Raw genomic sequence first — 72,089 nt, forward strand, 5'->3', positions numbered from 1 at the left:
ATTTTATAGAATTTAAATTATTAATTTTCTTATAAAATATTATTGAAATATAATTAGATAACAAAAATTGAATAATTCTTCATGCTACGAGATTAAATATTTTAATATGTTTCTCTCTCTCAACTTTTTTAATTTTTATTTTTGATTTACATTAAAATTTCTTTCTAATATTTATTTGCACATATAATTTTAAGTTTATTTAATTAAACATACACATTAATTTTTTTATTTACAATTAAAAATTTCTGATAATATTAGCAAATGTTTTTCATTGAAAAATAATTTTTGCTCGAGCCGTTGTATAGCAGGAATGAGTTGTCTGGTTGTATTCTATTAAAAAGAAAAAAAAAAAATGAAGAGAGGGAATTTAATGAGAAAAAAAGGGTAATTAAATGTGACGGAGTCCAACTGAAACTAGTATTTAACTTTTTATTTCCGTTACGATAAGAATCCAACACCAACAAGAAGTAATTCATGAGGTCATTTCTGTCACTTTACACACTCTTAAACCCTTATAAATCGCTCTCTACCCTTAGTAGACAAACGCACGCTTAAGGTAAAAAAGAGAGAGAGAAAGAAAGATACCTTCTAGGCTTTTGTTATTTTTCATCTGCCTTGTTGTTCTGTGTTTTCTGATTCTCTTCCTCGATCGACAATGTCTTCCTCGATCGATAGTCCCACCCTGACGACCGAGACCACCCAGCTTTCACCCCAACCAGACACTGAAACAGCCCAACCCACCAAGAAAATCACCCTCAAAAGCTCTGATAACCAGATCTTTGAAGTAGAAGAAGCTGTAGCCATGGAATTTGCGACTGTGAAATCTTTCTTTGAAGACTCACCGTCATCGACCGACACTGTGCCACTCCCTAATGTGACGGCCAAGCCACTGTCCCAAGTTATAGAGTTCTGCAAGGAGCAAATAAAGTTTAAAGCAAACCCAGATGAAGCACAGAAAAAAAAGTACCATTCGGAGTTTCTTAAAGAAAAGAGTGACAAAGATCTGGTGGATATGATTCCGGTGGCTAACTATTTGGAGATTAAAGATTTGCTTGATGTGCTTAACCAGGCTGTTGCTGATAGGATTGAGAACAAGAGTGTTGAATATGTGAGAAGCTTCTTTGGGATTGACAACGATTTTACTGCTGAAGAAGAGGCTGCGCTTCGTCAAGAACATGCTTGGGCTTATGAAGGTGTTGATGAGGACTAATCAATCGGAGTTTGCTTCTTTATGAAAAAAGATCAAATATTTAGACTTGTTTTGAACAATTTTCATTTTCATTAGGGTTTTTGGTTTTATTTGTATATGCAGGGTTTTAGAGAAAAATAAGTATGGAACGGAGATGTGTGATATTGGTGCTTTTAATGGAATGGATTAGGATTTTGTTTTTGATTAACGGTGTTTTTCGTATATGGGTTTTCATTTTGACACTTTTGGCTATGATCTTGTTGAGCCTTTTTTTCTTTTTCCTTTGTCAATGGGACTAGATGAATGATGGAATAATGGTTTTCAACTTCTTAGTTTCTATGGTTGATCAGAGCTCCAATCGGGCTTGATGGTAATTTTATTTTTTAGGGTTTTGCCTGTGTAGATTGTTTAGGGGGAAAATTGGTGGAATTTCATAAAAAGGAATATATATAAAATAGCAGTAGTTTTTAAATGTGATATTGATAATGGGGTTAGGTCTAAGTTTGAAGTTTTTTGGTGGCCATGGGTTATAGATTGCTGAGTAGCTTGTTAATGAATCGGATTACAGTTCATTGCCCTTTTCTTCTGGTTCTTATGTTTGCTTTGTGTGCAAGTTCTTGAATTGATGAAGGGTCTTGTCTTGGCACACTAATCGATTGAATTAAGGTTTTGTTTTATAGCTGTTTTCACCTCATTAATCCTTTTTCTGTCCCCTCGTTTTGAGACACTGTTTTTACTGAATGCAAATAGGATTTGGATGCACAAAGTTTTGTAACTGTTCAGTGTTAATTGTCAACCCAATGGGATTAGAGTTTGTAACTGCTAAATTTACCTTTGTATTTTCTGGTAAACCTGCTTAGTGGCCACGCACAAGTCTTCTCAAGGAGAAAACTAATCCTCGAGAAGTTTTGCTGAAAATGATGACCTTTTCCTCCTGTTAAGTTGATGTTGTAGAGACGCAAAAACGTATGAAAAGGAGGAGCAGGGCCAGAGATTATTGTTGATAGAAGGAAAATGACGGACTAGGTTTTTTTCCTTCTGATTCTGTATTATCTGGGCCTTGTCAAATTTATTGAACAGGCTGGTTATGCAAAGTGCCATGTGCTTGACCAGTTAAGTTCAGTTGGCTGGGTTTTGCAATCACAGCAGTCACCACCATCCTTGGCAGAAAAGGGACTAAAACTCTTGATTGCTTAGAAGTAGTGTCAGTTTTGTGGCAATCTGACTGCAACTTGTTGAAGTAAACTCACTCTTGCCTTCTATGCAGCCAAGAATCACATTGAAGCTTCCAATTGAAGGAAGAATGGAACGCCTGGTTTTGGTGTGTGTATATATAAACAAAACTACATTCTTTCTAAATCGCAGAAAATCTAAACACCCGATAGCTGCAAACCATAACGAAGCAAAGGTTTATGATAATGATTACCGGGGATTACCATGAAGCTTGCGATTTATGACTAACGATCTTTTAGGCAAACAACAAATAAAAGGTCACTTAACTTCTAATACTCTTTTATCAACATCCTTCTCTTTAAGCATAAACCACCAAAGATGCTAAGATCCATAAAACCATCAGGATTTTTCAAGAGTGCAAACAAGCGCATATAAACGATCACATGTTGATTATCATAAACAACTCAGTTTTGGTTTCACAAAGACGACTGGTGCTGAGCTTAATCCCTTCACTAAAGATTCAAGACACTACTTCACAATCAGACAGCAGCTACACTCCTGCCACATTTCCTGGATGTTCTGATCAGGTGTCGCTTTGCCGTTGTTGAGGTTGTTGTGGTTGAGGTTGTGGCCATGGCATGAATGCCATTGGAGGTCGTGGCTGCTGGGCTCCATAGGTAGCTGCTTGATCAACTGGATTTCCCATGATCATCCCTGGAGGTCCCACAGGATGTTGAGGAACATAATAGTAAGGAAGATCAGCTGGAGAGCCAACAACAGGAATAGTTGATTTAGTGACCCCAAGACCCTCCTCTTTCAACTCATCTCTTGGAATAATATCAACCAAGAAATCAAAAACATCAGTCCTGGAAATTGCAGCTGCAATATCATTCTTTTGTAGTGTCCTCCTTTTGTTCTCTTCTGTGTGGATCCAAGAGCGCAGAGTGAGCTCCAAGATGAACATTTCACATGCTTTGGCAAAAATAACAGGAGCCTCTGCTGAAATCATTCGTACATCTTCATCAGCTTTCATTATCTTCTTAATCCGAGCAAGTGGAAGGCTATGGTTCTTGAAGTCAGTTGTTTGTTCAATTTCATGCATTTGGTTAGTCCAGAACATCTGAAGCTGCTGTTGCTGCTGTTGGTGGTGGAAATGTTGGGCTTGCTGGTAGGTAAGCTGGTGGGGTGAATTAGAGAAGGTGGCTGGAGGCTGAGTTTGGGAGGGAATGGCTATGGAAGGAGTCCCAGAAGCCACCATTGGAGCAGTTTGGTAGGGAGTAGAGGCATAGGCCACCTGACCTGCACTAGCTGCTACTCCCATTACTGGTTGCTGCTGCTGCTGCTGGGACTGTTGCTGTTGAGTTTGTTCTGATTGGTCCATGGTTGCTTGTAGAGTTTCTTTTGCCCTCTTTCTAGGTATCTCTCGTCAGAATACTATAAAGGCAAAACGAAAAAGAATACATACTCAGGACTAATCACAAACTCAGAAATGTTGACGAGAAGCCAAAAAATGTCAGAAAAGGTTTAACTTCTAAAACATAATTCCTGCGATCAGACAGCCCGCCAACAGAATCTGAAGCCCATTTAAAATATTTCAAAATGTCTAATTTTTTACAGAAATGAAGGAAAAACAGAAGTGATTAGATTAATAACATCCCTAAGAGTCAATCTCATAATCGGTGAAATAAGTAAATCTTAATAATGACAAATTTCATATTCAGATTGGATCTCCTCAAACTTCCAACAGGAATATGATACCACATTATTAATTGATCATACAGGTTCTCTCTCCTTGCACAGAAATTGGCGACTCACAGTAAATGATTCTATGGCACAACAACCTGACGTAGACAAATTATTTGGATTCCCTATCCATCATTTGTCTTCTGATGGTGCACGCATCCATCCATCCTTGCCACTGAACATATCTGGTTATGCTTTTGCACCACAGATTTGTGTGCATATGTATGTGGGCAATAAGACTATAAGCAAGTCATTCATCCTTCTTTGCTTGTTTCACTATTCTATATCTAGTATACTGCTAGATAGTTGAGCTAATGAATACACATGATATAGAACCTTCTCCTAAGGGTGGTTAGTAGCATTACAAACCCAGTTCCAATCCTTAATTAACTAAATCATCCATCCAATTACCTACAAGTGTCCAGGAATCAACATTCATCTTAAACTTCAATACATGTATGAGAGTAGTACCTCACTTTGGAATACATGAGCATACAGTTTGGTGGTGTACCCTCCAAGTTTAATTGTAACAGCGTAACCATTTTTTTTCTAGCTTCACTGCTGTGACATATATAAATCATCCAGAAAAGTTTGCTCATGATAAGACACCTTTACTTAAAATTAGGTTTTCTTAATAAAATCAATCAATGGCTTCCTCTATTATCATAAATATAAATGTTTTGATGCCAGGTCTCTCTGCGTAATATAATTTCAAATCCTATCACTTTTGCACTACCTTAAAGAATGTCGAGCCTTGTGTTGTCATGTTTACTTCATTAGATTTCAAGACAAGTACACCCCCAGACTTTTACCTTGGATTGTGCATCAATACATGGAAAAAATTCAACAACATATGCACTTTTTGCTGCCCTCTCAATTTTGGGGTTCATCCAAATCCTTACCCCCCTACTAAATCATTATCTAGGGCGAGCTATTCCCTTTTACTGATGAAATATGTAGACACAGTATATCAAAGGCCATCACCCAGCTACTGTTCCATGAAAAAATGAGATCCTAGTGAGGAAATTGAGTCTTACCCTTCAGCATTTTTGCATGAAGTGACTGCTCTAAGAAATTGAACCATAACATTTGCAAATTCATGACTTCTACCATTGCAGCAAACAATGGCCCCATAAAGATGCATGCAACCAAACAACAAAATAAATCATGATAAGACCAAAAATAATGCATGCCATCTAACAAAATAAATTTTGTACAAGTCTCGCAATACAGAGAAACTGAAAACTTGAAAATTCTGAATATCTAAATATGTAAAAGAAAGAAATTGCAACTCCGATCAAGACAGACATAACTTCAATGACCTCTGATTCGGTTAAATCAACAATTTTACTTTCTCTTAAAACACCTCAAACCTCATTCATACATCATAAGTTGGGAAATTAACACAAGCACGACACATGCATGGACTGAACCAAACACATAAACATATCAGAACAACTCCGAAGAAGGAAGAATTCCAGAAAATCAACAAAAACCAAACACATCAACCTCATTCATCAAAGAATCTCAACCAACACACTTGCTTAAGATTCACTAGACAAATCAAAAATATCCCTTCAATTTTTCACCACTAAATCATCAACAATCAAGGAATACTCACCACTTACTTGGAACTAAAAAAAGAAAAAACTCATGCATGTCATACTGTTAATTGTTTGGCAGCATAGAAAGTGAAAGAAAATGCAATAAAAGACAGAAACTTTACGCTCTGTTAGAAATACAAAACATACTAAAAATCGAAACTTTCCTTTCAAATTTCTCAACTTTACTCACCAACCAAGCAGAAACTTAGATACAGCACAAACTTATGCCAGAAAAATCAGCAATTCAAGATAAATAAAAAGAAACCATTAATTAAAATCTTAACAAGAACATACCCATCAAATCTGTTAGCTGAATCTTCTTTGAGAGATCAAAAACCTATGAGAGGGGTTTTTTTAGAGAGAGAAAGGGAGTGAAGTTAAAAAGGAGGGAGCTTTTGAAAGTGTAGAAAGAGAGACTTCTAAGAGTCTGAATGTTGAGCCACGTGTTCGTCAATGAGAGTTCTGACTATCACAGAGGGCTTTTTAAGATCACACGTGGCTGAATATTAGTGAGTGTTTCATAAGTGAGAGGTGCTCAAGTGAATTACTGTGACGTTTGAGAAACAGACAGAGCACGTTGTCATGGTATTTTCGTAATAATAAGAAATTGTGAGGGTGTTCAGGGAAATTTTCTGTGTAACGTCACGCGGAGAGCGCGTGCCAATTAGTGGTGGAAGCCTGGAAGGGAAGAAGATGACCGACTAGTGCCTCATAATGTCTCTTCACGTGGTAAGAAGGAGGATTCGCTATGTTGCTCATATGATATGATGGTGATGGCTCAGTGGTAAGAATTTGGAATTAAAAAATTTGTTTTCTCTGTGGTTTCAGGTTTAAGTCTTATGGTTGCTCATATGATGGCTACTGGAGGCTTACGTGGTCGTTAACTTCAGAGCCCGTGGGATTAGTCGAGGTGCGCGCAAGCTGGCCCGGACACCCACGTTAAACTAAAAAAGGAGCATTCGCTTAATATCGGTAATATTTGTTATTTAGTTAAAATCAAAAGTAAATTAATTAATCTAAATAAAAATCAACCTAAAATTTATAAAAATTCATTGACTAAAAAACGAGACTCAAGATTTAATAAAAAAAAAGATGAGATAAATAATGTCACATGAGAAATAAATAAAAAAAAATAAAAATAGGTTATTGTAAACACATCAAAGTTCTGTTTTTTACGCACTTAATACTATTAGAAAGATATCGAAGAAATGATTCTAACTATACATTAAAAAACAACTAAACGAGATCGCAATTAACCCTAAATCAACCCCGAACAGAAACCCTAATCAATTACGATATCGTTTGATGTATGGTTACAATCATCTCATCGAGATTTTCTAAAGATACTGGATGTGTCAAAAGCAAAGCTCCAGTATATCTCTAGTAACCTATTATTTCATTTTCTTTCCTTCTATATTAGCTCATCTCCTCTCTTTTTCTTACAAATCTTGAATATTATCTTGGTTATTGAATATTTATAAAATTACTTTTGTATATGTTAATTAATTTAAGCGAGATATAAATTTTAAAATAACCATTATTTAAATAATGATTGTGAACATGCATTTTATTTTCCCAATGCTTTTCTAACCTGTATCATTTTTTCAAAACTTTTTATCAAGATGTGTTAGAATGGTAAAAGACCCAAATTCCACCTCACGTGACCTTAAATTAGTCAGTCAAATATTCAAAAATTTATTTGAAAATATACTATTATAAGTGGATATTAGATAAGTAATTTGCACTATGTAATGTGCTGGATAAAAAAAAATATAAAAAAAAGGATATTCACATATTGCTAGAGTGTTTTAAAGGATATGGTTTCACTAAATCATATGATTACAAAAGGACAACGATAATAAACGAATAGAATTAAAAAATAAATTATAATGACCTGCAGAAAAAAAACGCTTGCTAAAAAACAAAAAAAAATGTAAACAAAATCTAAAAATATAATGGAATAAAATAAATAAGTAAATGTATATATATATTAAATTATCTAAAATGAAGTTTTATCTATTAAAATTTTGAGGCAAGACAATTTGTATTCCTGGTTAAGAATCATGTTTTTGGGCATGGATTAGGAATGAGCAATGAGTGAATTGTGAAAAAATTGAAGAAAACATATACTTCTCTTTGAATGGGTATTTTGGGCAAATTAATATGAATAATTCTGAAATTTTTATCCAAATTGACATGAAATTAGTGTTTAATTATGATATATAATGAAATAAATGATTGGATGAAGAATTAATTAAAAAAAAAACTAAATTGTTATATGATATGCTATACAAATCCATTGACCTTTTAGAATTACTAAATGATTCAATTGACATAAAGAATAACAAAATTAATTAATCAAACTAGTTGATCGTTTGATTGATCATTAGGAACACCAATGAAGGATTTGAATTAAGATTATTCGACCAACAGCTAGGTAATTCAAATAGACACGTTAACACTTTTATTTATTTATTTATTGATATGAATAATTCTTGATTTATTTAATTAAATATATACATAAGTTTTTTAATTTTTAATTTAGATTTTTATTGAAAAGTTTGCATATTTACTTAAAAAAATATATTATTCAATCCGCCACGAAACACACGAATAAAATAACTAGTTTTATGTAATTCCATCATCTTTATAAACTGCCGCGGCTCATCTCTTTTCACAAAATGACTTATTTTCTTCTTCTTCTTCTTCTTCTTCTTCTTCTTTTCTTGGAAGCCTATATCTCCAATTCTTATTTTCCTGTTTTTGTTTTCTTCATCTTTTGTTATATCATCTTACTAAAAAAGAGAGCTCCATTTTCTACTCACAAAATTTCCAGGATCATAAAAGGCGCTCTGCTTTGTTACATTAGTAATCGAGTGCGTGCTCTTCACTTTGATATTTTAGCAATAGAGAACATGGAGGAAAACCCCGTGGTGTTCACTATAAAATTTCAGAATTGTGATGATTTGTTTTGAAGATAAAGAGATCCGACACCCACAAAGCACGTGCTTTTCATCTTGCTTGTGTTTTTTCATGGGACCGGCCTGAAAACCTGACTTGACAGTCACCGGCACAAGTCAAGCAACAAGACTTATATATAAGCCCGGCTAGAAACCAGTTCTATATTGTTATCAAACCCGATCCTGGGTTGATCCGATTAAGGGACCAGATCCCGAGTTATATACAAGGTTACATAGTTATTAAAGAGAGGTTTTTGGCTAGGAGAAAAAACACATTTGAAAAAAAAATAGGTCTCTACCGAGTCGACCCGGCAAGTCAACCAAGGTTGATCGTTTTTTTGCTCTTGCTGGTCTTTCACCTTACCTGAACCGGTCCAACCATCGGGTCGGTTTGGGTTTAATAACTATACTTGGTTCATGATTATATCTAGAACTCTCACCGTATATAAAAATAGCCAATAATTATATAAAATTCTATAAATAGTTTTTACATTAGTTTTGAGTTAAAATAACGAGCTTTATGTGATTTCTTACTGATTATAGATGTTCAGGGTAGTGTATGCTTATCAATTATATATGAATTTATTATTGTTTTAAAAATTATATATGATTTTGTAGATTACTACATCATAATACATAACTTTTGGTTTTGAACGTTCCTTAGTAAAATACTATCAGATTTACTTGACTAAATAGTGAACGCAGTGTCTTGAACTATTCAGTCTTTTATTTAAATCAAAACAATAGTATCATATAGTTCTCCATCTAATAGTGGATAATATCATTTTAGGAATAGAATTCACCAAATGGTTATTTGTATTTGTCATCCCTATCACTTTTTATTACATTTATCTTTTTGTTAAGTTGATTTTCAACTTCGTTCTTTTATGTTTAAACATTTCAAGAGCTTCTCTTGAATAATGAACTTTTTGTTAAAAGTTTTTCAAAGTGTTTTTTTTACACTCTTAATTGAACTATATACATCATATTGTGTATTATTTAATCTATTTAAAATGAATTTTTTTAGCGCATAAAATCAATACGATTTCATATGTCCTAAGCTACCATAATAATGAAATTAAATTCATTATTTGCCAACTTTAATATTTTCCCTACAAGAACTTAACCAAGTTCGAGGTGGATATATATATAAATCAACATTTTATGTTATTATCATTTAAAGTTCAATCCATTGAACTTTTTAGATTTCTCACTATGCACCACAAAAGGTGATGGTGAAATCCTTACTATTGAAGTAGTACTTGCTAAAGAAATATTAGTTGGAAAAATCAATTTTTGAGTTAAAAACATGATATAAATTATAAAAAATAATAGCCAATAATATTTATAAATAAATATTTTAGCTCTACAACAAGAAAGTAAAATAATATAAAGTTTGAAATAAAGAAACTTGATAAACAAAAATATTTAATTTATATAAGATAAAAAATAAAAACTTTTGTTTATTTTAGTTCAAATTAAACATACATCATGTCAAAACATTATGGTTAAACAAGAAAGACAAAATGCATGATTATACCAACAAGTTTATAAGTAACATGTATAAACTAAATAAAGACATAAACATGGTTTATAAAAGCTTAGTTCATGAAATATATATCATCCAATAACTCAAAGAGATTCAAATAAATTGCATGAATTATGATTTTAGAAGATAAATTATAACTTTAAAACAAAGATTTATAATAACCTTATAAAATTAAATAAAAAAATAAAGCTATAAACAAAACAAAAGGTTATATAATAAAACATATAGTATTGAAATAAATCTATATGTGAGAATATAACAAATTAAATAAAAGTTAATTTATAATCTAAATTTTAAAGATGCTAGAATCTTTTAATTAACAATAATCTATATAATTATTTTTTTAACATGATAAGCTAAACAATAATTACTTGGTTAAGTTGTATAATTAAGTGAGATGCAAATATGTTTAGTTTATCATACAAGAATGTAGTTAAAAAATAATTAGTATGGATTGGTTGTTTATCATCTCAAAGACATGCTAAACAAAAGACGTCTTAGAAAAAACTAAAGTTTATACATGTTTAAATCTATAAACTCTAAAAAAAAGATGATTAAATCAACCATGCTTAAATTAAAATAAGAAAATTACTTTTTTGTTAAAGCACTTTAAAGTAATAAATCTTAATGTTGTTGTTGTCAAGAATGAATCCTTTGTTCTTAAAACTTTGTTGCTTCTCACTTATACAACTAGAATTTATGCAATATATCTCCCAAGATTTCAAAAACACCACCTGAATTTAGATGCACTTCTAAATCAAGGTTTTTAAACCAAATAATATAAAACTCACACATATCTCAATAATATGAATTTAAACTCTAGATTTAAGAGGAAAATCAAAGCATTAAAAGGAATGAAAACATTAAAAATAAGATAAAAAAGAGTGAAAAAAATCTGAAACTTCAAGTTTTTCACCCCTTTTTTCAACAAATCTTTGGATATTTGTTGAGTGTCTTTTGGGACGTTCTCCTTATTGACAAAAGAATTTCTTCCCCATCGCTTCCTTGAGATTAATCACTATTCTTGAAAGAAGAAAGATAACCATCAGTCGCATCACATAATTGGAAATAAATAAAGAAAAATTATATGAGTTGAAATAAATTGAAGAAAAGGTGTTGATGTATATGATCAAAACAAAAAAGCCAGAGTCTTTTTACATATCGTTTTGCATACCCAGTGCTGTTTATGCAGTTATATACAAGAAAAACGATGCAGTAGTTGAGTGTGTAATTTTGTTTATAAACATCGATTCTTAGTATTCTTTTAACTTATAAAGTGGATATTTCCAGAATTTGATAATTTACAGTGTCATATGAACTCACAGGGAAAGAAAAAATCAGTATGATGCCATGCCTTCTCTACTGATATATCCTCAAGTTACATGTGAAATTAAGATACGAAACATAAGTGATATTCTAATGAAAAGTTTTGAAGAACACTTGAAGTGTTAGCTGTTTGGGAAGAAAGGCACCCTGTGCTTGAGAATTGAATTTGATAGCAAGGAATCATACATTTCTTACCATATGTTGACATGGATAATTTGTTTTGGATGCTACAGTTCATGAAAAAGATGAAGGAGACTGCTTTTATCATGCAGAATGTCTCCCTAAGGTGTGACACAGCACTTGTGGTTTATGACGAAGGATGTATGTATTGTACAAGGCAAATACACAGCTGCTACATTACATGGAGTTTTGTTGGATGGAAGCTTAAAGATAGAACAGTCTCCTTTCACTATCTCTTCAGTTATTGCTTGCTCTCTTCATGATTACTACTACATGCCTCTTTTACTATTTCTTTTCTGTTTGTCTTCTTCAAGATGATTTCTCTTTCAAGAAGTTATGCAAAGACAACAATAATAGAGCTTTAACAGAAGGAATTTGCTTGCTTCTCGCTTATTCGTCAGGTATACCATATATATTTGCTATTCACATTAAAAGAAAAGTTAAAGCATACCGGAAAATCACTGTCACTTTCCTTATATATTATCATGGGTTGCTATAATATCTTTTATATTGGTTTTTTTTTTAATTTGAACACGTGTTTTTTTTATATATTTTTAAAAAATTATTTTTGTTGTTTTTATTTTTTTAATATTAAAATGGTTGAAAATTTAATTTTTATATTTAATTTTTATTTTATTTTTTTATAAATATAATATGATTTACGACTTTATCAAAATAATCCACGTTGCTCTAGTTGCCCAGTGGATAACCTATAACTAGCAACCATCTACCCAAATGCAAGGAATTGATGATTTACAGTGTCACATGAACTCGTGAGGAAAGCAAAAACCAGTCTTCGCTATGCCTTCTACTGTTATATTCTCAAGTTAAACGTGAAATTAAGACACGGAACAGCGGTTGAAGAGATTTTTTATCCTGCTCATCCATGGCTGAAGTTGTTTTATTTGCGCATTCAAAGGTGGCTCACAACATAGCGCGGGTAACCTATCTAGCATGCGGTAACCCATCTAGTATAGAATCTCAAGGCTGCATTCTATCAGTCTCAGCACAGTTAATAGAGAAGAATGCTGTGGCTGACGATCTTGCAAAACGAGTATTCATGGACAAAGTGAATTTTTGACCTAGCTATAATTTTTCAATCATGTAACTTTACTGTATGTGTGTGTAGACACACACGCATGAACACATAACTTTTTTTTTTTGGATTTGAGAAAATTCCATCCCTGGAAAGCGCATTTTATAGGTTCAGGTGAGCGAGTACAACCCCGGTTGTCCCAAGTTTTTACAAGAAATGCACGTCTTGACTCGAACTCGAGACCTGTTGTGCAGATCTCAAGTCTTTTACCATTACGCTACGCTTCTTAGGAACACATTAACACATAACACTTTCCGCAAATTTCTTGATGGCCTTTCTTAATAGATCTTCATTATAAAAAAAAGAAAAGAGATTCGTGTTCGTGTGTATAGATCTTTTTTAGCATCCGCATTCAACTTAATATATACATTGAGGAGCAAGTTTTCTGACCAAACCTCACCTATTTCCTGGAAGAAGCTTCTATCATTTGCCGCCACACTTTCTGCCTCAATCTCGAACCTAACATTAACCAATTGTAATCAAGGTTCGGCATACCTAGTTTCTCACGGCATTTACTTGCGGCCCAAATGAATTGCAACTTTATGTGGTCCACACCATCTTGAGTTTAATTAGAGCAAGTAGCCTCGTGTTGTTTTGTTGCTTGGTGTTCAAATGATGAAATCCATATAATAACATTTTTTTTCTTATACAAATCTAATAAAAAATGGTTATTTATTATTTAGTTTGTTAATATGAAATTTAATTTAGTTCATGATTTTAGAGAGTTAATTTTTTTTTTAATTTTAACAAAATTTATTAGATTAATTTGTATTATACAAATCTAAAAAAAATAATTCTAATTTTAAATTTTTTAATTTTTCTATGTAGAAACTATACTTAAAATTTTATCTCATTAAAAAAAAAACTTGCAAAGAACTACAATAATTAAACTTAATAAATTCTCACATTTCATAATCATAATTATGTCTAGAAATTATGCAAATAAAAAAACATATATACATGTAAAATTAATCTCAAATACTTAAATAATATAACTTTCTAGTGATTGAAATCTTAAATTTTTAGGTGTTTTAAAGGGGAAATCACGGGTATTTTTGATGGGGTTTTTAAAAAGATAAAAGCTGAGAATGTTAGTTTGAAAAGAGAAAAAAAATTCTCATGTTTGTATATTCTTAGATATATAAAACATTTAAATTTTATGATATGTTGTTTGTTGAAGCACGAAAAAATAAAAGTGTGTAATTTTTTTAAAAAAAATTTCAAATGGTTTTGTCCTGCCAAAACTTTTAAATTACTTTACTAATTTAAAAAAAAATAAAAAATTATCTGAATTAAATGGTATCGAAAAGCAAACAAAAGTTAAAACAAGACACAGCTTTATGAACTGAAAAAATAATGAAAAAGATTTAAAACCACCTTGTAATGTCTCACTGTTTGTTGGCCGTCCAGAGAGACTTGTGAGAGGTGACAAACATGACAGCCATGCAAGAAAAGAGCTCCAATCCTCATTGGGGCGACCGGCCCCTCCACAAAAGGTGTTGCTTTCTTCAAGGCCAGCAATGCAAAGCAAATTGTAGAAAAGTCATCGGTCCCTTCCATATTTTTCATTTCATACCTAACGATAAAATTCAATGCAGGTTGTCGCGCAGCTCCTCCCAACGTCCCTTTCTTTCATCCTCACCGAATTCCATTGGATTCTTTAATTTATGACAAACAACTCCCCCTTTCATACAGCAATAATCTTCGGTGATGTTGATTTACGAAGCTGAATTATATTATATTATATTATATTATATTTTACTTGTGTACACAGCCGCGCGCTAGCTTCTTCCTTTTTCTCCCTTCTGTTGAATAGGGTTAATAGGCTCACTTGCTACTAAAGCCAAACTTGAGGAGTTAACAGCTTTAACTTCGTGATCAATAGCATCTGCCGAACCGGCTTCCTCGTTTCCTATCATTGATTTTCAACGTGGCCTCATAAGCCATGCACTCCTTTTCTGTTGGCAGTTGATCTCCTAACTTTTGTGTAGTCAATACTCTTGTCGCTTTCTCTTGCGGCTCAGTTTTTGATGGAACAAAAAAAAAAAAAAACCCATCATCCTGTCATTAGATCTTAAGATATCTATTTATTCAACATATAGTTTAGAGAATTAGGATCCACCGTATTTATGTTTTCCCTTTAGCCTCCAAAGTCGGTCTAACTCTTAGCCATATCATTCCCTTCACCTGAGCTCCTTCAAGAAGCAATGGAAGGCATGAATGACTGGCTCTCCTTCTCCATGCACGAGAGTCTCAACCATGACCTTGCCATTAGAAGGTTTTGTCCTGCTAGAATGGAGCTGGAACAAGGAGAAGAGTGCTGGGAGGAAATCACATTCAGTGAGATTGAACTTCTTTCTCCTGATGATGACAGCACTAGCCCTCCTCACTTAGCTGATTCTGAGGTGGATGAATTGGTTGATAGCTTTATTAACGTGGATCAAGACGGTAACAAGGATGACAAGTCCTTTGAGAAGGACCAGGATTTCAATCACCTCCAAGATGATCATATAGAGGCATTTTCCATGGTGAATGATGTTTTTCAAGACGTTCCAAAGATGAATATAGAAGGTGATGAATTGGAGATGAGCAGCTCTTTCGAAGATCTTGAAGCTGTTTCTGATATGGAGCCTAGAGTGGAAGACATGACTCAGGGTGTAGATCAAGGCCTTCATTTGGTCCACTTGTTGTTGGCTTGTGCTGAGGCTTTGAGCTGCAGAGACACACGGCTAGCAGAAACAATGCTCAGCCAAATTTGGCCTTCAGTTAGTCCATGGGGTGATTCTTTGCAGAGGGTTTCTTTTTGCTTCGCTATGGGATTGAAATGTAGATTATCACATCTTAATAATGTGAATGCACATGGGACATTCACAATTGGTGGTGCTATGGATAGATCATTGATCGTTAGGGCAGAGAAAATGGAAGCTTTTCAACTTCTTCATCAAGCAACTCCTTATATCGCTTTTGGTTTCATGGCTGCAAATGAAGCTATATGCCAGGCAGCACAAGAAAAGGACTCTTTGCATATCATTGATCTAGGAATGGAGCACGCCCTTCAGTGGCCTTCTTTGATGAGAATTCTAGCTTCAAGGCCTGAAGGCCCTCCGAAACTCCGAATCACAGGATTGATAGATGGTCATAATCTGTTAGAGCTTGAAGCTAGCATGAAAGAACTTGCCGAGGAAGCTAGCTCATTAGGCATCCGTTTGGAATTTAACTTGGTTTCAGAGCCAGTTTCGCCATTGCTTTTAACTACTGAGAATCTTAACTTGAGAGAAGGGGAGGCATTATTTGTGAATAGCATAATGCACTTGCACAAGTTCGTGAAAGAGAGTAGAGGCTCCCTCAAGGCAATCCTCCAAGCAATAAAGAAATTAAATCCAACATTGCTTACGGTGGTAGAACAAGACGCAAACCACAATGGTCCCTTCTTTCTTGGAAGATTTATTGAATCTCTTCATTACTACTCTGCCATTTTTGATTCCCTTGAAGCTAGTCTTCCGAGAAATAGCCCACAGAGGATAAAGATGGAAAAGGTTCAATTTTCTACGGAGATTTGCAATATCATAGCTTATGAAGGTTCTAACAGGATTGAGAGACATGAAAGAGCAGATCAATGGAGAAGGCAATTATCCCGAGCAGGGTTTCAAGTAATGGGGTTGAAATGCATGAGCCAAGCTAGAATGATGCTCTCTGTTTATGGCATTGATGGTTACACTTTAGCCACCGAAAAGGGTTGTCTCCTCCTTGGATGGAAAGGCCGGCCTATCATGCTAGCATCTGCATGGCAAGTGCACAACCTTTTTCCCTCCTAATGCCTGCCAAGGTTTTGCTGCTTTATATAGTATCAACATTTAAATAACAAAGTGGATTTGCTGCTTTAATGATGATCCAGATATTCCCGAAAAGATTGTGCACATTTCAGCCCATGTTTCTCACAGAAGTTTTGCAATTTCTTGAATTATGTTATCATTGCAATATTGATCATTCTAGTTCACATTTTTAGATGGCGATTGGTACCTTTGAGTCAAGACTCAGGATTGATTAGGTGATGGTGTAAATCTACAGAAGCTCGTATATTGGAACCTTATAAATTGCAGTTGCTGTTTCTTCACAAATAATTGACTGCTCTTTCATGCGCTTCTAACATTATGGTTACATTGGATTCATGTGGAAGTACAGAGCCTATCAGTCAGGACAAACAACCAACGGTAACAACCCATTTGAGACGCAAAAGACGGGAAAAAACCTTGAAATTCCTTTTCAAAGTATAGAATTCAATGACAATGTAACATTCTGGAATAACTGGAATAAAACAATACTCATCAGATTATTGTAAGAGAATCTACTCCCATCTCAAAAACATTATGGAAGCCGATTTCTCCTTTCTAACACGATACAAGTCTCTCTTTGGACTTCAAGCAATCGATTTAGGATGAAACAAATCAGGGGAAGGCGATAACTAGAAATTGTGAAACCACTACTTTGATGCCTTGTTTCCGTGTCCTTTGCCTTGGCTAGCAGCTGCTGACATTATGCGCAAACGACTGGCAATTTCTGTGAAGGAAGGCCTAACTCCAGGATTTGGGGCCCAACACTGCTCCATTAGTATTCCCCATTCAGAATCACAATAACTTGGAATAGTTGGTCTCAGTGTGTTGTTTACAATCCCCCCTACACACCAGGATAGATACTCACATAAATGTCGACAGCATAGACAATATAAATGCAACTGACATCAACTGTACACGACATGACAGAGGAGAAGATTTAATGTACAATTGCAGCAAATAATGTACATAGTTATTCTGATTTCCAGAGGTTAGTGTGTAATCTAGAAGTGAAGTTAGCCCATTGGCATTGAACCTTCAAAGTCTTGATACCATTACGGAACTATACCGGACTCAGTTCAGAACAGGAAACACAAGTCTATTATTACAGAATAAAAACGAACCCCAACAACGATGATTTTTCAAGAATTTTTTTTTTCCAACACCTATTGTTCCTTTTTAAATTATCCCACCATTACTTCCTGATATAATTATGAATCACATGCATGCATCCATTTCGCGAAACAAATCTATGAAAATTGAAAGACAAATTCAATCGTATACTAGCAGAGTCCAGCAGCATTTTTGGTAACTGCAGTTTCACAATGGTGCTGGAATCTTAGGATACAGGCACAACCCAAAGAAGATATATGTCATTTGCACACAATCATGCATGAACAACACACAAAAGAATTGAGTACAAAACTCATACCTATAATTGCACCATAGTGCATGTTGGCATAGGGCTCCTCACCGGTGAGAATTTCCCAAAGGACAATTCCAAAAGAGAAAACATCAACCTGTGATCAATTAGAGATTAGAAGCTGATCATAAGGGACATTAAACAACAAGGACTACAAATGATGGGAAAAGAAAAGAAGGAAGAGAAATAAACCCCTGCATGAACCAAGTTCCATATCTGTCAAATAAAAGGCAACATGTGCGGGACGAATTTTTTAAAACCTAAACCAGCTTAGCAACTTTTCACAAACTAGAAGAAACAAAATGTAGATATTCAGATAAAGTTTTCCACCACCAAATGCAACAAATGAATTGAAAATTCAGTCATGTCAGTTACAAACTTAGCCGAGGTGTACATGGGACAAAAATCTATATCAACTCTACAACATTACAATCTTTTTCATGTCATTGACAGAGGTAATTTCAAGATGGAAGCCTTTACCTTTTCTGAAACCTTATTACTGCTTCCATTTAGAAGCTCGGGGGCCATCCATGGTAGAGTTCCCCTTACACCTCCAGAAACCAAAGTATTTCGTTTGATTTTTGACAGGCCAAAATCACCAACCTGGAACATCCATTCATAAGAATGTTTTATAATAAGAACTCAGTCGTTCGATGCAATCAGTTTTTTGTTCATACTTCTAGAACTTACCTTGCAGATTGGTCGTTGGGGATCTTTCAAGTTCACAAGCAAGTTGTCACATTTCAAATCAAAATGTACAATATTCTTCGAATGCAGATATTCCATTCCAAACGCAGCATCCATAGCTATGAGAAGTCTCTTGCGACGATCTAGATACCTGCAAGTTAATATTTAATGAAATAATAAACAGGAGAAGACAAAACAATCAACTGCCTGTGCATGAAATTGCAAATTAGCAGGAATATGCCAAACTGGAATTCAGAGAAATGCAAGAGTGCACAACATGCCTATCCTTGCGAAGTAAAACATTTCTAAGAGAACCATCAACCATGTACTCTGTTACAGTAGCTAATGTCCCCCCATGTCCATCTTGAACTACACCATAAAATGCAACAACATTTGGATGGTGGAGCTTTGAAAGGATGCCAGCTTCCCGCCAAAACTCCAAGGTCTGATGAAGCCAGTGAAAATAGATTATTTAACATCAAGCTAAGAAAGCATATAAGAAGATAAGGAAACTAGAAGCCAATGTACTTGTTGAATACTAATGAAGACTTATTGAATTGGCCTCCTCTTTTTTCTATAAATCAATGAAGGCTACAGGATAAAATAGCACATAATTATTTTTAGGAAAAAAATTTGGAAATGCATATCAAGAGTTGAGCAAAAGTTACCAGTCTCTCTTGCTCTGACGATCGACCTGTGAAACAGATCTTCTTTAGCCTCTTAATGGCAACATCAGTGCCCCTCCACTTTCCATGATACACAGTTCCAAAAGTGCCAGAACCCAATTCTTTCTGCTCTTCAAGATCTTCATTTTTTATTACCTGTTATATCACCCGGAAGAGAGTAAAAAAGAATAAAGTGGATGTTATTTTCAGTAAAAAAGTAAATTGAACTAATCTTAAAGCACAAGATGGAAGGCACAAGCATGCGAAAGGAACACTAAATCCATATGTTCCTGCAAGGTCGTCATATATGCATCACAGAAGTAGAAAGGAGAGAAGGAAACTAATCAGAAAGCACATTGTACCCTCTCTCTAGGTTTGGTTACTTTTCATATTGTATTATAGATTGAAGTTTGAGTCTACTAATATTTTAAGCATGCGTAAGTAGAATTTCTTTCAAACACTAAAAACAGGACAGAAAAACTTTACATCATAATAAAGATGGGTAAATGTAACCAGTGCATACCTGCAAGGTATTGATATCAAAATCTCCCAGAGAAGGATCGCAAGGAGGAAGGCCATCGTTCTTGTTATCCAACTTCCCATCCTATGAGCATCAGAGTGAAGTTCGGTTGGCATGCTAGGAAATAAGTTCTCAAATCAAATTAAAATTGAGAAGAGATACCTCATACTGTGAATCTGGTGACTGTAGGTTCTCCATCATAGCCTCAAACTGCATACTTTCTGTCTCCTTCAATTGGGAATGATCAAAATCAGACATCATTGTAGAATCAGCTCCTACCATTCCAGGTAAATTATTCTGATTGTCTTGGCCAAAAATAATTTGGGAATAGTCATGGCCCACTGAATCTCCACCTTCTGCCAAATGTGTGAAATGATAAGATTTATGATCTACATTTGTAAGCACAGATGGAGTAGTTAGATGATCCTGGTCAATAAGAGAAATATCTTTTTGAACAAACTCTTCCTTTGCCAGCTTCTGAAAATATGACCAGTGCTTCGGCTCATGATTTTCCATGTTTACACTCACACCAGCTCCATCACTGTGTAGTGGACTAAGACCAGGGGTGTCCTCAGTAAATATCCCTTTTGAGAATATTTCAGAAATGAAATCACGAGGGAATCTATCATTTATATCGATTTGGATTTCTGCCTGCTTGGTGGCTGAAACAGTGACAGGGGGTATTCCTTCTGCAACAACTTTAGCTGAGCTATCTGTCCAAGAAAATGGCTGAAAATGTCTCAGACTGTCCTCATCAGAGACATTCCTGGTTGTCATCTCATCCAAGTCATCTGGAAGATCAGCTGTAGGATCCTTATGCTGCACAACACAAGTTACTTGGTGCACAGCCAGATGTCCAGATCCCACTTCTCCCTTTACATCAGCTGGGAGTTTCCTATGATTACCAGTGGCCATATCTGTCTCAAAGTCTTCCTTGAGAATCCTATCCCTGTTTGCAGAATCATTTTCATCAACATTCTTAGCAACTGCCTGCTTGAACCCAAAATCTGACACCTGTTCGGAATCAGGGAGCTTGTTATTCATCTGAGAAATGGCATCGGAAAACTCTTTATGTTGTTGAAATTGAGCGACTCCATCATCTATGATTTGAGAGTCTGTACATGATGGTTTTTCAGTTGAAATGAAGTGTTCAGTGTGGGCAGCCAAATTACTCTCATGCAAATTTTCCACTGATTCCATAACTGGATTGTTCTCGGTGATGCCTGGATGTGAATGAGAAATGAGCAACTGAGAGCCAAGTGAATCATCAGACTTGGATAACCTGTTCAGTAACTCTGCTTGACCCCGGGGTATTCTCTCCGAATAATAAACCCTCTGAGGAGGTATTGATGGCTCAAGATAGTTCAAGTCAACTGGATTCGAAGTAGAATCAGCATTTCCTGGACCAGATGCACCACTGGGTGTGGAGTGTTGATCATCTTCATGAGATCTAGGAACCTGTACTTGATTCACATCATCAACAAAAGAAGAAACCTTCTTTGGTTCTTGGCATTTCCCCTCATATTTTGATGGTATGGTACTTAGATCTCCTTCTGGCACAGCAGCTGGTACTGGTACTTCATCAACTGGAGCAGGGTAAATATTCTCTATCGCATGAGTTTTTCCCAAGTCAATCTTTTGCTGAATTGAACCAGCAGGTTTTGGATTCACCTCCTTCCCTGGCATCTGCGAATTCTTCATCTGAACGCTAATACATTGATGTCCTTCGTAAAAATCTGCTTCTTCATTCATATGCCCTTGAAGTTGCCTTGAATAAGGGATTTCTCCAAGAGGAGAGTCATTAGAGGAATGATGGTGATAGTGCAATGGGAAATGCTTAGTGTCTCTATGATCCATCATCTGGTCATGATAAAATTGTGGATAGGTCTCGTAGGCATTGGAGGAACTTTGAAGAGTAGGTTGAGAAGAGTGGTAAGTGCCAACCAAAGGTGAAGCGCTGACCCAAGCAGATGCAACACTGGTCGTCTCCCTGTCAATGTTTCCTGAAGGGCTTGCCAAACCATGCAGGGCTGATCCTCTTCTGGATCCCATGTCCATGCCATTGACAGCAACTACATACTGAATCTCAGAATCACCCTCCGCACTGCCCAGGCCCAGTTGAGCATCTTCCAAATCACTCATTGAAAACAGAAACAATCTGAGTTTTTGTGATCCTTCTCTATCTTCAATTTCACTCCATTCATCCATCATATTCAGCAGATCCTCGTCACATGAAACAGAAACCAAGGCATCAAGATCTTCACCAGGAAGCTGATATTTTATGACGCGAGCTTCGTAATATATTGCTAAAGTTTTCTGCTTAAACTCATGCCAAGAAATGTCCCTTGCAATACACATAATGCGCTTTTCACCTCCAACATACCTCAGTTGTCCATCACTTGGCCGTGGTAGGATTTTACCACCAAAGCTGCAGAGAACTTTCATTTTCCCAGAGAAGCTATCGGAGGCTCCAGAGGAGGCATAGCCATGCGGAGCTCCATGGCTTTCATAACCAGATGAAGTTCTTGGTACCAACTGAATTGACCCATAGTTGCTTCTCTCTTCATGTAAAGATGAGTCCATCCTCTCAAAGTCTTTTTGACCTCTCTCTACCATGGTTAGCATCGAAATATCTGAACCGCTTTCAGACCCTGTATGACTAATGCCTAAAATACCTTTTAGTTCCAGATAACCAGTCACATAGTTGGGATCGCCAACAGCATTTGGAATGAGAGGCTTCTTAGGAATGACCCGATCACGCATAAATTCGAGAGCAAACTCCTCACCTGTCTGAATGGAATAGTTACGTACAGGTTTAACTTCTGGTGGTGGTACATTTAGGTCAGGAACTCTTGTATTGGAATTCCTGCTACTTGAAGGGTCTGAGGTATATGCCTGAGAAGCAGGCTGGGATATCTCATGTCTAGGATCCCCATAATTGTATTGATGTTGTTTATATATCTCTGACTCTTCCATCACAACATTATTTAAATACTTCTCAACTTAACTCGAATCAAGCGGATTAAACCCAATGCCATCACCAAACACTCACAAAATCAGTCCATCAACTACATACCAACACACAAACTTCGCTCACAACAAGGTTTATGATCACAATGATTTGCTAAATTTCCTGAAAAAAAGAACAGCAAACACATGCAAACGCGTCAAGAACCCTCAGATCTTAAGAAAAATGATACATTACAAGTAATAGAACAGAAATCCACACAGCAAGGCAAACAAAACAATTTACAAACTGGGATTCATTCAAACCACATGCAGTCATCAAATATTATCAAAGTTAGGAGAATCCAACTGAACTTCAAACATAGATAAACACAATAAAACCTCCAAAAAGTTACAGATAGAAGTGGTTACAAAGTAACCCATCCAGACTCAAAATTCAACTACCACCTCATAAAGTTAGAAACTACACAAACTGAAAGTGGTGATATGATATATCAGCATAAATTAACTATCCAAATTCCCAACCAACAAAATTCTAAATTAATTATCGAATAGCTAAAAATCTAACCCAAAAAAAACCAAAAATAAAAATCAAATAATTCACAAAAAAAACCCAAAACTTTATTTCTCTCAGATCAACAACTAAAACCCAAAAAGAAACAATTAAAGAGAAAAGAAAAGAACTTGCCTTATAACATAAATACCTGAAATATAAGGAGAAAGGGTATCTAACTCAAAGTTTTGGCTTTTGCTTCAAGAGGGAGTGAGTAAAGGGTCTCTCTGTAAGCTCAAATAACAACAACAAAGCAAATACATTTATCTCATATTCATCATGGGTTTTGTTTGCTTTTTGAATTTTTTGTGCTAAAAATTTGAAACTTGTAATTTTTTTGACAAAATAGAAGGATTGGCCTTTTGTCTCTCTCTCTCTCTCTCTCTCTCTCTGCTCAGATACATTCTCTTACATGTGCTAAATAGTCAACAAACTACTTGAAGTTACTAGATTCTTGATGTTTTCCCAGTTTATTTACTTTGTATGCCACTACTGTTAATTAGTTTGACGAAAATAACGGTTACTTTCTTAATATTTTGGTGGCACGATCTACTTTTTCTACTTTGTAGAGATGATAGCTGCTTTGTATTTTTCCATTTTTTAATTTTATCACGGTGATTCTAAGGAAAGAAATAAAGAATTATTTATCGATATGACGATATTAAACAAATGCAGCATTATATTATTATCTAACCATATAATCCCAAACTATAAGCGAATCGGATCACGCCAAGTTTTTGTACAAAATCTTGGGTTTATTCTTTATTTTTTTCTGAATGATGTAAGTATAAGTTTTTTAAAGTGATTTTCATTAAAAATATATTAAAATAATTTTTATTTTTATTTTTTAAAATTTATTTTTGATATCATCAAAATAATCTAAAATTAAAAAATAATAATTTTAAAAAATTAAAAATTAAAAATACGTTTTTACATTAAAACACACGTTCCCCCCCCCCCCCCCTTCCTTTTCTGGTCGGCCAGCTTCCGGGCACGTTGCATATATTTCAGTATTCACATTTTGCTTCAGAAGCTTTTGATTACCTTTTAAGGAAAGAAGCGAAGAGTTCGGTGGAAACATGAAAATCAAAGAAAGATACATTGGAGAGATTTGGCTTTGACCTTAGAGTTTTAGAATCTTTTAGTTTAATCAAAGATTACGTCATAATTTAATTCCGAAATACCACCTAAAGTCTTATAGTGTTTTTATACATTGGCTATATATGGTCGGTCTTTATCTATTACATAAGTATACATATAAGCCTTGTATTATTATACAACACAAACTTGTCATAACTAGTGGTGGATGGGTAAGGTTACGTTTGAGAGCCGATTTAAGATGAATAAGAATCTTGATAAAACTATAAATAAGATTTTTTAAAATATTAAAAAATATTTTTTATTATTTTTTATCTGTGTCTAACAAGTGGAGTCTTGAATAATTTTCATTTTATATTTGGAGTCTTTTGTTAAATGAAAATAATTTTCATTTTATAAATTATGATTAACAAATATAACTTATTTATTCTCAAAGTTTTTTATTAGCATTAAGTTATTCTAAGTGACCTTTAACTTGAGCCGGCTTTACTTGATTGTCCTTGTCTCATGAAAATTGACCATAATATTAAAGATTTAGAGGGTATTTGGTTTGGAGGTGGCTTTGGCTTTATTTAGTGAGACCCGTATAAAAAACATGTATTTTTATTTTATTTTTAAAGATGTAGTTTATGCTTTAAAAAGATTATATCTTTAAAAAATATCATCATATCTCCGAACCAAACACATATTAAATAAATGAGGTCGGCTCCAATCCCTCTCTTAGCCAAATTCATTGAGACGTATTCACGTTTATTTGAATACAATAAAATACCTTTCATACACGGAAGTGCTTGTTGGATTAATGAGTCTAATAAAAAATATAAATAAATGTCGAAACAAAGTTTTCTAGAACTTTCAGTTTGGTGTGAGTTATAGAGTTATTGCCTCCCTCTAAAAAATAACTTGAAGTAAATTTCCTTGAAAAACATGTGAAGGCTAAATTAATTGCCTCCCTCTTTATTTTGCTCTCTCTCTAAACGCTTCCTCTCTTTCTAAGATCAGACAATCTAAGGATTTTACCAATTTTCAGTCATTATATTCATTTATTCAAGGATCATGGAAAGCTCACAATCTCGAATTTAAGAGAATGGAAGTGAACATTGACCAAAACTATGCCATTTTGCATAATCAAGAGTGCGCCAAAACCACATCGTTTTGGATCATTGTTTATAAAGTGAACATTGACCAAAGTATTTATCAAGTATTGCTTTTTTATATAAATAATATAATTGTTCTATAGGGTAAATTTGTTCTTATTAAGTTTTTTTATTCAAATTGACAATATTATATTTTTTATTTTAAAAAAAATAAGGATTGGTAGAAAACGTTTTCACAATTGCTTAAAAACATTTTAATAAAAAAAAATTCAAAATTACTTGATCATTGAAATTTTAAGAAATAAAAATTTTTATTTTTTAAAAAACATGTAACAGAATCTACGATACTCGATTGATTAAATATTGTGAGCACAAGTGCTCAAATAGAAAAACAAAATAAGTTAGGTATATAAATAGAAAAAATAATAAATTACAAGTATTTCATGTGCTATTATTCTAAAAAAAATATATATTAAATTAATTTCAACCCAAATTTACTTGATAGAAAGTTAATTATCATATCAACATTCTAATAACAAAAGAAACGGAGGTACATGATCGATTAAATTTCATAAATACAAGTATTCAAATAGAAAAACAAGTCATGCATGTATTTAAATAAACAAATTATAAAATACAAATACTTTGTAATTTGTATACCATTACTTCTAAGTATTTCAAGGAGAAAATAAAAAGCCTGAAGAAGAAGTGTATATATACACGAAGCTACCCGTTGCGGAAGACCTTAGCAATAGGTGTAGATATAAAAATCTTGACTCTCGATCCAAAGTAATAATAGCATTCACTAGATGAGTGAATGCCGCGGGTTAAGTTCAATATTTTTTTAATATAAAAAATATTTAAATGTTATTATTTTTTTTCTAGTAGAAAAAAAAATTAAATCTTGTTATGTAACTTATTTAACTTTACTGGTCTAAAAACAACTTATACAACCCGTAAAAATAATAGTTAACTAAACAAACTTTTGAGATGATATTTTTTTTAATATTAAAATAACAGCATATTGAATTGACCTGGGACAACCCAGGTTAACATGTCAAATTCATGACCCGAGTTATGAAACTATGATAACCATATAGAAAGCAATATGAAGCCTAATTCACAATCATCCAAATATTGAAAGATGAAATTGAAAAAAAAATCAATTCAAAAATGACCTAAAAAAATGACCTGAATTAGCATATTAAACTTGCAACCCGAGTTATAAGATCGAGATAACCCCATGAAAAGCAAATTAAAAGAAATTATGAATTCCAATCCCCAACTACTTCTATATTGAATGATGAGATTAAAAAAAAAAACAATTAAAAAACAACATAAAAAACAACATGAGTCAATCCACCAAACTATGACCTGGGTCATCAAACCGAGATGACCTTATAGAAAAAAATTAAAAAATAATGACCTAATTTAACGGGAGTTAACCAGTCAAATCCGCAACTTTAGTCTTGAAAATGTAATAACTTCATAGAAAAAAGATCAAAACAAATTATAAAGCTCTATTTTCAATCGTCCCTGTCGGATCCAATGTTGAATAATGAAATTTATAAAAATTTTAATTAAAAAATAACATAAAATATAAGCCAAATCAACTCAAGTTAACCATTAAGCATTATTCTCGAGTCATAAAACCAGGATAACCTAATGAAAAATAAACTGAAACAAATCATGAAACCTAATTCATAATCAAACAAAATATTAATTGATGAAATTGGAAAAAAAAAGTCAATTAAAAAAAAAGAAGAAAATTAAGTCAATTGAGTTAATTTGCCAAACCTGCGACCCGAGTTATGAGATATAGACAACCCAATAAAAAGCAAATCTAATGTTGAAGGACTTGTAACCCGGGTCATAAGACCGATATAACCTCTTAGAAATAAAAATAAAAAAGACAACCTGATTTAACCAAGGTTAAAATGCCAAAACTCGCAACCTTGATTGTGAGACCAAGATAATCCCATAAAAAGCAAATCAAAACAGATTATGAAGCTCAATTCTCAATCGATCTAATGTTGAATGATAAAATTGAAAAAAAATAAATTAAATAAAAGACACAAAAAATAACCCGAGACAACTCGGGTTAACCCGAGTTATACTATTTTCGGGTCATAAGACCAGGATAACCTAATGAAAAGTAAACAAAATAAATTATAAAATTTAATTCTCAATCAAATCAATATTAAAAGGATAAAATTGAAAAAAAAACTAATTAAGAAAAATAAATAAAATTAAGTCAACCAGGTTAACCTGTTAAACATGAGATTCATGTAATGAGAATGTGATAACTAAATAGATAAAAAATATAATATTAAAATATAATATTAAAAAATAAAATTAAACAAAAATAATTAATTAAAAAAATCAAAGAAAAAAATAAAAAGAGCAAGGCAAAACACTATTCTATTGAATAATGCTATATAAAAAAAGGTATAAAAAAACCCCTCTCTTTTAGTTTATAGTTAACTAATTACTATGCATGTCCTTTATTAGAGCAAAAAACAATTTCAACACAAAAACAATGCATGGGTTGTATTTATCATAAAAAACATTTTTATTATGAATTGAAAAGTTTAATTTTTGTATTTAATAAAATAAATTAAAAATTATATATTAATAAATGTTAAAATAATAATTGATTATAATCAAAGATCATGTACATAAATATTAATATATTTGATTTCGTGATGGGTGAAGGTTTTCAAATTCTTTAATTTACTTATACAATAATGAAATTGTTTTTTTTTTTTAATAAAAACAATAACTTAAACTCCATTCAAATGAAATAAATCTGTATTGGTTAGGGGGCAAAAAATTTTAATGTAGAAAGCAAAGCAAAAATAAATAATTTGATATATGTGCCGAGGTTTGAAAATATTCCTGTGGAGGTAGGTATTTGTACCTACAGATGGGCGAAAACTAAGGGCTGATTGTGAAGAGATTTTGTTTTTCCAAATTTGTTGGTAAAATCACAAATAAGACAAAATAGCAAAAACCGATCGCGATGGGACTCGAACCCACAATCTCCCGCTCCGGAGGCGAGCGCCTTATCCATTAGGCCACGCGATCGTATTGAGAATATTCTAACATACTTAATACTTTTCAATATACAGGGCATGATTAATTATATGATGTATTTTATGCTCTTCCTTGCCTGCTTAGGTAGAAAATTGAATGCGAAATTACACGTAATAAAAGGACAGATGAATTTCGATTTGTTCTCATACAAAACACTAAAGGAGATTAGTGAAATAGTCTGTGTTCGAATGATGATTTTACTATTTTAAAAACATTATTAGACCACCTATTCGAGGTAATATAGTCTTTTTATAAGATTTATTATTCGTTACAAGATTGAGTAGGTACAATTTAATTTTTTTATATTTTTAAAACACAATAAAATAATTAAACTACCATTAAAAGCAAAATTTATTTAATTGATATCTAGAAGTTTTTTTGAGTTTTTATTTTTTAAAAAAACATAGTAAAATAATTAAATTACTCTTAAAAACAAAATTTCTTTAACAGTTATCCAAAGACTTTTTTTTTTAGTTAAAATCAATTTGATTGAGGGACAATTTGATATTATTTCTTAAGACTGTCTCTATCAATTGTGAAACTCTAGTGCCTTCAACCATATTTGTCCAAGGAACGTGGCTCTAATACCGTTTATAATGATTCTAGATTATTATTTTTTAAGATGAGAATTGAAAAGCAAGAACTTGTGGGTAAGGTTGTTAAAAACGTATTTTTAACACAGCATGAAAAATATAAAATAAACTTAAATTGTAAAAATAGATCGTGAAATCGTAAAATCATAAAAAAAATTATTCAAGAATATCAATCAACAAGCAACCCGTATCCCAAATACTTAGCTGTTTGGAGCATGAGCTATTACATATTGTAACAGGATATGTTGCAGAATGCAAAATGCTTTATTATGTCAGCTACTTTTGAAAAGTCCATTCAAGGCTATATTCTTCTTTGAGAAGAATATAAATAAATAAGCAAAAGTTGCAGAGTTGAATAAAGATCTCAATATATATATATATATATATATATATATATATATATATATATATATATATATATATATATATATAAAAGAGGATAAGCGGATGAATTAACAATGTTTATCACTTAACCTAAATGGGAGACGAGTCATGGTTGAAATGTACGGAGCTTGCTTTAGAGAAATTATTGGAGACAGAGTATAAATTATTTGTAAACCAGGTTTCTTATAACTTAGTATGTATTTGCCTAAACCCAGAAGCTATATATCGGCTCATAAAGAGGTTATCTCTATATATGATTTAATTTACATGTAAAATTAGGTATTCGTAGATACAAACCATATATACCATGGACATTATAAAATAATATAGTAAAAACCTATATTACATATATCAATTCATACTTATAATTACTTATCAATTTTCAGTCTCATTTTCCTTTTCAACATATTAAGAAAGTATAAGAGTATAATGCAAGCCATGCATGCAATTGTTTTTGTATTACTTAATTTCTAATGTTACCTTTTACTTTGTTTTAAAACTAAATACATTTAACTGATAAAATTAGGCTAGTGGTGATGTTTTATATACCATCAAGTGCATGCATTTTGGTTTTTCTAATTTTACATATTTATATACCGTAATTCATTTTTCACAATGTACAAAATGAAACAATCACTCCACGAAGAAACTAATAAATTGTGAGGGCCTATTATAATTTATTTTTATGAAATATAATTTGTCATATAGCCTAAATGTAGCAATATAGTATCTGTCAAAAAACCTTCTCAACCTAAAAGTTGAAAATGTTAGGTGAGATCTCATGATATAATTTATATTATTCTCTAACATGCCCCTTGAAGTAAAATCTTTTTGAACTTGAAACTTGTATAAACTCATTTTACCTTGTGTTTAATTTTTATCAAATAAATAAGGATTGTGAGATTCGAACTCGGGACCACTTGATGATCAAGGCTCTGATACTATATCAAAAAACCATTTCAACCCAAAAATTTAAACTGTTAGGTGAACTCTTAGGATATAATTTATATTATTATCTAATAGTATCATTATTGAATTATTATTTTTACTCTTTTATTTTATTTTATTTTTAATTTGAATAAATTATGTAATACAAATGAGGGAGAGAGTCGTTGGATTTGTATTTAGGGATATAATAAAAAAAATCAGATGATTAATAATTCAACCTTTTGACAATGAACAGTAGATTTGAAATATCCCAATTACCATATCTTTGATACGAAGAATTAAAGAAGTTCATTTTGTACGCACCTACGGCTAGCTGTACTATGGATACTTATTTAACATTTAGCAAATCATAGATATTATAAAATAAATAAATAAATAAAATGAAATTATTACTAAAGGTATGGACTATGCTTCTAAGAATCCTTGTCTTAATTTATATTTATATTGTTTTCGAGTTGGATATAAAAGTTTATTTATTATTTTAAATAAATTTTTAAAAATAAAAGATATTATTTTGATGTATAAAAAAATATTTTAAAAAATAATTATTAATATATGAAAACTTGGCTCATCTTGGAACATTTGTCGTCCCGCTTGCCAGGAGTCTCTTGTCAACGTATACAGGGGGGGTCCCACTTGGAAGTGGTCTTGGTCAAACCTTCATAATTAATTATCATTTGTTTCGAGAAGCGATGAATAAAGTACGAAATAATGAAAGGACAGTTAAACATGGTTTTATTCAAGAATGGAAAGACTTTTATTTAATTATTATTTCACATTTTCTTTCCAGTGCTTTTTTCTACATGTTCCCATCAAGCTGTCAAAATCTTCAAGACACGCAGTGCCGACATTTGTTTGTTTTATAGGGTAATCACATGACACGTGTGATTCCATAGTTGAACTTTCTATCAACACCCATTTTTATTTTAATTAACCATTTTGATATGCTTTTCAGAGTGACCTATCTTTAGAAAAAAATTAAAGTAAATGAAGACAAATGGTGTTTTTATTCTATTTTATTTTTATTTTTTAATAAAAGGATTTTTTTAGAGGTCTCAAAGTATTTTCAATAACAATGCAGCATTTTAAAATAATTCTCCCGCCATATTTCCATGGGTTAAATTGCATAATTAGCATGTAAAATACAAATAAAAAGTGAAATAATATAAAAACAAAAAGTTTGAATGAAATAATATAATTTTAGATATCACGGTTGGGAATTGTGAGATCTATTATATGTCACGGTTGAGAATCACAGCATAATTTTGATTAATATTGTTGTTCACAACCACAACATTTATTTAAATTCAATCCTAACCGGTTGATCAATTCATAAAAAAATCGCAAAATTGTCAAAACCAAGCCTAGGAGCGAGATTTTTTAAATCTAAAAATCCGACAATTGAAATAGTGATTTTAAGGAAAACAACAACTGGAAACTCCTGTGAAAATTTAAGAGTGATCAAATGATCAAATCAAAAGTTATAATTCTTTTGAACTATCATTTTGGTCTGGTTGAGCAGACCTCCTTATGTGTTCAGACTTCTTCATAAATATATTTGTTAGGCCATCCACATAATCTATCTGTGGTAGATCCTCATCTAATTATGGCAGACCCATACCTCACTACTCAGAATCACTCGTGAGAATTACTATGTGAACAATAACTTTTTAAAATTTTAATTGGAGTTTGTTTTTGAGTTTATAAATTGGATAAAGATGTATATTTTTACTCATAAAATAAAACATATTTGAAAAAAAATTCATAAAATTATAGTTTTTGTGTGAAACAATCTACCGGTTATACAACTGTATCCAACCATTCGACTGATTGGCAGTTGTCGCGCTTCAAAAACTCGACATGTTTAAATATTGCTATTATGAAGCGCGACAACTTTCTTGTCTCGTTTAGAAATAGCGACATTTAGTAAATGTCGCGTTTCAGAAACGTGATAAGGTGAAAGTATGTTATTTTGCCAAATCTTTTTTAAATAGTATTATTGGGCAAATCATTCAATTTACGGCGCTATTTTTAAAAAAATCCAAAGATATGATCAGTTTTTAGTTTCTATAATTATAGTTCAATTAGCCAAACTGACATGCATTGCAAAATCAACTTTGAATATAGGATAAGATATATTTTCAGGTCAGTTTTTTGCAAATTGAGACCAAGTTTTATACAAGTTAGGTATAGACAATTTATCTATGTATGCATCATTGCATTTAATGAAAAAAAAAACATATTTTAGTGCTTTCGTAAGATTTGGACCGTTGATGATAACCTGGAGATAAGTTACTCGCCACCAACCAAGCTAACTTTTTAAAGCTAATTTGAATGTGTAAATTATTTTATAAGATAATTAGGGTTCTATGAAACAGCCTGACGACACCATTTTCATGGTTTCTACACTTGAATTTCAATCTGAAATTGACAGTCTAATTTGTTTTGCCGGTGAAAGATAGTTTCGTTACTAAAATAAGAGTTTTAGGTGGCCTCATCTCCGGTACCGGTATTTATTTTTACCGCAATTGAAAGAATCTATCTTTTATAATATACTAACTATGTGACCCGAAGCCACAGCCTAACTGTCAGGTGTCTTAACTGTCAGGTTTCTGCAACCTCATGGGATGTGCATTCAGCTAAGCGTTTGGGGCCTGCATTAAGATTTTTTTCAACAAATATTTTTTTAGCAATAATAATAATAATAATTGTTGTTATATTTGTGTTTTTTTCAATTTTCATTTATTCTTAATATTAATACATTTAATTAACATAATAATAATAATAATAATAATAAGAATACAAATAATCATATTTATCACATTAATAATAATATGAAACTTGCTTGATCAAAGTTGATACAATATTAATAATAATATTTATCACAATATTTATCAAATTATTTACAAATAATAATATATTTTTTATGTTTTAAAATTCATTTTTTATATACTCACATCAAAATATTCATTCATGTAAAAACAAAATAATAATATTAATTTTTTTTCTTTTTTATGTTTGATATGAATACTTTTTATAATTTTTATACTTTTTTTTCTTTATCTTTCTATACTTTTTTATATTAATTTTTTTTTCGTGTTATAAATATTATTATAACAAATAATCAAGCATCAAGCGCCCTGGTGCTGCCGCCAAGCGCACAAGTCCGCCCAAGGCTGGTCACACCCTACGCCAGGTGTCTACATGCTGAAGCCTCGGCCAGCCATCGTGTCAGGTGTCTGCTGCCTAGAGCTACGGCTAGGGCGCGTGGCTGGCCCCAACACCCTGGCTTGGCAACCAAAGCGCCAGGTGTCGACAACCCGATCTAATTAAGTTGCCTTTTCCGCTGCATTACTCTCATCTTAATGGAAAACGTCAAATGAACCACCCCAACCGCAATTCTTAACTACAAACATATGCAAGGATCACCCCCCAAGGTGTTACAGTGTCGTCCATGGTTCATTGTATCTTGGTCCACAATGCATGTACAATAGAAAATCCCCACACGTGTTAAGACATAGCAAAACAATTGTGAAAGTTAAGCAACTATACAAGTTTTAATTTATAGCAAAGCAATTGTGCAAGTCCATAGTTAATTGTTTCTTGGTCCACAATGCATGCATATACAATAAGTCCATAGTGAATTGTCTCTTAAATCAGATTCAAAACTTTTATTTTTTCAATAATAGTAATAGTAATATTGGTGATGAAAATAGCAATAATAATAGTAGCAGTAGCAGTGATAAAAATAAAAATAATAATAGTAATAAAAAAAAATAATGATGATGATGATAATGTATTAGCGGTCGTAATGGTAGCAGCAGCAACAACAACAACAATCATAACAACAATGATAGTAACAATAATAATAAAAATAGTAACAATAATGGTAGGAATTTTAATAATAATAGAGTAGTAGTAGTAATAGTGGTGGTGATGGTAGTTGTGATTATATTACTTATTAATAATAGTAGTAATAGTCGTTTAGATTCTCATTCTTTGAATTATTATTTTTTAAATCATTTTGTATGATTGAATTTTTTTCTTTAATTTCATATTTTAATATTTAATTTATTGAAAATTGAACTTTATAATTTTTTTAGATTGAGTGCTTCAAGTTTAATAACCCGGGTCACATATTTAAAAAGTTAATACATTTTTTTTTAAGAAAAAGCTTTATAATTATCTTAATTTTTTATTAGGCTATTCCTGTTGTGGGTTGCGTATTTGGCTGAATATCCTGTGTTGATTTAGTCATAATTAGCATTGTTATATATTTATTGTGACAAATTTTTATGTTATTTTAAATTTTATTTTAATATCTAAACATTATTTATTTTATAAAAAAAATAGTTTGGCCTTATATCGAAACACAAGAAGTAAAGCTAGTAAAAACTAAATATTTATTCAAGGTCTTTTTTCACTCTCTTTACAAGCAGCATTGAATTTGTTTCCAAAAAAAAAAACAAGATATTTGCATGAACTCCCTCCTTTAATTCCAAACTATGAAACACTAACTGTAGGAGACACATTTCAGGTTCGAGTCCTATGGTTGCTTATATGATGGTCACTGGAGGCTTACATGGTCATTAACTTCAGGGCTCGTGGAATTAGTCGAGGTACGTGCAAGCTGGCCCAGACACCCACGTTAAATTAAAAAAAAAAATGAGAAGAAAAAAAAAATCTCACATTTGATAACAAATTTAGTCCCACGCATTAGATCCACCATGTCCATCAGGCTGGATGTCCATATTCGACCATCCACGGATTGCGGCCTTCTCCCTTCAAATATTAATTGATTACAAACTTTGACCTCTGTTTTGTCGTTAATGAGCTAATTAAAAATTATAGCTTTGGATCTTCATGATCTTCCATCTAGCAAGGCTGCTTCGAGTAAGGACTTCGGCTCCTCGTCTAATTATAAGGAAAACTATAGAATAAAAAAAATTAGACACGGTTCCTTTTCTGCCTTTTACCATTAATTAATATTAATAAAAAAGCTAAAACATGTGAGGAAATTTCCTTGGATTGCTTTACTGTCTCTTCTTTGTATTTTTATTTCCTGCTTGAACACATGATTTTTCTGCTTTTTTGTCATTTATTTTTTATTTTTCTATAAGATTAATGTAATTTGTGAATTTGTCAAGGTAACTTAGATTGCTTTAATTATCCAATTTTTGGGTTTGGTGAGTTTTTTTTTTTTTTAATTGAACTTGATTTTTTTATAGTTTATTTTATTTCTCATATAGTTAAAAAAATAGTTTTAGAGAAAATTCATGTTATTAAAATTTATAAAGTAACAAAAATTAAATGATACGAGAAAACCAGTGTTTACCCAACACTCATTGCATTGTGGATTACAATAATAATCCACAGTATTTTGCTTTTGTTTTTTGAATTTTTATTATGATTTTTTTTTATCAAATATATTTTTGTTTATTTTATGTTTTAAAATTGAGATTGATGATAATTTAGCTTTGTAATTTGCTTCTTTTTATTTTGTCTTTATATAAGGTTAACGTGGTTTACGAATTCATCAAGGTAACTCAAGTTGCTTCGATTTACAAGTTTGGTGGGTTGTCTTTTTTTTAATTGAACTTGATTTTTTTAGAGTCTATTTTTTTCTCATATAGTTAAAAAAATAGTTTTAGAGAAAATTCATGTTATTAAACTTTATAGAGTAATAAAAATTAAAGGGTGTGAAAAAATTATTGTTTACCCACACACATTGCACTGTGAATGACAACGGTAATCTATAATATTTTGCTTTCTCTTTCTTTTTCTTTTTGAATTTTTGTGATGATTTCTCTTTCAATTTTTTTTTGTCGATTTCTTCTTTTAATATTGGAATAGTTGAGGATTTGACTTCATAATTTATTTTTTTTTATTTCATCTTTCTATAAGGTTAGCATGGTTTGTAAATTTGCCAGGGTAACTCAGGTTGCGTTTACAAATTTGGTGGTTTTTTTTTTTAAAATTGAACTTGACCTTTTTATAGTCTATTTTTTCTCATATAGTTAAAATAAATTGTTTCAGAGAAACATTATGTTATTAAACATTATAAAGTCCATGGACCTATTCACATGTCTGGCTGGTTGACTTGATTCACGGGTTTGACATGTTTAATTTTTTTTTAATTAGTTTTTTTTTATTTTATCCTTAGATATTGGGTTAATTGGGAATTTAGTTTCATTATTGATTTTGTTTCGCCATTTATGAGGTTATCGTGATCTAAAAAAACCTTCTCGTTATTGGATCGATGTTTGATTTTGCAATCGTCTTTCTCATATAGTTAAAAAAATAGTTTTGAAAAAATAACAAATTATAAATTATAGAATAAAAAAAATATTTATTTACTTAAGATATTGTTTTCTTAATTATGCTTTTTTTCCATAGACATGACTTTTTTTCTGTCAACATCATAGATTTTTAAACACAAGAATTTAAATTATATAAATTTAAGGGAAAAAAATGTTTTCCCTAACACAAAACTCTGTTTTCATTATTTATGTTTTTTATTTATTAGAAGTTTGGTTCTCATTATAAAATTTTATCATGATTTGCAAAGAAATTCTTAACCAATAAAAAATAATAATGTCTCAGTTATTCTTATACGATTGTATGACAAAAAAACCTCAAGTTTGATTGATAATATTTTTTTCTTATAGGTTAAGATTTTTGGATGCGATTCAAGCCCGATGAAGTTTTTTGTTGAAATACATGTGTGGAGTGATGACCCTAAAAAAGAGATGCAGTAGGTCGTGGATAATCAAGCTCATCACCTGTGGTGTGTTAGTTTTCAATTATTTTTTTACGAAGTTATAATTTTCTTCAAGTTAATGAATTTATTTTTTCTTTCTAGGATACAGATAATAGCCGTTTAAAAAAGAGATATGAAGATGATCCTTTGATCCATTTGGATATCGATCCAGATTTGTGGTTGGAGGCAAAATCGTTTAGTAGATCCGATAGAAATCGGGTCTATAGACTTTCTAACTCCATGACAAAAAAACTTGCGGATGACCCATATTGTGTTTGACCAATGGATGCTCGTAATCGGTTACAAGCACTCAAACTCCAGAATTCACAGCGATGTTAGACCAACGAGTACATGATCAGACGACTCTTCTTAATGAAAAATATAAACGACTCACTACGGATTATAAAGAACTCTGCCGAGTAGTAATGGAAATGAGATCACATATGGGTGATCCGTGTGCTCCTTCTTAATGGCTCCACGGTTTCGGCGACGACCAACCTTCTCCTCATTTTTCAGCATCGCCTCTATTTTAAATTTATTGTATTTGAACAAAAAAATATTTAAATTTGTAATAAAAATTTAATTTTAATATTACTTTAATTTCTTTTTATATATTATAATTTTATTTTTAATTATTTTTCTACTTCTGTTCAATATATATATTTTTAAAATATTTTAAATTATTACCGATGGGTTTATTGACGAAACACTTTCGTCGACATATTCCATAAAGTTGAAAAAACATTATTGCAAATGTCATTGCTACTGTTAACTCTCCGACAAAATTACAGATGATATTCCGTCATGATAAGTTATATTTACCAACGAAAAAATAAAAACACCAATGAAATTATATACGGTTTTCTTGTTGTTAATATGTTAAATTTACCAATGGATTTACCTTCAGAATAAAGCGGGTAGATTTATTTTTTGATCTGCTTTGTCTGTCTGTAAATTTATCGGTAAATTTATATCAACGGTAAATACTGATGAAAAGTTTTGTCGATAAAACTGTGAAATCTGGTAGATTTATTTACCAATGGATTTATCTTCGGAATAAAGCGGGTAGATTTATTTTTTGGTGTGCTTTGTCCGTCTGTAAATCCATCGGTAAATTTATATCAACGGTCTCACCGATAGACCATAAATTATCGATGATGATTTTTTTAACGAACTATTTCTTTTCATAATTCCATCGGTAAAATATATATTGACAAACTGTGAGAGTAAATACTGATGAAAAGTTTTGTCGATAAAACTGTGAAATCTGGTAGATTTATTTACCAATGGATTTACTTTCGGAATAAAGCGGGTAGATTTATTTTTTGGTGTGCTTTATCCGTCTGTAAATCCATCGGTAAATTTATATCAACGGTCTCACCGATAGACCATAAATTATCGATGATGATTTTTTTAACGAACTATTTCTTTTCATAATTCCATCGATAAAATATATATTGAAAAACTGTGAGAGTAAATACTGAGGAGAAGTTTTTTCGATAAAACTGTGAAATATGGTAGATTTATTTATCAATGGATTTACCTTCGGAATAAAGCGGGTAGATTTATTTTTTGGTGTGCTTTGTCCGTCTGTAAATCTATCGGTAAATTTATATCAACGGTCTCACTGATAGACCATAAATTATCGATGATGATTTTTTTAGCGATTTATTTCTGTTCATAATTCTATCGGTAAAATATATATTGATATTTTACCGATAAAACTGTGAAATCTGATAGTAAGAGAGAGTGTTGAGAGCGAAAACAAAAGCCAAACTTTATGAATGGGAAGGGCAGCCATCAATGTTGAAATGGAAACAGATCTAGTACCTTCGTTGGTTCGCAGCAGCATAAGCAGCGAAAGAGCCAAACACAAGTGAGAAAAATAGAGGTTGCTGCCTTCATGGCAGCGGCAGCAGCAGCAGCAGCTGGTGCCATGGGCAACTTATGTAGGCTGGTAAAAATGAGGGACATAGAGAAGGTGAGACAATTACAAGAGAGTGTGGATACGAGATTTATTCTCCTCTACTATTGGTTATTTCATGAACAGATAGACAAGTTGCCGAACTACGTTGTGCTCAACCTAGCTCGGAGCAAAGATCAACGGTCCTATTAGAAGCAACACAAAGTGATCAGTGCATGGGCATTTCATTTGTTAAAAAATAAAATAAAAAAGGGTCTTTGTTCTGAATTGTTATTTGAACCAAATAACTTCTAAATGGCTACAGCCACCTTTAGATTTATCGACAAGATATCCTGAACTCTTGCAGCTGTAATGGAAATAAAGATGAAGTACCCATTTTCAATTGACTTTTTCTATCAAGCAAGTAAACTCTTTTTTATACAATATATGTTGGTTATAATAAATACCCTTTTCTCTATTAATTTTAACTTCATGTTATTTTTTTTATTAACGTGGATCTTCGGGCCAGTTTGTACATATCTCGACTAATCCCACGAGTTCTAAAGTTAATAACTATGTAAGCCTCTAGTAGCTCTGAGATTTGTGAGATTCGAACTAATGACTTCTAGAGAGCAAATATAAAGTCTAACCAGTTGAGTTACACTCCTCAAGGTTAATTTCATGTTATTTTTGTTGTTGAGTTGCAACCCAATATATTTAGTGTTGAAATTCTATACCAAGTTAACTTGGATTTATTGATATTTTAGAACCTAGACGTTTTTGATATACAATGAATTTATTAATTTTAAATTTTATGTTCAATTCACTTAAGTTGCGTCCATGGGAAAATAATGTATTAATTAATCACATTTTTAATCTGATACATATACACAAATGTACATACACAACATAATATTCACTGCTAAGTTGAATATTTGCTAATTTGGTGTCTCACAATATACTGCAAGTTATTCTACTCACATATACACAAATGTACATATACAACACAATCCATATTCTTTTGATTAAAAAAATCTATGGTATTTCTCCAAAAAAAGAAAAAAAGAAATCTGTGGTTAATCTTTTTCTTTGTCTTGATGAATCTATTAAAGAAATGTTAATCTCCTGGGTGTCCTTGATCAATCCTTTAATATATTCTAGGCAAAAGATAAATAGAGAATTTATATTGCAACCAAACTTTAATTAAGTTAGAGAAAAGGAAAGAGAATCTTAGGAAGATCATAATCTACATTCATATATATATATATATATATATATATATGTGTGTGTGTGTGTGTGTGTGTGTGTGTGTGTGTGTGTGTGGTGGGTGTTACATTATGACTATGTGATTGATGTTGTGCCTTTTGGAATCGTCTTTTAACCAGTGTTTTTTTTTTAAAATTAGTTGCTTTAAGTCAATGTTAAAAATAATATTTTAAAAATATAAAAAAATTATTTTAATAAATTTTCAAGTTAACTAATACACCTTCTGAAACCACCCTATTGCTTTTATTATTATTATTATTATTATTATTATTATTATCAGGAAATAGCTAATGATTTTGATAAAGAAAAAAAAGAGGCACAAAACCAAATCTTAACATATTCATTCTTTCCCTAATCCTCTCTGTTTTTTTTTTCCTGGGGCAACATTGTTTCTTTAAAATACTCTGATTTGTTTATATTAAGAGATTAACACCTAACACCATCCTTTATAAATTAAAAAAATAATTATTTGAGATATAACTTAACTGGTCAGATTCTGAGTTTTTTCTACAGAGATTACCCGTTTGAGTCCCATAAATCTCAGGGCCACTAGAGACTTACATGATTGTTAACTTCAGGGCTCATAGAATTAGTCGAGGTATATGCAAGCTGATAGTAAAAAAAAAACAATATTATACTAATTAATTAGAAGACCCCTCTCTGGGAGAGGAAAAAAAAAGAGTGAACCGCGTGAAAGTGGACCCATGTTTGAGCATCCATTTCTGTGGGCTCCTCCCTACAAATTGGAAATTAAGTTAAGCTGTGCTGTCTGATCATCCCAGGATCCCGATTCCCCATATGCTAGTGCTCCACCATTTCATGCTTCTGCTAAGAAACCTCTGCTGGAAGACAAAAAAAATGTTCCCAGAAAAAACAAGACTTTTTATGCACATGTTTACAAAGACGAAGGGCAACATTTGTTGTCCTCACGTTTGCAAAATCTCGTGTTCAGGTTTAAACAATGTCTCCACCTGCACCACAAAAAGGATTTGAATCTTACGAGAAGTAAAAAAAAAGAAGAAGATGAAGCATGTTCTCGTTTATACACTGGCCTGGGGTAAAAACAAACAATAAACTTCTTTTATATTACCAAAAAAAAAAAACTTTCTGTTTTTCAAAAACTTTTTTTTGAAAAAATTGAGTTTTTATTTTTATTTTATTTTTTTCTTTGTTTCAAATTATTTTTTTCTTTGTATTTTCAGATTGTTTTGAAGTATTAATGTCAAAAATAAATTTTAAAAAATAATAAATAAATATTATTTCAATATGTTTCCAAACAAAAATTACTTTAGAAAACAATCAATATTATAAGGTGTGTTTGATTTTGCATTTCAAAAGTGTTTTTAAAAAAAATTAATTTTTTTATATTTTTTTCTTTACTTCAAATTAATTGTTTTTTGATATTATCATATCATTTTAATGTGCTAATATCAAAAATAATTTTTATTTTTTAAAAACTTATTTTAATATATTTTTAAAAAATTATTTTTTAAAAAATAATTATTATATACATATGCAGTTGTAATCATGACAGTCAATATCTCATCATCAACATAGAAATCAGTAAAGCAAATAAAACGACAGCTTGATTAAGCAAAGACAAAACATGAAACCCATGCCCATGATCGCTTACATGGAAGTGATGTCAACTGATGAACAGTACTACGATCATTTTAGCACGTGCAAGTACCAATATTTTAATATGAAACGCGTAATGTAAGCTCCTTCCTGATTTTTCCTCTCCCTGTTATAAAACTGACTGAATTGTTTTCCTCCATCATTGGCTTGTTTGGAAAGGGAAAAGCCTCTTCAGGTCTTTATTCTTCCTCTCTAAAATTTGCAATTGCAATTTTCTTCGAGATATCATATATATGTTATAATCACTGATTTTTTCTCTGGCTAAACATCAGTACTTGGGAAGAAATGGAAACTTTTTTCTTTTAGGTTACATGATTCTTGCCTCTTTACTTTCATGGAGTAATCCACAGTTCAGATTTTTTTCCTTATTCGTTTATATATTCTTCAAAATAAAAAAGAAATGGGTTCAGTGTCTTTTTTTCTCCTACTTGTTTTATCGCTTCGCTAGCTAACCCAGAGAGTTTTTGCCTTTTTCTTTTCTTTTCTTCTGTTTCTCCTGTACTCTTATAAGCAAATACTGTACAACTCACGAAATTTATGCCTGTTTAATCCTTTCAGGGTTCTTGCTGTCAATCGTTAAGGAAACAATACCAAAGTTGCTTAATGGAAACCTCACCAGCAACATGGTTATCTGATGAAATGGTAATTGGTCTATTTGCAATATAGAATTAATGAAGAATATATTTCTGTTATGGAGATTGTAATACGGGATTGCTAATTTTTAGAGGTATCTGGCCCTTTTCTTTTCTCACAGGGAATGGAGGAATATTCAGCTTTTGGCCATGATCGTTACGATACGAACCCTCTAGATTACTCAATTGATGAGTTTAATTTTCAGACTTTTCCTTCAAAGTGTTTTCCAATGAATGACCAAACTTTCAATCATCAAACCCCACAAAACATTACCTGTGCACCCTCTATTTCCTCTCAAGTCAGCATTGATCAGAGGCCAGCAAAACAGCCAAAAACTTCTCAACAGGCTTCGCCTTCTTCCTCGTCTCACATTATATCTTTTGATAATTCTAGTTCTCCTCCAGCAACTTCTCTGCAGTTCTTTGGAAGTACAAATTACGAAGATGGTGCAACATATTTTAGGAAAGCCGGTACCAAAAAGATTGCTGCAACGAGCAAGTCTCCTTCACATGCAATAGAGGAACGAAATCGCCGGGAAAAGCTCAGCCAGAGATTCATAGCACTTTCAGCTGTTGTTCCCGGCCTAAAGAAGGTACCAACAAAATTCCTATTCGGTAGAAGGAATCAGGTTTTTCTTTACACGTCTTCACTAGTGTAAATCATATGCGTAAATATAACTTATTATGGCTCGCTTTCTCTTTGGTTCGTGAGCTGAATTATGGGATTCTTAATGTTTTACTTGCAAGCTTCAATATGGGATTCAAGTTATGATATATTTTTTTTGTTATGGTAATTAATTAATCTTCTCATATTAATCCACTTGATTGTAGATGTGGAAACTATAAAATTTGTCAAAGGCCACTATCCAAAAGCTTAAACTGTTGGTGTGATCGTTAGAGAATTGGGTGGATAGGATTCAAAGATACCATATTGAAAAACTGATCAACTGATAAAAACCAAAAGAATAATTTATATCAAGTCTCTTTGATTTTCTAGTGAAACTGTTAAAATAATTTATTCGATAAAACTTCCCTTATGATGTAGAAATGTGGACAATTTTTTTCTGGACATGGTGTTTTGCTTACCAACATTCGATTGGCTATTGACAGATGGACAAGGCATCTGTTCTTGGAGACGCAATTAAGTACCTGAAGTATCTTCAAGAACGTGTGAAGACACTCGAGGAACAAGCTGCCAAGAAAACCATGGAATCAGTTGTTTTTGTCAAGAAGTCTCTGGTTTGTATTGCTGATGATTCTTCATCTTCAACCGATGAAAACTCTGCAGGTGGCTGCCGCGACTACCCACTTCCTGAAATCGAAATAACAGTTTCAGATGAGGATGTCCTCATCAGGATCCTCTGTGAGAATCAGAAAGGATGCCTAATGAAAATACTGACCGAAATGGAAAAGCTTCACCTGAAAGTGATCAACAGCATAGTCATGCCCTTCGGAAACTACACCCTTGATGTAACTATTGTTGCTCAGGTACGTCAAGAATTTGAATCACGTATGATTTCTTTTCTTCTGTTAGTCACTATAATAAAACCTCTTTCTTGATCTCATCTAAGAGAGCAATTAGCTCTTAAGCTGACTGTTTCAAGTTGTTTACATGTTTTTTTTTGTGCGTGTGAGTGTGTCACTTGCACCTTCATTTCTTATCTGATTTCCGAGTTGTTTTTTTCATATGTTACGAACTCTTTCTCGGTATTAATTTTCGCAATAAATTAATTAAATTTTAAACCATCCTATTTTTCAATAGAACACTGTGCGCTATAATTCAGTGAAAGAAGCAATTAAGCTGATAGAAAATTCTAATACAGTTTTTTGGAAATATATATACCTTGTTAAGTTTGGAAATCATTGAGTGATATAAAATCATTTCTAACATCCAGAATTGAGATAATTTTTTTTATCATAATAAACAGAGTTTTTATAATTAGATGATCATATATCCGAATTTCACCAGGCCCTTTATCCCTCTTGCAGATGGACGTTGATTTCTCCATGACATTGAAGGATCTTGTGAAAAATCTACGACGGGCTCTCATGTAGGGCTGATCATGAGCCATGCTGGTATATTTTATTCTTCATTTCTCAAGATCTCGATCCTCGGAGAAATAATGGCCACCTTTAAGACCAAAATCACACCATGTGATTGTTGTTGGGATCGAGGAATCCATTTTTTGCCGTGGGTTTTAATATTTTTCTTTTCGTGGTTGACCACGTTTAATTACCCACATGCTAAATATGGAACCTGCTACATACATATATAGTCCTTCTTTCTTTGAAGAATTTTATTTTTTTTGCTATTCAAATCAAGTATGCCTCTTTTCTCCCTATTCTTTTTCGATCTACATGTACAAGGGCAAGAAATCTCATGGCACTAAGGTATGTTTATTTTTATGTTTTAAAATATTTTTGAAAAAATTGATTTTTTTTATTTTTTTTCTTTGCTTCAAATTGATATTTTTTTGGTGTTTTTAGATCATTTTAATACGCTGATGTTAAAAATAATTTTTAAAAAATAAAAAAAATATTATCTTGATACATTTCCGAGTGAAAAACATTTTAAAAAGCAACCGCAACCATACTCTCAAATACACTAAAATGATAGTGTTGTGTTTTTTAAGATATTCTAGAGATCATGCCGACGTTAGTACGTTGTTCTATTTAGATTTGAATAAATTAGTAAATAAGATATTCTACATATTAATAAGATATTATAGAGAAATGGTGATGTTTTTTATTCCATTAAGTTTTAATAAATTTGTAGAAAAATAAATTGTTAAATTCAAATTAGGAATGGATAATGTTATCCTCCAAGAATTAACCATGCATTGTGATCCGTGACAAATCATCTACCCTACTGTTGAATTTACTAATGTTGTCATTAAGAATTTTTTAAATGGAATAGGTTACTAACAAATGAATTAGCTAGAGTAATTCAGTTCAATTATGTGAATTAATTTTTAATGTTTTCTTGTTATGAAAGCTGACATTATTAATCTAATTAGCTATATAGTTTTTTTTTTTGGTTTTTTTTTAGAATGGTTGATTGAGGAGTTGTACTTTATTGTTGATAATGTAATTAAAAAGTTAAAAACATGTGAGGAGCTGTTTTATTTTCCCTCTTTCCCTTTCATCTCTCGAAATTCATATTTGACATTTAAAATAAATTCACCTTTCATCTCTCGAAATTCATATTTGACATTTAAAATAAATTCATGTTTAGCATTTAAAATCTTAGAGTAGTTCTAGTTGAGTATATTTGAGTATTAGTCATTATTTTTTTGATTTGTAATTTTTTTTGTAAATTTTTTAATTTCATCCTTAAATCTATTTTTTTTTCAAATTTGATCTTGATTTTTTTACTTCTTTTGTAAACTTTTAATTATTCTCAATTTCATCCTCTAATCAAAATTTTTAATTTTTATATTTTTAAAAATTTGATAATCATTCTTTTTATGGTTTCTTCATTAATTTTTTTTTATAAAATTGATTTTTCTTTTCAATTTAGCCCTTCAATTTATAATTATATATTCTCAATTTTTTTTTTAAAAAATACTATCCCCATTCTTTCAATTAATATTTGTTCTTTTGATTTTTTTTTTAAAATTTCATCATTGATTTTTTTAGATTAGATGCTTCCATCAAGTGGCCTATATCACAAGTTTTATAAAATAATATTTTTATTTTATTTTTAAAAATTTATTTTTAAAAAGTTAAAAAACACAAAAAAAAAAAATTCAAAATTTACAAAAAAACACAATCCAACTGCAAATACATACACTGCCTGAATATTTACGTCCAAAGACACGAAACAAAAGCACGTCTTGAACATCTGGCTATCGGCTTCTTCCAAATCTTTGAAAAGATCTGGTCATTGCTCACAGTCACCGGAGACAGCCTAAAGGTAAAGGCACCGGAAAAGGAAAAGGCATCATAAAAGAAAGAGTGGAGTCGTCATTCATTCTATGTATGGTGAATGACAACGTTATAATCAATTTATCAGTCAAAAGCCTTTTCTTATTTTGTTGCCCATGTTTTCGGAGCATGAAAATGCAAAATAACACATAAAAATTGACGGGAAAAAAGAGAGCATGTAATCTGATATCCAACCCTTTATTTTATCCCTGTCTGAGTATTCAACCAGGCAAACTTCGTGCCATGCATGCTGCCAAGCTCCTGTGTGCATCACATTAAATATGATTTATGAACAAGTGTCAACAGGAGTAGCACCCTCGGTCTGCCCATTCGGTCCAAGATCCATCATAGACCGCAACATCCGGCTTTCCAAGTCGATGGAGACCCTGAAAAACATAAAAGCCGGAGTCATTAGCTCTTCAACAAGATCAGTTTTTTAGACAATCATTTTACCCTGGACTGAAAAACTAAGAATATAGCATCTAAGCTTCATGGTACTCAACTCATTAGGAAGAATTGTTCTGACATAACGTAGTGAAAAAGAACTTCATGAAGTATGCCAAGATGTATCAGTTATACTTGGGAAGAGAAGAATAAATACCAGAACAAGAACACAAGCAGTTACACCAGTCCCGCATGAAGCAACAACAGGACTTTCCAGAGAGATGCCTGTATAAAAATACAGGTGTCAGATCCACTACAGCTTGAGCAGATACCAAAAGTATATAATCTAGTGAGCAAATAATGAAAGATGATGAGCAGCTAGCAAAGCTCAAATGGTGACAACTAAATTGTAATTCTTCATCACATCCAAATTATATGGGCAAAAATCATATAACAAAAACAATTATGTTTTCTTTTCTTTGATCATGTTTTTCCTAAAACCTAACAAGAACCATTCATTTCTCGCAGAAAAAGAGGAATATAACAAAAAAAAAAAAAATAGCATGCATGAGACCAAACATACCCCATTTCAAATTCTGAGATATGGATTCCATCTAAATGTTATGCAAAGCAATGCAAACATTTATGGTTATGGTTTGTGGAATTGATGCTTTTAGGCATGCACCGAGAAACATAAACCTGGAACAGATCAAGGTTCTTACCTTCTTGATCAAACCGTTTTTTAAGCTCATCTGCTGGTAAGAGTGTCTGTGAAGCATCTAACATCTGCAGAAAAACAAACACACTAATGAAGAAAAGGGGAAACATAGAGAACACCTGTGAGCTTCAAAAATAATCATTAGATTATCAGCACTGGAAAGTCAATCTAAACCTGCGGAAATGGAATGCACTTGCTGCCAGGCACATGCCCACTTTTTATTCCCTTTCGAGGTTCTGGTGCAGTACCATCAAACCTGCAAGAAGAGCATATATCCTTGATCGCATTAATGTCTTCAATACACAGTCCTGGATCACATTGATAAGAAGAGTTGAATATAACTTGATGTTTTGAGTAGAAGTAGAGAACATAAACTTGGTCAAATTTAGTTAGATGATGATTCGAATAAAGTTAGCAGATTCAACGGAAGGGGGCGTCTGAATAGGAGAGACTTACAAAGAGTATGATGGTTTTGATGGCTGTTTGACTACATAAACTGATATGAATCACCAGATCCAATTATATAACAGAGATTCTTGTGTAAGAAAATTGATATCCTGCTAACTAACAAGATGGCACTTAGAATCCTGCTTGAAACCTTATCATACACTTTTGTGTTAATTAATTAAAACTAATGATTTTTAGCTTTCTATACTATCCACCAATCTGTTAACTAAGAAAATAGCTAACCTCAAACACATTCATTCAATATCACACAAAGGGTAGTCATATAGCACTACAAAGACTAAGCATAATTATCCTACTAAGATGACATTGCAATCCCATTACATCATTAATACAATTAAAGCACATCGCTATGATTACCTGCCCTTTGAACGTGCATCTATGTGTTGATGAGTCTTGTCTTCAATATTTTGTTTAATCTGAAAAAACGCCCCAGAGAAAGAACATAGTGCAGATTAAACCATATAATGTGTGATATATGTGAAGCAGATAACCTGTTTTGAGGATCGCTGACATGGTAGACAATTACTGAAACTAAAAGCATATCGAGAGTCACATCAAACAAGACACGCAGCTTAAATATGCACATATTTGTCAGCCTTTTACTTGAAGGAATGGCAGAATGTATGTCAAAACTTATCCAAGGGAACCCCATTATGATTTTTTATGCCTGATGTCAAGCTAATACATGTCTATATTACTGCAAACAAATGGCGACTACATGTTAGCACATAATTCATTGCTTGATTCCTCAATATGCATAAACCAAACAAATCCTATATAAGCCACAACAAATTCGTGAGCAATGCCTCAGGTGATCATGTTACCAGCATATGGTCAGAATGGTTCATAGTACATTAAATCAATTTTGTCCACAAGCCATGCATGAAATAAGTTTTATCCAAGGCATTCTTAGATGTGCTTACAAAACTAAAACAAATATTAATCACTCTAAGACTTTGGTTCAGCACTCAAGTGTAGATGTTAAGTCAAATTATCAATGCCTTAGCTACGTGATTATAGCCAACCATTTACATAAAATGCACACTCATTGCATATAAGGCCACCTACAGGTGATAAAAAGAATATAGTTTTGTCATTGGAATGCACTATTGTCAAGAGGCACTGAGGAGCTAGCCTAGGCGCTCCTGGCAAGGTAGGGCCAAAGCACCTTTATTAGCCTCAAGCGATGAATTTCAATGAAGGCAAGCACCTTGTGAGAGGACGCCAAGCTTTAAAGCGAGCGCCTAATTGAAATACTTCTTCTTATGTTGGATTTTTCTTTTTTTAAACTGATTTATGTTTTGACCTATTTGTCCGTTTTTCAATTTACCACATGAAACAACTTAGGGGTATTTTTGTAAAAAGCAAACATTAGAGTAACAAAAAGAATAAAAAATCATTAAAGTGGGAGACATACATTCAAGGAAGGACACTTGAGGAAAAACAACAGCCATACTTTGCGTTGAACAGAGTCAGAGAACAACAACACAAGTGCATAACAAGAAAGCATTGATGAAGATGTTTTTGAAGATTAATGAATAATGATGATGATATTTAAGTTTGCTTTTTAATCTGTTTGGCTACTTACTACTTTAAATTATCTTATTTTGTTTTAAGAGTGAAAAATATATCTTTATGTAGATGTTATGGTATTTCATATTTTCTTTCGATTTTCTAATGATTTAATCTTAATTGGGAAGATATATATTTTAGATTTATATAATATAATATCACACATAGTTTTTTTAATCTATAGCATATCGTCTTGGTTCATTCAGGCGAGCGCCTAGCACATTAGGCATCTTACAGAATTGGTGCCTTTTAGCACCTTTCACCTTTGACAACACTGCTGGAATGCAACAGCTGAAAAGAGCAACCAACCTGCTCAAGTGTCCAGACAAGACATGGCTGAAACTTTGCTTGAAATGTGATTGGTCCTACCTGCCATATAAACAACATGATTTGGAACTGGTTGTAACATGATTGAAAATTAGAAGATAGCATATATACTATCAATTCTAAGTTACAAGTAGATTACAAAGGACATAGCAAGCATATGCAGTCATGAATGCTGACACATTTATCTCTATTCATGTTTGTTCGTTACAGAATATCTCAATAATCCCAGTTTTCTGGCTAAGAAAAGCCAAAATAAAGGGATGTCAAAACTATGCAGCAATTTGAATATACCTTGTTCACTGAAGGTTTTTAGCATAATATTATTTATTACAAAGATAATTCATATGCACACATGAATATAAGTGAGGAATGAACTTACTGTCTGGCCCTGATATACTTTCTCTATTGCCTCACTAGCAGCACTAGCTTTCAAAATAGCATCACTAGAAGCACTAGATTCAACATCATACCCTGAAGCACGCCATCTTGGAAGACCTCCATCTAACACCCAGACTTTACTATGCCCAAAGACTAGAAACATCCTTCTCATTTTAACAAAGTATGTAAGTACAAACAAATAACCATAAGCATAGATTCCACTAAAGAGCATATTATCAGTCCCACAACTTACCACCAAACACGAGCAGCACTAAAGATCCCCTTCCCATCGTAAACAACTATTCCATCTTTATTCTCAATACCAAGAGCAGAAGCTGCAGCAGCAAAAGCTTCCTCCGATGGCAACATGTGTGGCAACTGATACAAGTCATTGTCCTTACATTATAAGAAAAGGGATAAAATAGACAATTAAAATAATAAACCGTGGGATATCATAGAATCCTTCAGTTGTAAAGTGGTTGATTCCAGTTACTTCCAGTATGATGGTCTATAAAGTGAGTAGTTCTTGTATATGGACATAATACAATGCATTTGTAAAGATGATTCCAAAAGAAAATGGGTAAAAGAAGAAAAGAAAAAAAGGCATTAGCAATTTTAGGCTCAAACCTATAAATATCTGTAACAAATAATACAGGGAAAGAATCTTACATTTATAGTTCGATCTACTATTCCATCTATATCAAAAAAAAGGGCACCAGGAATGTGAGCAACCTGTGAGAGCAGAAAATTTTAAAAGACCATGGTGAATCACAAATTAAGGAGAATAATTTAGAAACAATATTTCTATGATAAAGGCTGAAAGAAGATTACAAGTGCATTTTCAGTGCAACATCAAAAATATTGTTAAGAAATTTTAATCTAAAATTAACTATCCAAGATTGTCAATGAAAAGGTCAAATCATACTCATCACACCTGATATTCTTGAATTGGATTCCTCTGCTCATCAGGCATGTACCAGGATGCATCCAACACCTGTGGATAGCAGTGTATGACAGAATGATGAGGGCCATGTTTAGGGTGTAAAATATCAAATTAAACCAGTTTCATATGAATTGGACAACCATAAAAACATTCCATAACGAAACCATAGACTGATAAGTGTATCAATTTGCAATATCGCATAACCAGATGAAAGGTGCGTTTTCTTTTGACAAGTACGTAAATTTATTGATCCAGGCATCCAAGGAGTAATTCCTATCTACAAAAACTTAAGAACAATGAAGTAAGCTCATACAGTGCTTTTATTCTTCTTCGGAAAATAGCAGCAACAACTGTTTGCTGATTTAGCAAAACTGTGGAGTTTTAACCATAAGATCTCAAAAAGAGAAGACAACGGACTATTTTTTGGCACTCCTTCCACAAAACAAATAACATTACCAAAGGCATAAAATACAAGTCCGCACATCTTTTTGGCTGAAAGAAGTGCTCTTACATAAGCAAGAGCAATTGAAATGAGAAAATAATTCTTCTGTTGAAATGGAAATACATGACCTGCTTCTTGAAAGTTTGATCAGAAGCCATTCTATAGAAAGGAAATAGCAGGTACCTTCAGGTTAGGTTCCCTAAGGTTCGCATGGAGCCAGTCAACAGAAACAACAGGTTCATTCATAGATAAGGATTGTGTCGAGAAATTAGGTCTTGTCCCAACTACTGATGAAGCCATAACACGAGGAATCCACTGAGATGTCTGGTATGATGTATGAAAGGGGTCAGCTCTTGGATGAAATAATCTCCCCTGAAAGTAAAGTGAAACAAAAGAAACACAAATCAAAGCTGAGACAACATGTTCGGAGTAATGAGCAACAAAGCAAATACAAGAAACAAAATATATAAAGCTAAATACTTTTACTAAGTGCACAAACAATTACATAACAGAAAACACCTAACTGGCAAAGAATCCCATGACAATAACGAAGTTCAATTCTTTTCAGAACAGCAGAGTTCATCAATTCATTTAAACCTTTACAAAGCAGACAAATTGTCGAAAAAATACGGTGTTTAGAAAACTAAAAGAATTATACAACTATAGTTGATGCCAGTGCTTGAACTTTAGCACACTTTAAACTTAAAATCAATTCATATATTCAAGAACATAGATTGAAGTTTTCTCAACTTGATTCACCAATCAAAATCAACACAAGTAATTCAAACTAATTATCACAATAAAGTCACAAACTTTGTCCAAACCAAATATAAAACTGCTGACATACGGTTCAAAAAGCCTACTTCTCATCATTAAATTGAGGCCCCATTAGCTAGAGTCAATCAACAATTCAAACACAAGACCTTCAAGTCAAAAGCAGAAAAAAGGAAAGAAGAAGGAGGAGGAGGAGCAGACACCCAGATAAACAATCAAAGATTTAAGCAAAACTCAGATGCATAAACAACAGATGGTCACTTACAGTGAAGAGAGAAGTAAAGATTTGTGGGGTTACGTGGGAAATATAGAGACAGAGGAGAGAATCAATCGATAACCCAATAGACTCTTTGTGACAATAGTTGATGCCATTTAGATAACGTTTCTAACCGCCGTTGATTTATTTAAAAATATATTAAAAATTAACATACTAAAATAATATAAAATTACTAAAAACATTAATTTAAAATAAAAAATTTTATTTTTTTAAAAATACAATTTCATTGTAAAAACCAATACTATCTTATTCAAAATCATATATTTGAAGCTCCTTTTATGGGTTGTCAGATTTTACAAAGATAATGAAGCTAAAAACAAAGTGTGTTTCATTTTTGTTTTTTATATGAAAAATATTAAGTATAAATTAAAAATATTATTTATATGTCTAATTAAATAAATCAAGAATTATATATGCCAAAAATTAAATAAATAAAGTCATTAACGATAATTAAATATATATCTAAAAAGGTGGAGAGATAGATATAAATCAAGATATTTAATCTCATAATACGGGTTATATACTCGATTGTATTTAATGACTTTATTTATTAAAATAAATTTTTTATTTAATTAAATGATAGTAAAAATAAATACACATAAAATTGATTGATTAAAATCAAAGAAAAAAACTATCGCAAGGATTTACTTATTAGAAATCATATTCAAAAACAAATCTTTCTTTTTAAATAAATTTTAATTATATAAAACATAAAACATTATAGATAAATTAGAATAATCTCTTTAAAAAATAAATACATAAAAATAATTAAAAAACCAACCACTATTAAAAAAAGGCTAAATGCAAAAAAATAAAAAAAATAGAGAGAAATTGTATTAATTTAAATATAAATTAAAAAATATTTAAAAAACATAAATAAAAAGAAGCATGAGTTTTTTAAAAAGAAACAAATACAAAAAAAATAGATCAGGCGTTGTTAGGCCTGATACATTTAGAAAGAGCCCTATCGCGGGCCTTATTTTTGTTAAAATGAAATTGGGATGTATGCTCTAATCTCATTTTAAAAAAAATCACATGATATTTTGTCTAGTTTTCCCCAGATTTCAACCACTATTACAGCAAAAAATATAAGGTCTATATTTTTTTGATCCAAAAACCTATTTTTTTTTATACCAAAAACACTTGGAAAAGAGCCTAAACACCTTGATAAGGCCATAAATGATCTTAAAAAATCACAAAAAAAACACACACAAAAACCCAAAATTAACTTGAAAACCAAAAATCTTCTCAAGTTTAGATATGATTCTTAGGCAATTTCAAGGTAAAAAACACTTAAGTGAAACTCTTCTCACCAAATAGAACCCGTTGACACTAAGATCGATCATTTTGGTGGTTGGAATTGGTATCAATGCTGATTTTCTCTCTCTATTGACAGAATCTAATGATCTCTCTCTCTCTCTCTCCTTTCTTAAATCAGAGACTAAAAAATAACAAAAAATGTTTTTTATACCAAAATAGAATTGCAAAAATATTGAGGGACTTAATAGGTATAATCTTTAAAGTTTGAAGATGAAGTAAAATTTATGTTAGAAATTTGAAACCATCCCTTATATGTGATGGTTTTTCTACTTTGGTTCTCTGTCTTTCAATTTTGTACTTAGTCAACAAATTTGATTAAGTTATCCTTTAATTTGGGCAAAAAATAATGCAATTGCACAAAAAAAATTTGAGGACTAAAATAAAAAATATTAAATAGTGAGTCCACAGTAAAATGTGAGAAGGTGAACAGTGTGTGTGCTTGCATACTATTTTACCCATAACACTTAGAATTTTGTATAGTGTTAATGTTTTATGGACTTGATGAAGCTAAATATTATTATTATTATTATTATTATTAATTAACAAAAAAAAAACTAGGTCCTGATTATTTGTTGAAAAATAGTTTTTTTTAGAAAGTGGTTTATATGGAAAATAGATTCCTTAAAAGTGGATTATTTTTTAATATTTGACAGTATCATTAAAAATGAGTTGGAAAATAATTTCAAGCATTTGGTTATGCACACTGTTTTACCCCTAATATTTAAAGTTTTGTATAATGTTTTTTTTTTTGGACTTGATGAAGCTAATTATTATTATTATTATTAATTAACAAAAAACTAGGCCTTAATTATTTGCTAAAAATTAGTTTCTTTTTAGAAAGTGGTTTATATAAAAAGTAGATTTCTCAAAAGTGGATTATTTTCTAATGTTTAGTAGTGTCATGGAAAATGAATTAAAAAATAATTTCAAGTGTTTGATTATACCATGAAAAATGATATGGAAAATAACTTATTAAGATTTTGATTTTTTTTAAAGTATATTAAAAAAATAAAGACCAATTCTAATAGATGAAAAAGTTAAAGGGAAGTAAAATTAAAAAAAAAAAAATCTAATTTCATAAACAAACTGGGCCTAAATGGTGTGATGAAATTAGTGTGACTATAGACTCATAACACTGTGAATTTAAATATTATAATTACATTTTTTACCTTTAGGCTTTTGGATGGTTAAATGGTTTTGAAAGGATGTTTTTGGTTTTTCCATATTCTACCTTCTCTTTCTTTCTTTTTTTCTACCCAAGAAAAACAAGAGAGGGGTGAGGAGAGAAAACAAGAAAAAAAGGTGAGAAAATGCAAGAGAGAGAGAAGATGAGAGGAACCATTATAACCTTAAAGGGAATAAAAGGAGACAAAAGAGAGAGATTTTGACTCATTTTACAAGATTAGAAGCAAAAGGTAAAAGGAAAGGAGCAGCAAGCAGCCTCAATTTGCATGAGTTTTATTTGTTTTAATTTTAGAAGATTAAGAAAAAAAGGTTAATGCAGTTGAGATTGGTGATTATACTATTTACTTTTCAACTCTGGATCACAAAATAAAACCACTTTGGCTATTGAATTTGAATGGAAAACTGATGTTGACAAATTAATACATACCAATCACAATATTATCTAAGTATGCATTATTGACATTCAATCATACATTTCAATCTTTAAAACATAATCACTAAACAACTAACAAGTTAAATTTACATACCCAACAAAATATAAAATACAATTATCCAAAATACATGTAAGTTTTGTTTTAAATTATACTTTACTCGACCAAAAAGGAGAATTTCAAAATATAGCATATTTACATGTTCATTACCTAAGTCTAGAAGAAATACAAAATAAACAAACTACTGCTCCTATTTAGACTACAAAGATCCTAAAATCAAATACACACTAGTATAAATATATAACCTTAAAGACAATCACTCAGTAGATAAGTAACTTATCAATATGTATTTCCTTATTCATATTCCCTCAAGAATTTTAACCTATCAATTAAGGTAAACAACTGAATCAATCTTGATCATCAGTAACACTATTCTTTCAAGAAATTTAACCTATCAATTAAGGTCAACAACTAAATCAAGCCTAGTCATCAGTAACACTATTACAATAGTCCCCACCTCATGGCGAATTGAAAAATTCATCCCAGCCATCAAACGACTATGCCAATATCTCTGCCATCAAATAATGGTGCCAAATATTTTTTTAATCTTTTATTATTATTATTATTATTATTATTATTATTTATTTTCATTTATCCTAGAACCATTTGTTCAAAAATCAAAAAAACTAAAGTAATTAAAATCATTAAATTTAAAAGTAGTGTAAGGTGTCAAGCACCTATCTATAACGTATGTAAGTTCTACTCCATTAGCATGTTATCTTAGTGCTCTTCTCTGTGCTAACAAGATTTTCAAACCATCATGAACATATCAAATTAACCTAAAAACCATATCCTAGTTCTCATTTAATACATGTTTACAAATCAACAACAAGGTAAATTCATAGGATTCAATACTCATCCATACTTTCCAAATATTCTTATCATTCATAAAAATCCAACCCTATCATTTAATCAAGTTATGTTTATTTATCCACACAATAATGCATAATGCATAACCATGCATTCAAATACATAAATTAACATTCAGATACTCAATTTTAACTATATTTCTCACCTAAACTTACCCTTTTTCTATAGTAGTTCAACCCATTTGACCAAACCCTTCTTACACATGTCATATCACAATATGACATTCATCATCAACACATTTTCACATAATACGACTATTATATTTCTTCTTCTTTTTATCATGTATTTTCAATTGAAAAATAAAATTTCATTTCCCAAGCATATACATTCATTCTTTTCATTAAAAAAATCATTATAGCATGTTCTAGTCCTAGTTTCAACAACAATTATGGGCACTAACCCATATAGAAACCCATTTTTCATACATGACTGAAACTACTCTTAAAGGAACCATATGTTCCTTTTAACCTTTTTGTTTCACATTTCATTTCAAATCCATTTGTTTACACATATAGATATCTATTACACAAGAGTCCCAATATCAATTTCGATTCCTCCCTTAAAAATGTGTTTTTGGCCAAATGACCTCCAGGGACAACCATGGGTTGTCTTTCAATTTCCATCATGAAAACCCATTACAATGTAACTAAAATACACATTTAAACATATAACAAATCAAATTAGTAAGCCCAACCTTTACAACCCTTCCAACCCTTCTTGGTCAAACTTACATGGAACAATTCCATGTTTTTTTTTCCTTCTAGTCTTAACCCAAACATCAAACACTTCAAATAACATATTCCAGTATGAATTTAGCAACAACAATGCATTATATCATCAAACCCTAAAGTTAAACTTCCATAATTAACACATATATATAAACCTATTCAAAACCCATTAAAGCTTAAAAACGTAATATCTTACCTTTAAATCACAAGGATTCCAAGTAATTTTCCAAGTTCTTTCTAAGCTCATCATCTCTTCTTTGCTTGTTGACACTTTCTCAGTCTAACTCTTTTTTCAACCTTTATTTCTCACCAAAATACCTTCATTTTCTTGTTTTCCTTTCAAATATTCACCCTAAAACACCTTAATCTCATAAGTTTTCCCTCTAATTTTGAAAGCTTTTTTGGCTAATCTTCCTCCCTCTCCCTTACCATAACCAATGGGCTATGGCTTCTAAGAGAAGCTTTATCTCTTTTCTTTTTTGGTCAAAAGATCACAATGTCCCTATTTTAGTTTCAAATTTATCTCTTATGTTTTTAACTACTCGGAAACTTTGTCTTGCCCTACTTATAATGTCAAATTCAAATATTTGAATTTTATTTCAATTATATTCCACCTCTTTTATTTTCTTCATTACCAGATTTATTTATGTTATACAATAAAATCATAAATTTTTGACCGGGTGTTTACAAATCATATCCTCACTAGAAAGTTTCCATAGAATCTTTAAAAACTCATGACATTGCATTTGCCCATAGGCTAATTAACCTTGTAGGCAGTATCATAACTTATAATCCTAGAGATTTTGGATTAACAACTTATAGGTGCACAAAATCTATACATTAGAGCTTTTAAATGCAAGACATGTTCAATCATTCTAATCAATATGAGAAAAATAGATATTGCATCTTATAATATCCATTTTTTCTAGTGCATGTTTGCTAGTTAACCTTATTAGAATGTTGAGTTTTTAACAAATTATATTACTTCAAGGGAAACCTTTGGCGAGTTACAAAAACAATAAGATGTATTTGTGCTTGTGGTTTCAAAAATCATGGATGCAATGAGAGGCTTTGTCATAAAATCATGTGAATCAATCAAGAAACAAATATCGTCCTTAAAAACATCATCAATGAACATAAAGTAAGGAAGGAAAGAGATGAAAACCTTGGTTCCGAAAATGAAAGATGTGATCTTTTTTTTTTATAACATACAAAGATATATATAGAAAAAGGCTAGTGTCAAAGAAGACAAGCTAGCATGAAAGAGTTTAGATATAAATATGCACATAGAAAAAAGAAACAGAAAAAAAAGATACAACTAGTTTGTCCAAAAGTTAAGAAAAGAAAGACAATAAGAGATAAAAGTCTAACTAGTTTTTCCAGTTTTACAAACCTTCTGAACTTCGAAACAAATCTAGGTTTGTGTATGAAAACTTCCTATAAGCAAACTTTAACCATAAAGCTAGGCGATGTAAGATTAGCTGAAAAACTGAGTTCCAATCCAACTGCTCATCATAGAAAATCAAAATATTTCTAGCCAACCAAATACCCTATAAAATAGGGGTGATCATTTTCGGTTCGGTTCGGTTTTTATAAAAAAAAAGTAACCAAACTGGTTTAAAAAAAAAACAGAAACCGAACCGGTTCAAACCAACCGGTTTCGGTTCGGTTATTTTAGAACAAAAACTGGTCTTTCTGATTTGGCTCGGTTTTTTCTGTTTGGCTCGATTTTTCTGGTTTGGCTCAATTTTTTTCGGTTCGGCTTGGTTTTTTTTTTTTCTGGTTTGGGTTCGATTCGTTTTTTCTAATTTCAAGCTTATAAAACCAAAACCAAACCGAACCAGTCAGATTTTTAAAAATTCTAATCGGTTTAATCAGTTTTTTTTCGCGGTTCGGTTTTTTCGGTTATTTTTTTCTGGTTTTCTCGGTTTAATTAGTTTTTTGGTTTTTTTGCTCACTCCTACCATAAAAATACCTTGAGCCAAAGCAAAAAAGGTTTTCCTTTGAAACTTGCCTCTAATTAGGATCTTCCATTACATCATAAAAGATTCTAAGGATCTTGGCATACACCATCGCAAACCTATATAGGGAATGAAGCAATTCCATAGTTTCCAAGTCTCATAACAATTTCAACTCATCTTATATGATATTGGTATGAAAAAGTTCATACTCAGTAAATTTCTAGATATCAATATGGTTGACTCAAGAATCCTAATTAGCCAAGTTCAATAGTTTCAACTCATCTTGCATGATATTTATGATGAAGGTATGATTCTCGGTGAATCCTTCCAAGTAACTGCTATTATTGAAAAATTACCACCATCTTGAAAAGATTTCATAAACTACCTTAAACATAAACATATGGAAACAAGAGTTGAAGACCTTATTTTGAGATTAAGGATAAAAGAGGATAATAAGTTATCTGAAAGAAGGTAAACTTCTTCACCATGGCCTCCAAAACAAATATTATGGAACAAGTGCCAAAAAAACCATAATAAAAACAAAAAAGGAAAAGCTTGTTATAAAAGGGAAATGGATTTCCAAATAAATTAATGACATATGCTTTATTTGACGATCGATACCAAGCTAAGAATAGTAAAAATAGAGGTCAATAAGGAAACTTTAGGAAACGAATTGCTCAAGCCAATGTTACCATGGTTGATCACCTTACAAACAAAGTTTTGAAAATTAATCTATTTGTTATTGTTTTCAAAGTCAACTTGATCAACAATACCGAGCAGTGATTAGTTAATATTGGTATAACAAGACATATGCGCCAAGAAAAAAATGATTTCCACTTACAAAGAAATGGATGGTGATAACTTGAATATGAAAAACTCATTATCCTTTAAGGTACTAAGAGTTGGAAAGGTCATATTAAAGATGACTTCTAAAAAGCTTCTTACCTTTTACAATAAACTATGTATTATTGATATTAGGAATAACTTAGTGCCTAACTCATTGTTAAGTAAAAATAATTTTAAAATGGTCTTTAAGAATGATAAATTTATAGTTTCTGAAAATAAAATATTTATAGAAAAGGGGTATCTTAGTGAAGTCCTATTGAAAATGAATGTAATAACTACTATAACTAAGGATGAGATGAATATTAAAAATAATACCTCTTCTTTTTACTTGCCTGAGTCTTGTGATATGCGGTATGACATGTTAAGATATATGAATTACAATTCTATATAAAGGTTAATTTATCTTAAATTATTACTAGGTAAGTTCTTGATAAAAAAAATCATAAATGTGAGGTTTGTGTAGAATCAAAATTCATAAAGTCATATATTTTTAAATAATTGAAAGAAGTAGTGAATGTCTAGATTTAAATCACACGAATATTGATGATTTAAAGTTTATACAAACTATAGAATGAAAAAAAAGTATTATATTACTTTTAAAGATGATTACACAAGGTTATGTAATACTTATTTTCTTAGAAACAAAAGTAAGGCTTTTGAAATGTCTAACCATTACAAGATTGAAGTAAAAAAATTAACTTAATAGAAAATAAAAAATGATAGAGGTTGAGAATTTTATTTTCAAAATAGTATTATTCACCAAACTATTGCTCCTTATTAACTTCAAAAAAATAACATTGCAAAACATAAAAATCAAACACTAAAATAAATAATGAATGTGACATTGATAAGTTTAAGAGCGCCTTAGAACTTGTAGGTGAGATAATTATAATTGCTAATTATATACTTAATAAAATACCCTACAAAATGTTAAAAAATATTGCATGGAAACATTAGAGGTTAAGGAATAGCTATTTCCTTGTTTGTTTTGGGTCCCAAACGGCGACACCATATCCTATTTGGCCAAGGGTCCTTTTTAAGAAAGGGTTTTATTCAAAAAATATTTTTGTTTTTATTCATTGTGTGCGACAACTTTGCATTATTTTTTAGAATTATTATTTTTATTTTTATTCATATTTTAGGCCTTATTTGAGATATGTTAGGCCTTATTTTAATTTAGATTGATGTTAACTCATTAGGTTGTCTAGGCTTTACTTTATTTCTAGTATAAATATTAAGACATTATTTTTAAGTTCGATTATACTTTGACTGTTGCACCTTATTGTGTGATTGTGAGAGATTTCTTATATTTTGGTTCTTTATTGAATTACTATGACTTATCAAAAAATTAACCAAGTTTAATGACATCTTCTATGCTTCTCATTCATGTCTTTTCATAGGTATTGGGTGGGGATTCAATTACTTATAGTCTTAGTTCCTCAGAACAAGTTATTGTTGTGTTAAACTCAAATATAAGCCTGAATTTAGCTTTATTGGGAATGGTCAATTTAACTATGAGTTTCTGAATTTTTGTATCTACGGGGTTCACATCAATTGGTATTAGAGTAAGGTTTTAAAATCAGATTATATCTTTTTATTTTTTAGTTTGTTATTTTTGATCTGGATATTTAAAATTAGATAAAAGAAAAGAAAAGAAAAGATCAAAGAAATCACAAAAGAAAAAAAATAAGGTTTAGTCGTAGATTGTGTTTATTAAAAAATCTTGAATTTGACAACTCAAATCTGAAAAAGAAAACTCTCCATTCTTGGGATATCTTAGTGTGATATCTTGGTTTTAGGATTATTTAGACATAATTTATTGGGTTATTTATGAAAATTACAAAAAAAATTTCATTGCGGATAGTTTGGCGTCAATATATTTCTTTCTTTATTAGTTTTGGATAAAGTAACAAAAAAAGGTATCTTTTTTTAGTTTGGGTTATTTGAGTCTTAATTCATTAGTTTTTCTAATTTCGTGACTTTGTTTTGTCTTTGTATTGTTTTAGTTAAGTCTATATATTATTTTGGATTGCACTACTAAGTTAGTTTTTCTGATTTGTTGTGAATTAGTTCCTTAAAAAACTTAAATTTTTGAGATTGAGTGTTAATAGAGGAAAATAAGCATAATTTCGTGAAAAACAAAGAATTTGAGTGAAATACAAGAAGAGTGATGTCTATTGAGTGTAAATATATAAGAGGAGTGAGATATATTTATCTTGTTACTAACACGATTTTCAGATCTTGACATTGTCAACCAAAAGTGAATCATAACCACCAAAGGATAAGAATAATTTGAAATAGGGTTATTTAGCTATGCAATAACAATTAGAGATGATGAACATAAAGTTTAGAGAGATTATGCATGGGATGACAATATTGAGAACTGAAGTAACTTATTTTCGGGATAGGCTAACCTGTAATGGTCTTGAGGGTAGAAGGTTTGCAAGTGGAGTATTTCACCTCTAGAGGATTCTATAACCGAAAATACAAATGAGAAGGCTGAGGATTTTGATTTTGGCTGTGGTAATAGGTTTCAGTAGCATAAGACCTATAGATGTGGGAGTGTTCGGCCATATAATTTTTTTACACCATAAAAAAGAATACATATAGGATGGTTTTTGTGATTGTTGTCCCACCTGGACATCGCGGCGACCTTAAAAATTTATTTATGTGAAAAGAACAGATTTTTGGCATCTAGTTCTTTTATGGGGAAAAGATCTTATTTAAGGAGTCGCCACCTAGTATTATGGTCATTAGGAACCCTAACTAGTCAACAGAGATTCTATGGTTCGGTACTGGTTGTGGCTAGAGAAGGTATTAACACCCCTAGCGCACCCTACCTGAGATAAGCTATATTGCTGGTTTTGTCTTAAATTGCTAAAAGTTTGTTGATTTGTGCTATGATGGTTTACTTGTAATATTTCTGACTCTGACGCCAGTGAATAATCAACTACGGAGATACTTTCAACTCTGACGTTGGTAAATATTACGTAGCTATAAATTTAACTCAATATTTTTATTCATAACTCTAACATCACTGAATAAACAAATAAAATAAATTTATTTTTATGCATACATATATTTTTTTAATTTTTAATTTTTTTGGTGTTGGGTCTATCTCAGCCCATGTGGGCTGAGCCGGACCGAGCCTGCTCGGCCCGGTCACTGGCCCAAGCCAGTGGCCCGCCAGCTTTAGGATGCACACGTGAGTGCATGTTGAGTTACTGAGTGAATTCTAATTCACTTGAACAGTAACTAATGCAAAGGAAATCGCATGCACAGAGACGAAAAACGCATACCTGGAAGTGGAAACGAAAGGGACGAAGGCGATGGCGATGGCGAAGGCGTGCTGGTTGGTCTCTTCTGGAAGTGGAAACGAAAGGGACGAAGGCGATAGCGAAGGCGTGCTGGCTAAAACTTCCCCTCCACTTCTGTTTCGTTTGTTCTTCCCCTTCTCTGTTCTGTCCTATGCTTCTTCTTCTTTGTCTTTCGTCTTTGTTTCTACTGCTCTGTTTCTGGTGCAGTTGCTGCTGAAGATGGAGACCTGGAGCTGCTACTGAAGACGAAGTCGAGGGCGTGCTGCAGGAAAACAACGGTCTCACCTTTTGTTTCTCTCTTCTGTTCGTTCGTCCCCAGTTTTTTCCCCCTTATTTCTTTTTTTCCTTCGTCTCTGTTCTCTGTTTCTTTTTTTTTTCTCTTCTCTGTATAGTCTCCTCCCTTTTATGCTCATTGTTTTCTCTCGGTGTCTCTCTCTATTCTCCTTCTTCGTCTGCCCTTTTTTTCTCTTCTCTCTGGATATTCTCCTCCCCGTTCGTTGCCTTTTTCTGGCTTTTATAAAGCCAGAGAAAGCCTTGTGGTGGTAACAGCCAACTTCATAATGCCCTGTAACTGAATCAAATTAAACGTTTTTGCTGCTGTAACGTCCCACGGCTTTTACTGCATGAAACGAATTCTGGAGAAGATAGTGAATAGTGTTCAAGGAAACGCCGCCGTTTTCAATTTCAAATGAATATTTTCGATTTGGTCATTGAATGTTTTTGCAATTTTGTAATCAAGCCCCCGGGTAAATTTTAATTGGATCCCTTGATTTTAGCACCATTTACAAAACAGTCCCTGGTTTCTGAATGTTTGAATTCAGTCCTAATTGACTCTTCAAACTTTTAATTCTTTCATAATTACCCCTGGAAAAATCAATTAAACTCCCTACAGTACCACTGCCTTTTCAATTTGGTCATTAAATTTTAATTTCTTGCAATTTTGACCCAAATCAGCCCCAAAATTTTGGTATTTTTTTAATTAAGCCCCTTATTTCATTAATTAAACTAATTTCAAGTTCAATTAAACCCTAAACTTATCAATTCATCAATTAAACTCTTAATTTGATTAATAAAACTAATCCAAAGTTTAATGAAATCCCAAAACTTCTAATCATGATGCCCTTAACCCGATTTTTAATTTATTATTTATTTATTTATTTTTATTTGTTTTTTCATCATCATTTTTCAATTTTTTTTTATCATTTTCAGCAAATAATAATAATTAAAATAAAAGGATAACAAACTGGGTTATGACAATTGGTTGGATATAAATTTAAGGAGTATTTAGAGTCTGTTTGTTTTAGCGGCCACGCCACACTTTTTAAAATATTTGAATTTTTTTAGGTGTTCTTAGATCATTTTGATATGCTAATGCTAAAAATAATTTTTTAAAAATAAAAAAATATTATTTTAATGCATTTCCAAGTAAAAAGCACTTTGAAAGGTAATCACTATCACTATGCCAAACACTATCTAATACGAAGATTCTAGCTTTTTGAGGAAAAAACAATCCAAAAACATATTTGAAATGGAATAAAAAAGTAGAGTTGATCTTTGATTGTCACCATTACTCTGAGAAAAAGAAAGTAAAACTTGTTGTGATTGAGTTTATTGACTATGGTATTAATTGGTGGGATCAGACTATTTAAGGTAGGAGAAGGAATAAAGAGAAACCTATAAAGACTTGGGATGAGATGAAAACAATTATGAGAAAGAAATTTGTTCCTGAATATTATTATTGAGAAGTATTTTAGAGATTGCAGAGTTTAGCTTAATGGTCTAAAAGTGTGAAGGATTACCACAAAAAGATGGAGATTGTAAAAATTAGAGCTAATATTATGAAGGATAAAGAGACTACAATGACAAGGTTTTTGAATGGTTTGAATAGAGAGATAGCTAATGTGGTTAAGATACAATATTATGTTGAGCTAGAAAATATGGTTCACATGGCTACCAAGGTAGAGAGGTGGTTAAAGAGATAGGGTAGCACACTCCAAAAAGGTAAATCAGGTTTTTTTTTAGGTTAGAGGATGAATTATAGAATAGAGGGGATTGCCTTATCAAAGCTAAATACAATGGGAAACAAAACCAAACGACCTAAAGTTATAAATAAGGATTTGGCCACTACTGTCCAAGGTAAAATAAAAAATTAAACTAATCATAACCATGATATATTAAATGTTTTAGGTGTTTGGGTAATTGACACATAACTTTATAGTGTCCAATCAAAAAGGTTATGGTTATGTGAGAACATAGAAAGATGAATTTGAAAGTGACATATTAAAAAAGAATGAGATGCCACCATTTGATGATTGTAGTGATGTTTAATATGCAGTTGATGAAGATGCTTTGGTGATTAGGAGATCACTTAATATTCAGATTAAAAAGGATGACGTGGAGCAAAAAAAAAAAGAACATCTTCCATATTAGATGTCATATAAGTAACAAGGTATATAGTATGATTATTGACAGTAAGAGTTATGCTAATGTTGCTAGTACTGAACTTGTTAGAAAATTGAGTTTGAACATTATTAAGCATGAAAGATCTTATAGACTTCAATGGTTGAATTGATGTGGTGAAGTACGAGTTACTAAAAAAGTTTTAATTTTCTTTGTAGTTGAAAAATATAAGGATGAGATTTTATGTGATGTGGTTCCTATGCATGTTACACATTTATTGTTGGGTATACTTGGTAATTTGATAGAAAGGCCAAGCATGATAGGTTTAAGAATAAATATTCTCTTAAAAATGATAGAAAGACATTCACACTTCTATTATTGCCACCTAAACAGGTTTATGAAGACCAATCGAAGCTAAAAAAAAAGGTGAAGCCAAAAGTTCAGAACAACCATATAAGGATGTGAGGAAGAGTGAAAATAATAAGAGCACTAAGAGAAGATTCAGCTAAGGTAGAGGAAAAAAAAAGGTGATAAAAGAAGATAATTTGGAAAAATAAATAAATAAACAAATATGTTGTTTTTTATGCAAAATAAAATGAGATTAAGAATGCTTAATTTTCCGACTCCCTATGATTTTAATTGTGCGTAATAAGACATATTTTAACATATATAAACTTGATCCTTAAATTTCTAGTGTTTGTGTTTTTTTTGTTGTTGTAAGATTATAAGGATATTTTTTCTGATGAGATTTCTAACAGGTTGTCATCTATTAGGGAAATTAAACATTAAATTGATCTTGTATTCGAAGTAGTAATACCTAATCGTCCCATCTATATATAGAAGTAATTCTAAGAAAATAAATGAACCTCAAAGACAAATAAAGAAGTTGATGCGAAAGAGTTCCATAAGAGAAAATATGAGTCATTAACGTGCAGTTTTAAAATGTTATTAGCACAAAAAAGATGGGACTTAAAGAACTTATATTTGGAGCAGCAATACTTAATCGTCCACCCTATATAGTGCATGAGCGGTGAAACTATGAGCCATTATTTATTTTTACATAATAAAGTATTATGTTATCTTTACATTTTGCTTAGGATTAATATTTCTTAGTCTTAGGCTTCCCAGGCTACGTGAAGGGGTTGCCTACCCAAAAAAATAAAAAGCGAGCTTTATGATTTTGTCTAGATTTTAAAAAGTTAGGTCTAGGCTCGTTTTTTAAAAGAATTAAAGGAAAGAAAAATGAGGTCGGCTCTGTAGAAATTTTGGAAAGCAAGATTCAAAATTGAAGTACCTAAGATTTTTTCTAATTCAACTTAATCAATGTCTTCTACTATTTTTTATAAGATTAATTTCTACAACTTAATAATTTCTTATGGTGAAGTTGTTGAAATTCTTGAAAATATTATTTTAATCTGTAATTTTAAACTACAACCATAAGAGGGAATATCAAAATTACAAGCATACAAATTTTGAACTAAAATTCCAACAACAATAAGTCCTGTTAATATAATATATGCATAATTATGTTTTTTAATATTTTTGTTAAGTTGTTATTATAGCATGCATTTCGAGTGACCTGTCATGTTAAGATTAATTAATATCCAGTAAAAAACTCTGTACAAAGACAAGTCTTTTATAGGTATTGAAACATGAGAGAATATTTACAAAGACAAGTATTTTGGAGGTATTGAAACATAGCAGTTGCAATTCTAGTTGTTTTGTGTACACTTGGAGAAAGAATAAAACTTTGGAGGGTATTATGTCAAGTAGATATATAGGGAAGATGAAGATCAAAGGTAGAAAGAAACTTGACAAAATTAAATTGCCTGGATTTTCTTTTGGCATGGATACTTGAATTCAATATGAAGGAATGGAGAGTGTGGTCGTAGAGTGACTAGAGCGGACCTCTTCACAAAGAGCCAATGCTCTTTCCATATTAGCAACCATGTCAATAATATTAGGCCTCCCTTTGCCTCTAAATTTACAGGATGCATTGCAGTAGAGGCCGTAAGCTCCACTGCTTCAGTCTCTTGCATCTCCCGTAGCGCCACCCTTTTATCCAACACATTCTGCAGCATCCCTTTTGCTATCAATGGTGTTGCTAATATGATTCTACGTACAATTAATCTTCATCATTCTTGAACTCAGCCCTCTTTCCTGTCAAAAGTTCTAATAATACCACTCCTAAACCATAAACATCACCTTTTGCTGTTAACACATTTGATAATACATAATACTTAGGATCAATATATCCTATTGTATCCTCAAGGGACGTAGTGTGATGACAAAGAGCTTGAGATCTGCACAGCAGGTCTCGAGTTCGAGTCAGGGAGTGCATCTCTTGTAAGAGCCTGAGACAGCCGGGGTTTTACTCGCTCACCTGGACCCACAAAGTATGCTTTTCAGGGGTGGGGTTTCCTCGAATCCAAAAAAATAATATATATATATATATCCTACTGCATGTCCCGACTGCCCTGGTTGACATGAATTGTTGATCGGATTCTGGCCCGTTAGTGATTTTTAGCTGTCAAATCTGCATCAAGCAGAATATTTGAGGACTTGATGTCTATGAATAATTAATAGGTGGCACTGCATGGTTGTGCAGATGCTCAATTCCTCTAGCCGCGTACAATGCAATCTTGAACAAATAAAGGGAAAACAAATTTCGAAGAGCTTGGGTTTGTTTTTCTTTTTTTAAGCAAATAGATTGGGAAAATTGTACTTCGAACAGCCTTTACCAGTTGAAGTTTCAAATCAGAGAATTTAAGAAAAACAGTAGGTATAAGTTGTCCTATATGGAGAAAAACAGTGAAAGAGGTGGATAAAATCCCAACGTACGAAGAACAGAGAGGTAGAGTTGCTGAAGATTATCTAGAATAAAAAATTCTGATCTTATTATCTAGAATTCAGCAATGCACTGCACGCAAATCTGAACTTAGCCAGAATATTAACAGTCTTGTTTTCCCAAAACATGACGTGGGGTTTTTGAGAATATAATAATTTGAAATGTTTTTAATTCAGAAATATTTTTTTAAAATAACAAATGGTAAACCGTTAAAAGGCGCACACACCTTGACAAGCGGTTCATTGATGCATCACTTCAGAATACTCCACTGCGTTTCCACATATGTACAGTTAACTTCTGACCGGACAATGTTGACAAGTTTCAACTCTGATCTCACGCAGACATACCTCAGATGGGACTTCGGGCCTCGAACCTTCTAATTCCTTATTGGCGAGCGGTTGCTAGGAAAAGCCATACAGCGCCCCTAAGAAGCGGAAATTTCTTCTTTGTAAAATAGGAACGTGCACTAAAAATCAACGACCACAGGTGTCCCTTGGTAGAAAAGGACTCTAGAAGGAGGGATGCTAATTTACTTAATATCTTTTTAATAACAACTCATATATTTAATAAGATTTGATTTTGGATGTTTTTTTTAGAGATTGATTTTCATTGTTTTTAATTAGTTTTTAAAAAACATATATATTTATGGAGTGTTTGAGAGTGTGGTACGTAATGGTTGTTTTTCAAAGTGATTTTTGCTTGAAAATACATCAAAATAATTTTGTTTTATTTTTTTAAAATTATTTTTAACATCAGCACATCAAAATAATCTAAAACTATAAAAAAATAATTTTAAACAATTTATTTTTTCAAAATTTGATGAAATGGTGGTTGCACTGTCTAGCCAAACACCCCCTACATATTAAATACATATTTTAGAAAACAAAATAGCTTAAAATCTTTAGTCATTCCTACACTTTTAATAATTGATGCACTTGTTTTTAAAATAAACTAGTTTTTGGATTTTTATTTATTTGAAGTGTTTCGAGTGTTTTCAATTATAGAGATATTACTATATAAATGTAAAAAATTAAAAACATTTTCAATAAAAAATAGTCTGGAAACTCTCATATTTTTATTTTATTTTATCTTAAACCTAATCCAATGATTCATCTAGATTGATCTTAATTTAAAAAAAAATTAATTGAACAATTTTATTTTGATAAAAAAATAATTTATCAAAAAAATGTTGACAGGTTGATCAGGACCTTTCAATTCCATATTGGCGGGTGGTAGCTAGGAAAAGCCATACTGGTAAGTTTCAAAAAACATTCAGCATCATGGACTTTTTGTTTTACTTAAGCAGTGTTTCTTTAACGTTGTCGAAATTATATTTTTTTAAAATATAAATTTTTTATTTAAAATTATTGTTTTTATATTGTTTTAAGTTTTGATATGAAAAATAATTTTTTAAAAATAAAAAAATATTATTTTAATATATTTTCTATTAAAAAACATTTTAAACCACAATAGTAAAAGAAAATATCAAAATTACAAGCATAACTAAAAGTCCAACAACAATAATTTCTGTTAATATAATATATGCATAATTATGTTTTTTAATATTTTTGTTAAGTTGTTATTATAGTATACATTTCGAGTGACCTATCATGTTAAGATTAATTAATATCCAGTAGAAAACTCCTTACAAAGACAAGTCTTTTATAGGTATTGAAACATGAGATAATATTGGAGAAAGAATAAAACTTTGGAGGGTATTACGTAAAGCAGATAGGGAAGAGGAAGATCAAATTAGAAAGAAACTTGACAAAATTATTTCAAGTAGTACTATTTGATGTATATGGTTGCTGAGGAACAAAATTGTTTTTGAGGAGGGAACTATAAACTTGTTTGATTGTTTCTCCACCATCCTTCATCGGGTTGCTATTTGGTTGCATTCTCAAGATTCAAACTTCAATTATACAGGAAATGACCTCTTAAGATCTTCTAATGGCATCAAATTATGGTGTAATAAGAAATCTTAGGTAGTCTTCTTGTTGTTTGCTGTAGTAGATCAGTTTTTTTTTTTTCTCTTGTATTTCTTTTTGGCTATTCACTTTATGGTCTTCTCAATATACTTTCGATGATTATCAAAAAAAAAAAAAATTGACAAAATTAAATTGCTTGGATTTTCTTTTGGCATGGATACTTGAATTCAACCTAAAGGAATGGAGAGTGTGGTCGTAGAGCAACTAAAGCGGACTTCTTCACAAAGAGCCAATGCTCTTTTCATATTAGCAACTATGTCAATAATATTAGGCCTCTCCTTTGCCTCTAAATTTACAGGATGCATTGCAGTAGAGGCCGTAAGCTCCACTGCTTCAGTCTCTTGCATCTCCCGTAGGCCTCGGAAATTTTTTCGAGTAAACGTGCTATAAAAATGATTTAAAAATATTAAAAAAAATAATTTTAAATAATTAATTTTTCAAACTTTACTCAAATGATCTATGGTTGCATCACCTAACCAAACACCCCCTACCTATTAAATAAACATTTTAGAAAAACAAATAGAGTAAAATCTATAGTCATTCCTACACTTTAAATAATTGATTCACCTGTTTTTAAAATATACTAGTTTTTAGATTTTTATTTATTTCAATCATTTCAAGTGTTTTGTATCACTAAATGTAAAAAATTAAAAACATCTTCAATAAAAAATAGTTTGAAAACTATAATATATATATATATATATTATCTTAAACCTGATCCAATGATCCATTGGATTGATATTAAATTTTTTTAAAAGAAATTGAACGATTTTATTTTGATCAAAAGATCGATGTTGACAGGTTGAGGACCTTTCAATTCCTTATTGGCGGGCGGTAGCTAGGAAAAGCCATACTGGTAAGTTTCTATTAACATTCAGCATCATGGAATTTTTTTTTATGTTGTTTGAGAAAGTTGTTGAAATTATAATTTTTTTATTTAAAATTAATTTTATTTTATATTTTTATATCGTTTTAATATACTGATATCAAATATAATTTTTAAAAAATAAAAAAATATTATTTTAATACATTTTCTACTTAAAAA

At 31.6% G+C, this 72,089-nt stretch overlaps 5 protein-coding genes, 1 non-coding gene and 1 pseudogene across 8 annotated transcripts; 3 read left to right on the forward strand and 4 right to left on the reverse strand.

The window, feature by feature from the left end:
* Positions 1–521: 521 nt before the first annotated feature.
* LOC7492092 (SKP1-like protein 14) lies at positions 522–1,397 on the forward strand. Its single transcript, XM_002306360.4, has one exon. The coding sequence runs from the start codon at positions 656–658 to the stop codon at positions 1,208–1,210; it is 555 nt and encodes a 184-aa protein (XP_002306396.2). The 5' UTR covers positions 522–655; the 3' UTR covers positions 1,211–1,397.
* A 1,303-nt stretch (positions 1,398–2,700) lies between these two features.
* Positions 2,701–6,172, reverse strand: LOC7492093 (nuclear transcription factor Y subunit C-2). The gene is made up of 2 exons (XM_002307147.4): positions 6,004–6,172; positions 2,701–3,796 (listed from the first exon to the last, which is right to left on the reverse strand). The coding sequence occupies exon 2, from the start codon at positions 3,741–3,743 to the stop codon at positions 2,946–2,948; it is 798 nt and encodes a 265-aa protein (XP_002307183.3). The 5' UTR covers positions 3,744–3,796; positions 6,004–6,172; the 3' UTR covers positions 2,701–2,945.
* An 8,433-nt stretch (positions 6,173–14,605) lies between these two features.
* On the forward strand, positions 14,606–16,825 carry LOC7485001 (GRAS family protein RAD1). Its single transcript, XM_002306361.4, has one exon. It carries the CDS (start codon positions 15,028–15,030, stop codon positions 16,633–16,635), a length of 1,608 nt encoding a protein of 535 aa, XP_002306397.1. The 5' UTR covers positions 14,606–15,027; the 3' UTR covers positions 16,636–16,825.
* Positions 16,826–17,060: 235 nt separating this feature from the next.
* LOC7480431 (uncharacterized) lies at positions 17,061–23,867 on the reverse strand. Of its 2 annotated transcripts, XM_002307149.4 has the most exons (9): positions 23,617–23,864; positions 20,108–23,078; positions 19,949–20,029; positions 19,429–19,581; positions 19,042–19,205; positions 18,764–18,911; positions 18,554–18,676; positions 18,083–18,170; positions 17,061–17,494 (listed from the first exon to the last, which is right to left on the reverse strand). In XM_002307149.4, the coding sequence occupies exons 2-9, from the start codon at positions 22,919–22,921 to the stop codon at positions 17,301–17,303; spliced, it is 3,765 nt and encodes a 1,254-aa protein (XP_002307185.4). In that variant the 5' UTR covers positions 22,922–23,078; positions 23,617–23,864; the 3' UTR covers positions 17,061–17,300. The 2 variants fall into 2 exon arrangements, 1 of the variants encoding a protein (XP_002307185.4); XR_008059188.1 differs by lacking the exons at positions 17,061–17,494; positions 18,083–18,170; positions 19,042–19,205 and having other exon boundaries at positions 23,617–23,867.
* A 4,807-nt stretch (positions 23,868–28,674) lies between these two features.
* On the reverse strand, positions 28,675–28,747 carry TRNAR-CCG (transfer RNA arginine (anticodon CCG)). Its single transcript has one exon. It is a non-coding gene; the product is annotated as a tRNA-Arg (tRNA).
* A 13,579-nt stretch (positions 28,748–42,326) lies between these two features.
* LOC7480433 (transcription factor bHLH25) lies at positions 42,327–45,220 on the forward strand. Of its 2 annotated transcripts, none has more exons than XM_052453053.1 (5): positions 42,327–42,423; positions 42,807–42,890; positions 43,003–43,473; positions 43,991–44,368; positions 44,870–45,220. In XM_052453053.1, the coding sequence occupies exons 2-5, from the start codon at positions 42,852–42,854 to the stop codon at positions 44,933–44,935; spliced, it is 954 nt and encodes a 317-aa protein (XP_052309013.1). In that variant the 5' UTR covers positions 42,327–42,423; positions 42,807–42,851; the 3' UTR covers positions 44,936–45,220. The 2 variants fall into 2 exon arrangements, with proteins under 2 accessions (XP_052309013.1, XP_052309014.1); XM_052453054.1 differs by having other exon boundaries at positions 42,393–42,554.
* Positions 45,221–46,826: 1,606 nt separating this feature from the next.
* On the reverse strand, positions 46,827–53,193 carry LOC7492095 (thiosulfate/3-mercaptopyruvate sulfurtransferase 1, mitochondrial-like; annotated as a pseudogene).
* Positions 53,194–72,089: the final 18,896 nt, after the last annotated feature.

Source organism: Populus trichocarpa, chromosome 5, assembly GCF_000002775.5.
Source record: "Populus trichocarpa isolate Nisqually-1 chromosome 5, P.trichocarpa_v4.1, whole genome shotgun sequence".
Classification (NCBI taxonomy): domain Eukaryota; kingdom Viridiplantae; phylum Streptophyta; class Magnoliopsida; order Malpighiales; family Salicaceae; genus Populus; species Populus trichocarpa.

Coding starts and splice junctions, on each gene's coding strand:
- LOC7492092 (XM_002306360.4), top strand. CDS start 656: ATGTCTTCCTCGATCGATAGTCCCACCCTGACGACCGAGACCACCCAG.
- LOC7492093 (XM_002307147.4), bottom strand. CDS start 3,743: ATGGACCAATCAGAACAAACTCAACAGCAACAGTCCCAGCAGCAGCAG.
- LOC7485001 (XM_002306361.4), top strand. CDS start 15,028: ATGGAAGGCATGAATGACTGGCTCTCCTTCTCCATGCACGAGAGTCTC.
- LOC7480431 (XM_002307149.4), bottom strand. CDS start 22,921: ATGGAAGAGTCAGAGATATATAAACAACATCAATACAATTATGGGGAT. Junction 18,171..18,553: donor GTAATAAGGTTTCAGAAAAG/GTAAAGGCTTCC, acceptor AATTGATCACAG/GTTGATGTTTTCTCTTTTGG. Junction 17,495..18,082: donor GCACTATGGTGCAATTATAG/GTATGAGTTTTG, acceptor CCTGGTGTGTAG/GGGGGATTGTAAACAACACA.
- LOC7480433 (XM_052453053.1), top strand. CDS start 42,852: ATGGAAACCTCACCAGCAACATGGTTATCTGATGAAATG. Junction 43,474..43,990: donor TTGTTCCCGGCCTAAAGAAG/GTACCAACAAAA, acceptor GGCTATTGACAG/ATGGACAAGGCATCTGTTCT. Junction 44,369..44,869: donor ATGTAACTATTGTTGCTCAG/GTACGTCAAGAA, acceptor TCCCTCTTGCAG/ATGGACGTTGATTTCTCCAT.